The sequence below is a fragment of the Coffea arabica genome, chromosome 10e (genome assembly GCF_036785885.1).
Source record: "Coffea arabica cultivar ET-39 chromosome 10e, Coffea Arabica ET-39 HiFi, whole genome shotgun sequence".
Classification (NCBI taxonomy): Eukaryota; Viridiplantae; Streptophyta; class Magnoliopsida; order Gentianales; family Rubiaceae; genus Coffea; species Coffea arabica.
The window spans coordinates 16,818,847-16,890,935 of NC_092328.1; the positions used below are offsets into that span (position 1 = coordinate 16,818,847).

Here is a 72,089-nt window from a genome sequence, read left to right on the forward strand (position 1 = left end):
TGGCCTCACAGATTCAGTTTGAAGGTTTTAAAAAATTGTGCTGACGGTATTCTAGTCAAATAGTATTAAAATGTTTTATAGCCGTAGCATCCCTACATATCTGCTTGGCCTAATAACTTAATAGGGTTCACTAGCTTCAAAAGAAAGTCAATTAACAAAAGAAAAGATGGGAATCTTTTTAATCAACAACGATTACAGAAGACAATAATGGAGGCATGCAGCTTATTAGAATAGTATAGAATATTTTGAGTTTCAAAAGAAATTTAATATATCAATGGTTGAGGCCTCATTAGTTTTCTGTTCTTTTTTACTTTAATAGAAGGTGGTATCGCAACTTAGTGAGACTAATACACCTCCTGACTTTTACAAAACTCTGTCCAAGGATATATGCACGATAGCCTAACTCCTGACTTACAGAGCTCTGCTCAAGGATACATGCACGTAGTCCAACGGGTTCAAACTAGTGACATACGGGATACTATAGTATGTGGTTACCAGCCGAGTTCCCGGCTGGGGCGAGGCCTCAATAGTTTTCGACAAATGTAAATATGTACACATTTTTTGTGCTCAATTTGCCTAACTACAACAAAAGTTTAGACATTTAAAAAGTATTTGTAGGACTTACAAGAAGAAATTGATAAATAACTTTAAGTTACCGGATAGAAGATTAATATTTAGTGATGTACCCGACCTTGATTGTGAAGTTTGATCAACCAGTTGGAGGCTCAACTCTTAATTGCCCAATTTAATCTTTGACATACATGTGAGTAGTAAAAAGTTTGCTAGGATTGACACAAATTACGTAGCGATGAAATCATTTTAATCAGTTAAGGATTTGGCTAATGAGTGCTTAGGTGACAACTTTTAAAAAGCGTTTTTAAGCATTAATTTTTTGACAAAAAAAGAGATTAATTTGAAAACATATCTAAACACAGAGGGTGAAATAAATATGAGTATGTGTAGACACATAATAAGTTAATTGTGCTAATCTAAAATATTGACCACATTCATTACTGCATTGAAAAAAAAAAAAGCTGTACTAACCTAAAACATCCATCAATTACACACCTCTAAGTGGTGATAAATTATAAGCCAAAGCAAAATAAATCAACGAGAGAAAGTGGTGCTTCGATGACCGCCAAAAAAGAAAAAATAGTAATATCTTGAAGTCGTGGAATATGTTATCACTACTATACTGTGAGTCTGAGTTACCATTTCCACCGGCCACACTGTTGGTTGACCCTCTAACTAGTATTTTTCTTATTGGGTCGGTTCACCTTGGAGGTTTTCTTTCATCCAGAAAAAACCATGTGCTTGGTCATGGTGGTTTCTGGTAAGAGTTGACTAACAAGATTTCTAGACTTGTGCAACATTGCTGCATACTCGGTCGTAGAATTTCTAAATTTGAATTAATTTTTTATATACTGAAAATATATATTCTATTATTATTGGATATATGACAATTTTTATATAGATTTAAATTTAAAATTCAAATTTTACTTATGTATCATGCATCTAATAATGATATTGTATATACTGTCAGTGTATATAAGCTTAACTTTTTAAGTTTGTAACTGTACCTTCAAATGACGCAGAATAATTTCATAAATTAAGGTCCTCCTAATTAAAGCGTAACAAAAAATTTACAAAATGAATGTAAGTTCAGCTTGTTAAAGCTAAACTTGATTTAATCGGCTTGTTAAATACAAATTCTTTCAATTTATTTTGTAAGAATTTTGGTTCATGTGAATGTACACATGAACTTTCTATAATTAACAATTATCTAATGTTTGATGTATTTCATCAAGGATTATTCAATTTATCAACTAGCGCCGATCAAATTAAATAAGAGATTCCTAACAACAAAAACCAAAATTTGGATCGAATCTAGTTGGTGAATTCATGTTTTTGTTAAAAGTCAATACTTTAAACATTGTAACATGAATTTAGCGTATCATGTATATAACTTTATATTACAATAAGAGTGAATCTATGCATTTTTTATTTTATTTTTAGTTTTTCAATAGGACAAGAGGATAGCACTTTTATTCAAACTAGAATGAATCTTCCCCAAGAATAAGTCTATGCTAACTACAGCAAATCAAATACTGTGAAGAGGTCATTTTAATTGGAAAGCAAAATAGAGTAATACTCTAATACCACTTAATTAAAGTAGAACAAAAGAATTCGTTACAGGAAAGAAAGTTAGAGGACGTATTAATAGAGTAAAGCCTGTTATTGGCTACAAAATAAGCAGTTGATATTTATTGATTACAAAAGAGAAGGGTTATAAACCTATAAGCTTGATTGCGCGTTATTTATCTATAGTTCACTGTGAATGAATGTATAGTCGAATTTGATTTCCTCTTCTTCTTCTTCCTTTTTTTCTTTTTTTTTTTTACTACAAAGTTAGGATCGGAAAATTTGCATCCATTAATATCTCCACTCTAACTTATGATTTCTTTTAAGGCAAAGGTTTTGTTTTTGAGAAAAGTTGTGACTAAAATAAAAACAAGTAGAATCCATAACCATATGTTTGTATTCATCTTGTCATTTGTTTAAGGCAAAGGTTGGGAAAGTAAAAGTCTGGTTTGTGTCCCATTTTTATCTCAAAGTGTTAATGTCTTATATATAAAACCATCATTGGTTGGTCCAATGGCCAGGGAGAGTCTCTTTAAAGCTCTCTTGTGCACTAGCGGAGTTTGAACCTTCGATCTAATGCACAGAAGAGTTTTAAAGAGTTCCTTCCTAACCATTGGACCAGCGCCCAATGATTGTATATATAAGACATCAAAATGAGCTTAAATTTTCTATTTTCAAGTCTTCTCATTTTTCTATTTCTCCGTGTAACTTTGGGAGTTTCCAGCAAAATAAAAAAGGAATAGAAAAAATGAACACTTAAGAAACTTTTGAGATAAAATGGTACACTAACCAAACTTTATACCTTCCGACACAATGCGAGGATGATTTGTTGATTTAGCTTTGCTGCTCTACCTTAAATATAATCATATATAACTGGAAACTTAGCACCGTTTAGATTGAGGAAAGAAAAGAAAAGGACTCTAGTGGAACCAAAATAAAAGTAGAGGAAAGTGACGTTCATTCATCTTATTTGAATTAAATACAAAAGGAAAAGCAAGGAAATACCAAAAATATTGTTTAGAATAGGGAAGAGAAAAAGAAAAATCATGTGTTAAGTTACCAAAAATCATGTGTTAACTCGACCTCAAATTTGAGTTTAGCCGAACTCAACTTCAAGCCGACTCGAGCTAAAAAGAATTAAAAAAGAATTATTTTATTTTTTAAAAAATGAATAAAACAATCATTTTTCCTTAATAAATAATAGAGACATATATGTAATTTTACTATTAAAATAAAAATTATATATATATATATATTCAACTTGGCTCGCGAACTAAAAAGTTGAGTTTATCGATATTTGTTTCGAATTTGATAGTTCGACTTGGTAGGTTTGAACTCGTCTCGAACTCGATGTTGACCGAACTCAAGTTAAATTTTGATCAAACTATTCATTTACAGCTTTAGGTTCATCCAAGATATAGAGCATTGATTTTACTATCTTTTATATTTCCCCACCCAGAAAAGTGCCAAATCCACCTTCAGTTCGACCATTGATAGTCCCTTGCATTCTAAAATTGTATTAGTTCTTGAGAGAAATGAATGACTTTTCTAATACTATCACTATTACTAGTTGATTACCCGGAATAGAATGGGGTAATCCATAAAAACTTGAAAACTTCTAATGGAGAAATCGATCTGCAAGCACGAAGTAGAAGCATCTAACCAAATGATCAATGTTATTTAATTCATAAATCTAATTGTATACTACTAAAAGACAATATGTTTAGACAAAAAGCACGGGATTACACTCTTTGCTAATTATAGGCTTATAGCATGACACTAGCTTGTTTAACATTACTCTACGAAATCATTGAAACACTATTTCTCAAATTGGTCTGGCCTTGATTCATCAAAGGGGTTTTTTTTTTTAATTTGGAAATTTTTTCTTGCCCCTTATTTCCTTTTCTTTTTTTTTGGGTATCTTTCTTAGATGAATTAAGTGATCTAAGAAGCACCACAAGTCAAAAATGCATTTTCGCGTTGTTGTTTTTGCTTAGAAAACCACATATATTAAAAATGCCATTCAAATTGTTTTACACTTTTCAACAAAATTTTTAGACAAATTGAAGCAAGCGAAAACAAGCCAGTCTTGGTTTTTCAAAAAGAAAAAAAAAATTGCTTTCATATGTTGAATGTTCCATATCAAGTTAATCAGTAATAACAACTTAGTCAAGTTCTTCCCCACAATCTCTTGAAATGTGGTCTACATGCAATCTTTACGATCCAGCCGTAGTTTATGCAATTCTAGATAATCAAGTGATGTGGAACTTGAGGTCACAAAATTTGAAGTACTAGTATTTTGGCCAAAAGCTCATATTAGAGCATATGAACCTGATTTTAAACTTGCAAAAAGTTAATGCAGCAACTTCACATGGTGAATGGTACAATTTACAAGTTGATTCTTAATGTTAATTACATAGGACAATGCTTTAGTAACGATAGTTATGGTAACGAAATAGTTTTTTACCCGATATAACAGGTTGTTGTACTTTTAGCGACCATTTGATTACTTAATGGATCTATCCACCTAAATAGGATAACACTTAAAATAAAAAGTAAGTTTCCCATCTAAAATAGTAAGTTAACCGTAATAAATTAGTAACTTTTATACTTCAAAAGGTAAATTGGAATAAATATTAAACTTACTTTTTAAATAAATAAATTCCTACTTTATATCCCAAACTTACTTTTTAGAGAGTAAGTTTAATTCAAGTAATAGTAAGTTTTTATAAATAAATAGTAATTCTTACTGATAACATGGTAAATTTGATTAATAATCAAAACTTACTGATTTATGGGACACATGTACTATTTTACTTTAAAACATATTTCAAACTAGTATTAGGAAATTTATTTGAAATAAAAATAAAATGTTTTATTAATAATTAATGCTTAGTACCTTAGTTAGTAAGTACTCGTAATATACATGTATAATACATTATTATAGGCATAATTTAAACAATTTTTTATTTATACATTTTAAAATACTATGAAAAAAAGTTTGACTTTTCACATAATCTCGTAAAATATGTAATAAAATTTTGTCATATTATAAGTTTTTAATCATTTTCAATTTTTGAAAAATTTGAAAGTTTGGATAACAATAACAACAAATCTTCCTAGTTATAAATAGAATATCACTTGCTTATATATCACAATTTTTATAATTTAACACCTATGAATATAATAAGATGATAAAGTTTTAATAAATTTACATCTAGGACACAAAGAAAGAATATGAGTTAAAGCCCAAACAAAATGAGAAATAATATAACAATAAAAATGACAAAATTAGTATAACAATTAATATAAGAAAATCATTATGATTTGGACTTTTTCCTTGGGAGATTGTTCATAAAAACGGGATCCAACAATTATAAATGAAAATCACATGCATATATAATCTATTGTATAATTTAAATTAAATTTAGTTCACGTATAAAATGGTCCTAAAACAATTAGTACACTATAATACAATGTTATTTTAACAACAAATTTTTTTTTACTAAAAGTCTCAAATATCCATGACATACATACGAGGGATGTTTTACCATATTTGTATCTCACATCTAATCATTAAAGTTAATTTGAGGAAAAATATTTTTGACAATAGAATTATTTTGAATTTGGTTAACAAGTTGTGATTTTTTAAACAATAAAAGTGAAATATTTTGGGAACTTAGTTGTTTATTTTCCCATAATTAAAAATTGCTATATTTTAGCAATTGTTGCCATTGACTTTTCATTTTGTAGACTAATTTTTATCAATGTAAAATTAATTTTATTAACAATAATTGAAGTTCCATTGATCCGAGGATTGGCAATCTATTTCTATTATTTTATATGTAAATATTTAACCTAAGATAAATAATAGCCACTTAAAAAAAGGAAATTGGTGCTCAATTGATTGTGGTGTAAAATATTAGTATACAATTAACTAGAGCTTGAAATGGAATTAAATTTATTTAGTATTTTACTGCAAACAACTTTGACCCCATTTAATGGTTAAAGAAAAAATAAAAGAGACGTAGAGATTGGGATTGGTTCCTTAGTGTGAAAAAGGAAAGTTCCTCTGAAGTAATGCTACATGAAATTTTGGATGCATATGAAATTAGAAATGTGATAACTTTGCAATTCATTCTCATTCATGATGAATTTCTTCCATTCTATATAGAATTATAATTTTTTTCGTTCAGCACGAAAATATTCTTTTTTTTGTCATATTGATGGCTTTTGCTTTTAAGATTATCTACATGTCAGTGGTTAGTATTATTGACAAGGTTAGAGGTCATGGAAAATGTTACTAATTTTAGGAGAAATTATGTATTGTAAAAATGGTTTAATAATTTTCTACTAAGCATAACTATTGCATACAAAAGGAAAAGATATTTGATTTTATTTTGCTTTGATTAGAAGAACTTGTACCAGTAATAAAGGAAATTTCAATTCAACAATCAACGTACACATGATTACAGTAATTTTTTAGTCAATTAGACTAATATATGCCATAAAGTAGTAAGATTTAGTCATTTGTGAATTGATAATTTTAATGGTTTACATAACATTCATCTATAAAAAATTATGATTATTATAAAATGATGTTTTATAATAATTTACATACCATTTTCCAATAAAAAAAAGAGTTTGATAGAAAAAATATGGATACAAATCCATAATGTAAATGATACAAAGTATATTTGAAAGTCACAAAACTTAACATATTGGTAATTTTACTATAATTTTCAAAGATTATGCTACGTTAATACAACTTTAATTTTTATACTTGTGACCCAGAAAATAAATTTATTAAAATTTTACCATTTTACTAAATTCATAGGCATTAATATATGAAAATTGTGATGTATAAGTAAGTGATATTTTCTATACAACTTGAAAGATTTGTTGTTATTATAATACAACTTTAACTTTTATACTTGTGACCCAGTAAATAAATTTATTAAAACTTTACCATTTTATTATATTCATAGGTATTAATATATGGAAATTGTGATGTATAGATAAGTGCAGTTCTATATATAACTCGAAAGATTTGTTGTTATTGTCATCCAAACTTTCTAACCTTTCACAAATTCAAAAATAATTCAAAATTTTTAATATGACAAATTATTCTTACATATTTTATAAGGTCATCTGCAAAAAAAAAAAATAGTTTTCATAGTATATTTAATATGCTTAAAACATGTAACATTTATAAATGATACGTACAATTGTGTATCATACATTAACATTACGAGTAATTACTAACTATAATACTAAGTTTCAATCATTAATAAAAAATCTTAGCTTTGTTTCAAATAAACTTCCTAATAATTGTTTCATATAAGTTTTTTAAGTAAAATAGTAAATTTATACTACAAACTAGTAGGTTTTGACCACTATCAGCAATATTTACTATTAATCTATAAAAACTTAATATTATTTGAACTAAACTTACTCTCCAAAAAGTAAGTTTCGAATATAGAGTAATAATTTATTTAAAAAAAAAGTAAGTTCCATATTTATTCTAATTTACTTTTTGAGACATAAAAGTTACTAATTTATCGAGTTAACTTACTATTTTTTATGTAAAACTCACTAACCAAATTTTTACGTACTATCTTATTTAGATGACCAGTCTAATAGGTAATCAAATAGTCACTAAAAGTGTTTTTACCTGTTATATCAAGTAAAAATAATTTCGTTATCATAACCATCGTTACTTCAAACTTTTCCAATTACATAATGATATCTTCTATTATGTGCCTAACGTTACAAGAAAAACTTACTAAAAAAGGGCTGGATTCACTAAAAAAATCTATTATTATCACTTTTCTGCTGAGCTACATATAGTTTGCCGAGAATATTTACTCTTCTGCAGAAAAAGTGATCCCTTATAAAATATGCACTACTGGTCTATCACTTTCCTCTCTTTAAAGTACCTGTCGAACTTGAATATAAAAGTACAGTAATTAGTTGGGAGTTTAATTATTTATCGTGACACGTAATAACTGTGTTAAATGAGGTGGATTTAGCTAAGCTTTACCAAATAAATCATGGCCTTTTAGAATAGATTAATATCTACAAGTAAATAGTTATTTCTTCAAACGGCAAAAGAGACAAGTTACTAAGTAATATGTTCTGAATTTACAAAAGCTCACTAAATGAAATTCAAATTTTGCTTAAAACAAAGAAATTCCAAATTTAATGAGGATTGACATGATATATGAATGTAAATAATTAATGTAGATTTGTTAATTAAAAAAAAATGACACAAAATGTTTTAGTATGCACATAGAGTTTCTTAGCATGTACGTACATAAATATCTTGAACAGGATTTGGTTCCATTATCAGATTTTAATTTGCACAAATTCATATGTTTGCCTAGATACATTCTTCTCTTGCAAATTTTGGATTAGGTTAGGATCTTAGTCTATAAAGATTAGAGGACAAATTACAAATGTAGTTCTTGAGCATTTACAGACTCTTATTTTGGTGTCCAATATTAGTAATTAAACAATTTGATACTCAATAGGGTAATTTTGTACCAAGGTAATTCTAACATGGTATGAAAGTTAATCTTTTGTTCGAAAAACACATCCGATTCATACTATTTAGGTTAAAAAAAATGATATTCACACATTCCTCTTTGATATTATGCTCTCACCAATTTAAATTCCTTAGAATGCAATGAAAATTAAGGTGTTTAGAATGTGCGGATATCAAATAGAAATGTATCAATATCTTTTTCTTTTTCTTCTTGTTTTGAAAAAGTAAAAATTGGCCCACATTTTGTTCTTAGTGGGTTTTTTAAGAGAAAAACGGAATACATCTATTCAGATGGAGCTAAAATATGAATGTAATCTATATCAAAAAAAAGTTAAAAAGCTGATTTTGACAAAAAGATGACTCTATTACCCTTATATGCTAGATAAATAAAATTTTGCACTAATTAAATAATTTTTTATGTAATTAATTACTTTTCTTATGAAGATCAAATGATGGATGAGAAAAACAAGGGACACCTAAATGAATCTAAAAGCAAAATAAGAAAGGAAAAAAATGGAAAGACCATAAAGAGTTATCTATTCTTTAGGTAATTTAGCAGTTATGTTAACATTTGAAAGATAGTTTTATCTACATGAAAAAGTAAATCAAAATCGGAATCTAAAAGCACCTCAAAACTTGCTTTAATTTTCGACCTTTTGGGCCTAGAAAATCTAAAATCAATTGAGAGCACAAAGAAATAACTTCAAATCAATTGACAACAAAACAAAATAATGTTTCAAAAGTCAAAAAGCTAAAATCAGATTTCCAAAATCAGTTGAGAGCAGACCCGACATTAAAGTAAGCTCCGGACATATTTAAACCATCAATACCCACGCTTTATAACTGCGATAACTGTTCTCGAGAACCCTTTGTGCTTCCATATCAATTCTAATCATTTCCTACCTCCATTTTGGTTGAATAGAGAATAACTTGTCGACAATATTTTTACACATTTTTATCACATCAAACATCTAAAATGCATTTTGATCAAGACAATTCAATGGTTTTGCTTCCTGCTGCATCAAGTGTTTGCAAATATACTTAATTTTTGTCAACATGCAAACTTCATCCAATTATTACTTCATTCTTCACCTTCACCGATTCATCTCTATGAAAACCTTGCTTTTCCTTTCTTTGTTGGCAAGGAATAAGGGAACATACAAGTACAACTATAAAAGCCTAAACGGAGAAAATTGTCAACCTTACCATGTTATGCTAGTAATCGCAACGCAACATTTGAAACAAAATGTCTCCTAAAATAAAGCAAAGCATGTTAAGGGCATGGTTTTCAACTCATAAGCAATAAGACCACTAGAAACCTTAAGTTTAGCAACTCAAACAAATGCTATAACAAGAGCACCATTGACATAAGATACTTCCATGCGACAATGTACTAAAGCAGATGAGCAGGTCTAGTTGCCAGTTTTGTTTCACATTCTATCTTCCCTCCTACATGGGGCACACGCAATGTCTTCATCGACTCTTAATATCATCTCAGCAGCCTCAGTTGCAGAGAGCAATACAGATTGCTTGACTTTAAGGGTCTGTTTGGTTGGAAGTAAAATGTTTTCCTTGGGAAAATATTTTCCGTGGAAGTAATTTTCCATGAAAATCATTTCCCTTTCATCATTTTCAGGCGTTTGGTTAGCTTATTGAAAATATTTTCTTACTTCATTTTTCTGGTGTTTGTTTAACTTTTGAAATATTTTCACTTTTATCTCTATCTTTACTTTCTACACATTATAACTACATACTTCTTCCCATGCAAAATAAGAAAATTTATCTCATTGTTTAACTTTAAAAAATCTTGGAGAAATGTATATATGAATAAAAAATATCTCCTTAAGCAATAAACAAATTGTTGGCCATTTAATGTCAAATATCAATCACATGCAATGCTTATTGTGACATATATCTTGCACTCTCACTGCTGAAAGTTTCTCTAGAAAAGAATGTCCCTATTATACATAATTAATTACTAGCATATGATGAGCAGGATGAGATTTTTTTATTATTTTGAATATACTAGGGGGAGGGTTGGGTTGGGTTGGATGGTACGGGGGAGGGAGTGTAAGGAAGAGATTTTGGGTTCGAGTCCTCCTGTTTACACTAAAAAAAAAAAAGAACATACTACAAGATGTTTTCAGTAAGTTTGGAACATACTACAAGCGGGATGCATGCATTTCGGAAAACAACTTCAGTAAGTTTGGAAGGGAAGTTGTTTTCCATAAGATGAGTGAAAATATTTTACATAGGAAAATGTTTTCAGTAATTTTTGTGCAACCAAACACGGGAAATTAGGAAAATATTTTCCTGGAAAACATTTTCACCCGAAACAAACGGACCCTAAATGCTTCAGAGATTCCAAGCTCCGCCATATCTCCTACCTGTTAAGATGACAAAATACATTTATTTGGTATAAATTGACACTTGAAATTGGTGCAAGTTACATAATATCACTCCATAGGAATAATCATTGACAAAGCTTTAATTCACATCATCAATGGTTAAAATCACAATTAGTTCTCTAAAGAAGAAAACATGGTCTATTTGTCCACTACTTCACTTACAGATCCAGATATGACATCAATGCCTGCAGCGCTTCCTTCCTTGTGGTGTTCTGCACGGAATTGAGAAACCAATTCAGCACTGTCCAGACCTGCATTATCAGCAATTATAGTTGGAATGGCCAATAGTGCTCACGAGAAAGCTTCAATGGCATGAGACTTTTTCCCAGGGGCCTTCCTAGCTAGTTCATCCACTGCTTTTGCCATCACCATCTCTGGCCATCCACCTCCAAGCAACACTCCACTGTCATTTACAGTATGAGATAGAACACACAAGGCATCGTGTAGGGCTCTATCAGCTTCATCCAGTAGCCACAAGAATCAGGAAGATATCAACAAAGACAGACAGATGAGAAAAGCTTGCTCCCGATCCAGGATAGCTGACAAAATCACTATTATAATAGCGCAGCATGATATCATACCACAGGCAAATGCTAACCAATCAAAAGAGGAAAGCAGCATAAATGTGCTTATAGTCTATGCAAGCAAATACCAAACAGGAAAGCAAACACGTCCATTATCATTTCCCTGAATTGGTCCCCAGAGCTCTGCCTGCCGTATATACTAGTGTAAAGATCAACATGGAAGATTCAACTTTTGAAGTTAACCATCCAATGTAGTAAACTAGCACATTTCGCATTTCCCTGCCAAATCTGCAAGCTTTTGGTTCAAACTAGTAAATACATGCTTATTTCACTTTGTTCAGACAAAACTTGCTAATGCAGGCTAAACTAAAGTGCCAGTTGATTATCAGATGGTAGGAAAAGTGCAAGAAATTCGAATCTGTAAGTTGACTTGCCAAAAAGATGGTGCTAATAAACTCAAGTAGATGATGCAAGGCACAAGAGAAGGCTAGACAAAAGAGATCATCCAAAAGAACTAGAGGGAAAAATATGGAGCTGAGACAAAAATTGTAAGAAAGAGATCTTTCAAGAATAAGTTAACTATCTCCATTAAAAAAATTGACAACTATGAAAAAGCATGCAATAGAAAGATATAGGTATCGGAATTGACATGGCCTCAACCCTTGGGCTAGTAAATGGTTTTGGAACTTGGCTAAACCCAACTAGTCCCAGGGCTAGTTTTGAATATTTTGCCCCAAAAGTATACTTAGACTAAAATTTTTCTGTGTCCTGCAAGACAACAAGGCAACATCACCTATTGCACAGCAGATGAAAATATTTAGCAGCATAACAACATAAATTTGTCAAGATAAGTACCTTGCACCCAAGTACAATTGTACAGGCCTGACCCATTTCACAACCAGAAAAGTGGATCAATTTGTCCTCACCAATCATAATTTCCTCAATAAGTTTACAGTATCCAAACTTAACGGACTCAGGATTGTCAAAGGTTGAGGCAATCTGCGCACCAGTAATGAGTGCAAGTCGCTCAATCCCATCAAAATCAGCATGCTCTATTGCAAGTACTCCAGCACCAGCAAACAATTCCTCGGAAAAATTGTAGATCAACTGACAGTTAACAAAAACAGTTTTTCCCATGAGCAATAATCTTCTGCACCTTCTCTCTGATCTTCTCCTTTTCAGCCCCTTCAATATCTGCTACTTTAGACACTGAATCAACACGCACACGTGAACCATAGATTTTCACTTTGTCTGTGTCCGTTGCAATATTAGCCACTAGAATCTTTGCATTCTCAATTCTCTTTGATTGATCAATACCAATTTTCTTTTCCAAAACAAATCTACAACACAAGTGGCAGTATGCTATAGAAAGAGTCCCCAATACAAAGAGGTTTTCAGGACTTCAATAATTTAGCAGCAAGACAAGCAAAGGCAAATACAAATCTCTAAATTTAGCATTTGCAAACAAAAAAGTAGGAAGAGCTTAGTAGCTTGTGCACAAAAGAATATGGAAACCAATAAAGAGGAAAATCAATCTTTTCTTCAAAGATATAGGAAATGACCCTATTAAACACCAATAACACACAATAGAATAGACCTCAGCCCCTATACAAAGCTACAAATGAAGTTTTAAAATAGAATACATGCATAAGGTAGCAGTTAAAGGAATTTTTCTTTAACAAATTATATTTCTGCAGTCACCATCTATGCATGCATCTTTTAAGCAGCAAAAATCCAGGAATTTAGTCCAAGCAGCAAATAAGATCCAAAACTTGGCGATGGTGTCCCCAAAGCCTAACCAAATGTCACCATCCCCAACCCTCGGGAAAAAGGAAAAGAGGAAAAACAAATAAACAAACAAGAAAAAGGTTTTAAAAAGTAGCAAATAGGATAAAATTGAATAGCCTACCCCTCATCTAAAAATGAATCCTTCAGTGAACCTCCAGGTTTTTTTATGATTTGAATAGCCTCCACATTTGTACTGCCCTGTCATTTAGAATCAAATTGTCAGAAAAAGCATAAAAGAGTTACATAAACCAAAACTCCAACCCACCAAAGGTATATTTACCTTTAGCCTCATGACAGCATCGACAGCTAGTTTTGCGAAATGTTCCTTGTCCTGAGACAAAATTTTGGAATTCAAAGTAGTCATTGCAATCTTCATTAAATCTAATTTGAATATTTCTGCACAGTCCAACAAGAGAAAAATTAAAAACTATGAAAGAAAAAAAAAGAAAAAAGAGTTAAAACTGATAATTCATATTAAGAAAAACCACTCAGCACTTGTTGGAGCACCAGTGTAATATGAGCCCGTCTCATGTCACCAAATGGATCAATAAGTAAATGAAGAAGAACCAGATTAAGTTTGAAGCCATAAGGTCAAAATCAAGTAATGGAATAGACTAGGCCAAAGGTTGTAGAATCACTCAAATATTAAGCACAGCAACTATATCTAATAAGACTGATACCTGCATCTTGTTAATTGTCCACACCCTTCTCCAACAATGCGTTCCAAGCACATTCAGCTGCCATACGATAGCCTATTGAAAGAAGTAAACAAAATTAAGATGAAAACTGAGCATGCGTACTTAACCAAATTACCTTGAGTGAGGTGAAATAGGTAACAGGTAACCTAATGCTTCTTATCCAAGGACAAAACAGAGAGTAAAATAAAGAAATCACAACCACATGTGCAATATTCAATAAGACATTCAAACTTTGAGCTTTGCCTATAAACTAGAAGAACCAATAGAATTGCATCAAATTAAGAAAACAGATGCAACAAAAGAAGGTTCCATTAACATCTAATCATCATTAAAACGTTATTAGCATAATAATACGAACTTTGCCAACATCTTTATACCATTGTGTTGAAAATCTAGAATATCTTTTCTGTAAAGCTATAAATTTTATGTATATCCCATGATTTCTGCTCTATTTTAGGATAGAATAATTTACTCCTAATGTATTTTAGGATAGAATAAATTAGCTCCTAATTTTTAGGAGATTACAGATTTCATGGAATTGACAAAAGTCAAATTCCATTTGTATAAATGTTGTACAGAGCCTAGAACAAAAGAGATAATAGAACAATTCAGTTTTCTTTTTGTTCATGGTATCAGAGCTTTTGCTCTTGGGACCTCTTCTTGTCAGCCTTCATTGCTAAGTGCTTTCTTCTTTCCAAGTCTTTATTGCCAAGTGCAATTTCCAGCCTTTATTGCTGATTTTTTTCATTAGGCCTTCATTGCCAATTTTTCTTTGAAACCTCCAACATGTCTGAAACTGAAACATCAGAAATCAACTCCAATACTAAATCAGAAGAGACCTCAAATATTCCACAAACAGGGGATTTGCAGAGTATATCTAGGCAGCCTACAGGCTCAGCGGAAAAAACTATTTGAAGTGGTCACAATTTGTTCAAACATTTCTCAATGGAAAAGGCAAAATCAGCCACTTGCTTGGAACTAGACCGAAAAAGGGAGATCCTAAATTCGCTGCTTGGGATGAAGAGGATTCTATGGTCATGTCATGGCTGTGGAACTCCATGTTACCTGAAATAAGCGATATTTGCATGTTCCTACCAACAGCTAAAGATATATGGACTACTATTCGACAGACTTATTCAAAGGCAGGAGATGCTGCCATAATCTATGAGATCAGAACGAAGATCTCAGCCACTAAACAAGGCAACCTTTCTGTTACTCAATATGCCAATCTTCTGTAAAATCTATGGCAGGAACTGGACCAATATCGATGTGTTCAGATGTTGTGTAGTGAAGATGCAGCCACCTTGATAAACTTTATCGAAAAGGATAGAGTTTATGACTTCCTTGCAGGTCTGAATGTGGAATTTGATCAGGTCAGAGTCCAGATATTGGGGAAGGAAAGATTATTATCTCTGAATGAGACAATATCATTGATCTGAGTTTAAGAGAATAGGCGAGAAGTCATGTTGGAGCCTAAAGCATTAGAAGGCTCGACAATGATTACTACAAAGTCAAACAATAAGAAAGCAAAGATAGGTAATGGGCGTACAGAGTTAAATAAAGACACAATTTGGGGCACATACTGCAAAAAACCATGCCATACAGGAGATGACTGCTTCAAACTCCATGGGAAGGAACAAGTTCTTAGTCGTAAAGAAGGATTTAAAGGAGGAAAAGCCCACTTAACTGATAGAGAAGACCAAACACAAGAAAAATCCAACCAGGCTGGTATAGGAGAATTCAAGAAAGAAGAAATCGAAAAACTAAGAAACCTCCTAAATTCCCTTGAAAAGTCCTCTAGTACTTGTTCATTGGGTCAATCAAGTAAGTACCTTAACTCTTATGCTTTAAGTGCCTCAAGCATGTCTTCTCTAGGCTCTTGGGTCATCGACTCAGGAGCTACTGACTATATGACTTACAACCCAATCAGATTTAGAACATACAATCCATGTCCTGGAAATAGAAAAATTACTGTTGCGGATGGATCCCCTATAACTGTACTATTGCAGGCCAAGGGACAGTAAATCTATCAAATTCTTTGTCCCTAAATAATGTGTTGCATGTCCCAAAATTGTCCTCCAATCTCATATCCATCCATCAAATTACCAAAGATCTGAACTGTAAAGTAACTTTCTATTCTACTCACTGTGTTTTTTAGGATTTGGTTATGGGGAGGACGATTGGACTTGCTAAGGTGAATGATGGGCTTTATTACCTTAAGGAAATGAGTGGCAACAAGAAGAACAATAAGCAGTTATCCCTCACCTGCTCCTCAAATAATAAATCTGAAATTTGGCTGCATCATTTCAGTCTTGGTCATCCATCTTTTATTTTACTTAAAAGCATGTTTCCTTCACTTTTTAAGGATGAAGATGTTAGTAGTTTTCATTGTGATACATGTGAAATTGCTAATCATCATAGACTATCATTTCCATTGAGTAATACAAGATCTACTAGACCTTTCTCTTTGATACATACTGATATTTGGGGGCCTTGTAGAGTTTCTAGTATTTCTAGAGCAAAATGGTTTGTCACATTCATTGATGATTGTACTAGAACTACTTGGTTATTTCTTATGAAAGAAAAATCAGAAGCAGTATTTTTCCAATGTTTCATAAAATGATTTGTACACAATTTGGAAGTTTGATTAAAAGAGTAAGATCTGACAATGCAAGAGACTATTTTAATCAAATTCTCTCATCTTTTTTTTCCAAAAATAGGGTATAATACATGATTCATCTTGTGTAGACACACCCCAACAAAATGGGATTGCTGAACGGAAAAATAGACATTTACTCAATGTGACTCAAGCAATTTTGTTCCAACATAAAGTTCCAAAAACCTTTTGGGGGGAGGATGTTTTAACTGCTGCACATTTGATAAATAGAGTACCTTCCAAAGTGCTAAATAATCAAAGTCCCATTGCCGCTCTTTCTATTTTTTACCCTGATTTTAATGTTTCTTGCACATTGTCACCAAAAGTGTTTGGTTGTGTTGCTTTTGTACATGTTCATGCACAACAAAGAGGAAAATTTGATCCAAGAGCTTTAAAATCTATTTTTGTGGGATACTCAAACACAAAAAAAGGATACAAGTGTTATCATCCACCTTCAAAAAATTTTTTTACCTCCATGGATGTCACATTTGTTGAAAATGAACCTTACTCTCAAAGTAACAATCCTCATCTTCAGGGGGAGAGTTCTTGGGAAAATAAGGAATTTCTCCTTTATCTTCTAAGTCCTACACTAAACTTGAAGTCTTTCAAACCTGACCATACACCAAATTCCAAAGGAGAACATGCTTGCAGTGAACCTGAACTTGAATTTGAAGTTGAACGTGCCAGTAAAGAAATTGAACCTAATCTTTGAGCTGAGAGAAAAACTGGTTTAAATCCAACTACACCACTCAAGGTCTACTCAAGGAAGAAAGTTCATATTTTCTGAACCTGTGCAAATCCAAGAATCTGAACCACAATCAAGTACTGAAAATTTTGTTCCTTTGTGTATTCAATCTGACTCTACTCCTTGTGAATTTAATGATTTAAACCTGCCTATTGCTGTTTGAAAAGGAACACAAGAATGCACTAAGCATCCAATCTCAAATTTTGTGTCTTTCCATAGACTCTCTCCACAACATAAAACTTTTCTTACCACCTTCAACTCCATTTCAATCCCACAAACACTACAAAAGACACTTAGAAACAAGAACTGGTTACACGCTATGAAAGAGGAGATGAATAACCTAGAGAGAAATAAGACTTGGCAAATTGTAAACCTGTCTAAAGGAAAGAAAACAATGGGGTGTAAATGGGTGTTTACTTTGAAATATAAAGTTGATGGTTCATTAGAAAGGCATAAAGCTCGGTTGGTCGCAAAAGGATATACACAGACATATGAGATAGATTACCAAGAGACCTTTGCACCCGTTGCAAAAATGAATAATGTGCGTGTTCTTTTGTCTTTAGCCGCTAACTTTGGTTAGTATTTATAGCAATTTGATGTTAAGAATGCATTCTTACATGGGAATTTAGAAGAAGAGGTGTACATGGAACCTCCACCGAGTTTGAATGAAATGTTTTTTGAAAAGAAAGTGTGCAGGTTAAAGAAAGCTTTATATGGATTAAAACAATCGCCAAGAATTTGGTTCGAAAGATTTACTAAAGTGATGCTAGCAATGCAATACAAACAAAGTCAAGGAGATCATACCTTGTTCATAAAACATTCAAAATGAGGTGTTACAACTTTACTTGTATATGTAGATGACATCATCATCACCGGAAATGATCCAATTGAAAGAGAAACACTCAAAAAGTGCTTAGCAAAGGAGTTTGAAATTAAAGAACTAGGGAGGCTAAAGTATTTTTTAGGCATTGAGGTGGCATACTCAAGTAAAGGCATCTTTGTTTCCCAACAAAAGTATGTCTTAGACTTGCTTAAAGAAACAGGCAATCTTGGATACAAGGCAGCAAGCACACCTATTAAGCCTAACTTGAAATTGAATGAAGAGAAGGATGATAGCACAGTAGATAAGGGAAGATATCAGCGGTTGGTTGGGAAACTGATATACTTGTCCCATACAAGGCCGGACATAGCATTTGCTGTAAGTGTAGTAAGCCAATTTATGCATGATCCAAGAGAGAAACACTTGCAGGCTGTCAACATAATTCTATCCTATCTCAAAGGGACAGCGGGTAGAGGAATTTTGTTCAAGAAAAATGAAGGATTGCTCATAGAGGCATATACTGATGCTGTTTATGCAGGTTCTGTTGTAGATCGTAGATCAACTTCGGGATATTGTACATTTCTTGGTGGGAACCTAGTGACATGGAGGAGTAAGAAGCAATCGGTTGTTGCAAGATCAAGTGCTGAAATAGAGTTTAGAACTATGGCTCATGGAGTTTGTGAATTGCTATGGCTCAAAATAATACTTGATGACCTTAAAATCAAGTGGGAAAGACCTATGAAACTCTATTATGACAAGAAGTCTACCATCAACATTGTGTCGCGCCCCATTTTTTCGCGATGGAAAAATTTGTGGAGTTTATAAAAGATGTGATTTTATTTTAAAATAAGTGAAAAAGGACCTAGAATGGGATTTTAAAGAATGCGATGGTTTGGGTCCAAAATTTAGTCTAAAAAGAGTTTTTAAGAAAAATTAGGAATCGCCACTTGGTATTGAGTTTTTGGTGTACCAAGTTACCCAAAAATATTATTTAACAAAAATAAAATAAAACCTTTTTAGATAACTCCAGGTCTTTGAAAACAAGAGAAAATGAGTTCGGGAGTCACGGTTGAAGAAAGGGAAGGCAAATGTTCAATTGACTCAAACTTAAGGCACCCTTTCAACCTAATCTAAGCTAGTTGCGTGGTTTAGTCAAAATTTCTCTAATTTAACCTTTAAATTTATCACATTTGGATGTTTCCTACATGGATGCAAATAAAACGTCGAGAGGGATAAAATGTTCATTCAAGGATTTAATTGATACCAATCGTTGTGACGCCCCACCTCTCCCAAGGGCGAACCCGAGGATATCGGCGGAACGCCTGCCTAGCTCGCACCAGGACTCAAAAACACAAAGCAATAAAAACTAGATAAACCAAAAACGTACTAGTCAATAGATATACAACCCCAAAAGTGTTCTATTTACATTCTCAAAAGGAGTTATCCAGACTACTACATTATCCAATGCTAGTATTCAAAAGTAGAAAGTAGACCCAAAGAGGGGTCCTTATACAGATCACCAAAATAAGAAGAAACATCTTAGTTATCCGACTATTACAAACCAAGCCTAATTATTCTAGTGATAGTGCCAAAAGTTCCCCACGTCGGCCCCTGTTAAGAAAAACAAAGGGAAAGGGGTAAGCTATATGCTTAGTAAGTATACAGGGGTAAAAACGTAAATTTTACATTAAGACGGACAATTACGTCACAAAGATGTCCAATTGAAAATATAAAAGTAACAACACAAGTTAAGGATACAGGTTGGCTCCAAAGCCACGTCATGTGCCATGTGTGACCTCCTGTCGACACTCCGTCGACCACCGATAAGGGTCCGTAAAACTCCACTTGTACTCCCACCTAACACCTTATCACCCTCACTGGCCAGTCACCTCACGAAATGGCTCGAGCAAACGAAACGAAATTGAACTTGGTTCACAAGTTCGGTTCACAAACTTGGTGACCTCAAGACTAAGTTGGACTGGTTTCGACCAAGCCCCGGCCGGCTCGAATAGTCCATTTAGGTCTCAAGGTCGGGCCCACAATTTCATCATATTTCACAAATTCACAAAAGTCATCCCGAGCTACAAGCCTAAGGGGTTCAGTCCCAAAACAAGTCGGATACATATATCAGGTACAAGTATATGCACAAATTTAGGGTTTAGGTCGAGTGCGGTAAAGTACACCCTCGCCTAAGTACCCTTTTATTGACATCAAAACACATAGCAACTTATATAGAGAAACGGCCTGAATACTTACACAAAGTACAAAAATAGTACAAGGGCGAAAATCACTTCACGTGTGATAGTTAGTAGACCCCACCGGCTCCGTCTAGCTCACCACTGTCTGAAATAGAAGATTGCATCACATTATACCACAAACAGCTACTAGAATGCATAAATCAAGCAAAACGGCAAAATTGGCACATGCAAAAGTGGAAACGGCATACGGAAATGGGAATAGCCGGCAAAACGAAAACAGACAGATTTAGCACCTAAAACTGTTTTGATCAAATTTTAGGTTACGGTTATCAGATCGAAGTACATGAGGTACCGTTATGAAGCTAAGAAGAATGGCTATAACTCTCATGAAGACAACTCAAACTGAATCTTAACGGAACTAGGTCAAAATTATGAAAAACAGTGCCAGAATTGTGCACTTTAAGGTGACAGACAGGGTCTGTTTGCCGGACCATAACTCACAGCTCACAGACCCAAATCAAGAAATTCCAAAGGCATTGGAAAGCTATGAATAATGCTAGAACTTTTATGTTTTGGACAAAACCTGAATCAATACAGAGCAGGATGAAAAATGGGCCCAAAGTTCTTGTCAGAACTGTCTAATCTTCAAAGGCAGTTCTGACACTTGATCTTGTTTTGGGTATAACTGGAGCTACAGAGCTCGGATTTGGACGTACATTATACCGTTTCGAAGCTAAGACCAAGATATACATTTCTTATGAAGGGATCAACACCCAGTTCACACGTTATCAAGGCGAACCGAGCATGGTCAGAAGCAAAATCCAAAAACGTAACACAACTCAGAGGTTAGGACAGGAACGAGGGTTTTGGCCATAACTCAGGCTACCCAAATCCGTTTGACATGAAATTTTGCAGGAACAACAAGGACTTAAGAAGCTACAACTTTCATGTTTTGGGCAAACCCTGAATCAGTACATAGCACAAAGAAAAATGTATCCAAAGTTCAGATTCTGGGCTGCCTTGTTTTCCAGTTTAACCGGTTTCGCACGTCGCAAACGCATGGTCCTTTGCTATGGTTCTCATGCAAGTTTTCTAACCAACTTCTATAGCACAGGTTTCTATAGCTAAACGTGACATAATATCAGAAACCAGAGGTAACACTTCCATGCATCTTCCACACTTTCTCAAGAAATTTTGACATCAGTTGCAAGTTCCAGTTCAACACTCAGTTTCTGCAATTCTTCTGAAATTTTACTGTTGCTGCTTGACATTTACCTCAGCTACAAGCTCAAATTTCTAGCTAAAATCAACATGTAGCTGGTGTTTAAAGATCTTACCTTCTCCCCTTTAACGTTTGACAAAAAATTGCGGCTGCACGTTTGGTTCCTGCTTCAGTTGCCACTGTATCAGACTCCCCCTTGTACTCCTTCCTGGTTCACGGTTCTACGGTTACAAACAGGAGATTGCAACTAACAACTGTTTAACTCACTCCTCCTTGCTCTCTCGGCCTTGCTCTCAATATTCGGTTGGTAAGAAAAGAAGTACGAATGTGTTTCCTCACTCGGCCACCGCCCAGGTAATGTCACCGCTGTCTCCCTTCTCCCTTTGATCATCACTTCAATTAGCAATTAAATGGGCAGCTATCATACAGGTGTTATTCACCGCCCTAGACCAGAGGCCAAATCCTATTGGTTTCTCCCTTCCACCGCTTAAGTTTGGTGGACAGTTGTCTAGCTTTCCTTTGGTTCCATTCCCTCATTCGGTCACTACTTACTCAGCAATTTTGGTAGCAGGTTAATTTCGGCAGCTGTCCAAACGAGAGTCACTCACCGCCCCAAGCTAGCAGCCAAATTCTACTCATTTCCTTTCCACCGTTTAGTCTAGTAGATAGTTGGCTGACCTCTATTCGGTTTCAGTTCCATAAGCTCTCGGTTTGTTTTATGAACTTTTGATGGTTGCCATGAACCCGAAATTTTATTGCCTCACACCTTGACTCAAAATTTTTTGTTTGTTCCAATTTTGTATTTACCTTGAAAACTTTCTAAATATATATCTATCTAGTAGATTTTCACACACTTGATCTTAAAGAAATTCAACTAGACGTATCGCTTATTCCACTATTCAATATATTCAAAGGACACAAATGGTAATATGCATATCGGATGTTTATTTGATTCATGTAACTAATTTTTTTAGAATAAATTCTTCTTATTATATATATATTTTTTTCCTTCACCATTCTAGGATATTGCAAAATCCTTAATTTATAGAATAATTAAATTTAGTCATTTAATTTGACCAATTATTTGTTATCTATAATATTTAAAATGACGAAATAAGGGTAATAATGACTAAGTCTATTCAAGATTTTCTCGAGTTATCACAATTGCATTAATTGCGAAGTCCAAAATAATCCCTTGAAAGGGGTCACGAGTATGTAAATGATGAAATCAAAAGAAAAGAAAAGAAAATTAAATTATATACATAGGTATAAGTGACCAAAGAATAGGGAATGCAACATAATGGGTATGGAAGGCAAAAATTCGTGACATAATTTTCTTATACAAGGATTAATGGAATATTTAAATTAAAAAGTTATACTCACCCATTTCTCATGTTCAAAGAATAATTCTCCTAACATAGACAACCAAATGAGCTAATTTAAATGAGATGCAATTCTAAATGTCATGATTAACACATATATAGAGTAGGGGGTAGAGGATAATATAATAGTAAATATCATGCAAATGAGAAAAATCCTAAAAAATAAAATATGCATGAAAATGTAATAAATATCACACAAAAATGAATCTAACGCACGAATAATCTAAGGGTCTAGCATTGGACTAACCCATTTCTATAAGTTTCCACTAGCGTTGGACTAGTGAAAAACGGAAAAAGAGCCACAACTAGCGTTGGACTAGTGTGGTAACGTCATGCATTTATTATAATCAAATAAATTATATGAAACATAATAAAGGCAGATAAACACATAAATCACATATAGTACATAACACATAAGTATGATATTTAGATACAAAGATCCTAAGAAAAACGAGTAAACACATAAGCATGCAAGCACACAAGCGAACAAAAACAAATAGAGACCTAACTATTATATTTGGAAACCCTAAATACAATCTAAAGGGGTAAAAAAATGAAATAAAATAATAATCTAACTATTACAATTTGGCATTCAATTGCCTCTCAAATAATCATCAAAATTAAATCAAATATATGAAACTTAAAGCAAATAAAACCAAATAACTAAAAGAAAATCACTCAAAACATGCAAATTCACACATGAAAACACATAAAAGCACATAAGAAAATTTAAAATAAAACAAGAAGATACCTCCCTCGAAGTAGTAGTTAATTGGGTTTGGATTTGCCTATTTAACTCTAAAATTAACAAAAATCATCAAGGTACCAATTTATTTAACAAATAAACTATAAAAATAGAAATAAACATGAAATCAATCAATTGAATCATTCAAATGGAATATAATTCATAAATAAAGAAGAAAAACAACTTCTATTTGAGAAATAAAATTTGCCAAGGACCTAATTGCAAAGATTAATAAAGTTTTAGGGTCAAATTATAATTATCATAAAAATAAGGGCCCAAATTAAAAAAATAAAGTTTAGGGACCTATTTGTAATTGAATCAGGAATCTAATTGAAAGAAACATAAAGTATTTAGAGCCCCAATATAATTACTCAAAAGTATAGGGATTGTTCTGAAAATTTGTCACCAGATCACTTAAGGAATTGGGCCATCGGGCCATATTTTTTATTTCCTTGGGCTAAAGCCTCCAAAACCCAATCGGAAGTTCAAGGTAAAAGGAGCGGGTCAGTCTATTATTTTGACCCAAAATTAGCAAACAGAACAGTTGGGCTTCGACCCCCCAGCCCAAGCCAAAAACTCAAAACAAATAAACCAAACCCACTCTTACAAACCCAACCAAATATTATTACCCAAAAACCTAAACCATAATACTAAACCCAACAAGATAAACAAATCAACTAAAATTATTAAACCACAATTATAATCTAAAATCCAGAATTAATCTACCAAAAAACTACTTAAAAAAATGATTAAAATTTAAAAGGGTGAAATGGAATCAATTGCAAAAGTGTTTGGGCTATAGTGAAATTAATTAAAAAATGAGGGGCAAAATACAATTTTGGAACATGCAGCCTGTACGAAGAAGCTTTCTTCTCCTCAGCAATCCGAAACTCTTCGCAGCTGGTGGCTATGACGGCTTCTGGTAGCACCACCGCTGGCAAATTTTTCGATCACAAAATTTCATCAAAATACACACCCTCACTCGATTTTTCACATAGATTCCATTTTCGGAATTATTTTTTACAAAAAATGAATCAATAGTGGCGAAATTGCCAAATTACAGCCACGATTTTTATTTTTTAAACACACTACAATCGCCACTGAAAATAGTAAAATTCATACCAAAACACTATTTGTGATTTCGACAATCCAACATGGCCAAAATTAGTAGATAATCCAATTTAATTCAACTCTTTTTTTTTCTTCTTTTTGCATTTTGTCAAACATTTAATATGCATATACAAAAAATTATTTCCTTTTCCTTAATCTAATTCATGTCATTTCACAAATTTCAGCAACACAAAACAACAATAAAAAAACAGCAAAAGCAAGATAAATTAAAACCAGAATACATCTAATATGCTAAAAAAATTAGAGAATACCTCAATGAGAGTGAAATTACCTTGACTGAAATTTCTTTGATGCCTGTGAATGTGTTGGGAAAATATTAGGAGAGAAAAGGTTGAGGGAAGTTTTTTTTCTTTCTTCTCTGGCTTTTCTGTCTAGTTGTGAGAGGGAGAGAAATGAGGAGCCAGAGAGATTGAGTATATTCTGGAGCAAGGGTGGAGTTTTTTTTTTTTCTTGCTTCCTTTTTTTTTTGTCTGTCCAGTCCCCAAAGAAAAGGCCGAGAGAGGTCTTAAAGGCAATCTTTGGAGCCTTTCTTTGCAATTTTTTCTCTTGGATCCATTGCCTCTTTTTTCTTTCCGTTGCTTCCTTCCTTTCTCTCTCGTGTGCTTTGGTCAAAGAGGTGATGGTCATCATAAGTGATCATGAAGGTTCATGATGACTTCCCCCTTTTTTTTTTTAAACAAAAACTAATTTTTTTCTTTTGTTTATTTTGTTTATTTTTTTAGTTTGTTTTTAAACAAACCTGCAAATATAAGAAAAATGCACAGTAAATTGCAATAAAATAAATAACTCATTAAATAGAAAAAATTTCAAGAAAACATTAAAATTTGACAAAATTTTGATGTCTACAACTTGCCCCTCTTTGTCTAGAGTTTCGAAGAAATTCAAGACAAAAACGTAGACACCAAACTACTTACCTGTTTCTGCGCCAACATTTGGTTAAAATTATTAGACAGAATGATGCAATAATGTTACAGAAAACGTGACCGAACTCATGTAGAGTTGCCTACGTATCCCGCCATGGGAATCAGGTCAAATGTAGTTCGAATACGAATGAACCACAATGAAACATGTGCATTGATCATCTGTGATCTTTGCAAAGTCAAAGAAGTCTGAGCTCTCGGAACTTCAACAGGAAATTAAATTGTCAAGAAGGAAGTTGAAGGGTGCGCGGTGGACGCTGAGACTTACCAACGAAAATTAAATTTGATTTCAAGAAGGGAGATAGAAGGGTGCGCGGTGAATGCTGAGACTCACCAACAGGAAATTAAGTTTTGTCAAAAAGGGGGATAGAGGGGTGTGCGGTGGACGCTGAGACTCACCAACAGGAATTTAAATTTGTTAGAAGGGAGATAGAAGGATGCGCGGTGGACGCTGAGACTCACCAACAGGAATTTAGATTTGTCAAAAAGGGAGATAAAAGGGTGCGCGGTGGACGCTGAGACTCACCAACAAGAATTTAAATTTGATCATCAAGAAATAACAGATTGGTGGGATATGATCCAAACCCAATTAATAGATTGGTAGGATACGATCCGAGCCCAATTAAAATAATAGATTAGTGGAATACACCCCGAACCCAATTGATAGATTGGTGGGGTACGTTCCGAATCCAATTGAATGATACATTGGTGGGATAAGACCTGAGCCCAATTGAAATGAAATTTGATTGTCAAGCAGGGGGATAGAGGGGTGTGCGGCAGACGCTGAGACTCACTAACAGGAATTTAAATTTGTCAGAAGGGAGATAGAAGGGTGCGCGGTGGACGCTGAGACTCACCAATAGGAAATTAAATTTTGTCAAGAAAAAGATGCGCAGAGAGACGCGGTTATGCTCCAACAGGAAATCAAATTATCAAGAAGGGGAGATAGAAGGGTGCGCGGTGGACGCTGAAACTTACCAACAGAAAATTTAAATTTGATTTTTGTCAAGGATCTAGGTAGTTCAATAGGACTGAATTCAAACCCAGATGCCTATCAAGAGAATGAAAATATGCTCGAAACTTGGTGGACTTACAATCTCTTCTTGATTTTTTGAACTTTAAAAGAAAGGAAATAGTGATTTTTCTTTTCTTTCTTCGAAAATGCACAGCGAAACTTGGAGCTCAATTCTTCTATCGTTTGCCCCAGTGTGAATCATGCTCAACTGAACCAATATTGTGTCACATAATTTTTCCTGCAAAAAGGAAAAAAAGAAAAGAAACAACTGTGATAGAAATAGTGCCACCACCATGTGATCCTTTTGCCTTGAGTGCCGTGTAAACATGAGTTTCAATATCAACAAATTGCTCCCTTAGATTTGGTCCACAACCTCTTCAGAATCTTTGCAACCTTCTAATATCAGTTATCCAAACTTTATTATTATAGCACCTTCAATTTCCTGACTCCTTTGGGATAAATTATAGATGATTGTTTTTTGAATGAGATCCAATAAATGAGAAATATAAACAATTGAAAAATGTATTATGCATCATGCGATAATGCTGATATGAAATAAATAATAGTACCTAATAAATATTATAGTAAAAAAAATAAAATAAAATTGTTAGATTTATAAACACGGGTCCAAAGATCAAAAGTTGGACACATATTTAGAGGACAGCCTTTGATGAAGATAAGTGCTCCATCTGACCTCTTCGACGTCATCCATTTTGGAACTCATTGTCGGCAAAAGAACAACAGTATGAAAGAGACCCAAATCAACATAGTCACTAGCTCTCAGACGTCAGTATCTTTTTCTTCGTTGATGATCCTTTTGTGTTCCAAAACCTTACCTCAGCGTCCTTTCGGGTTTTCACTAAGGTTACCGTCACCCATTTTCTTTTTCTTTTTCTTTTTTTTCTTCTTTTTTTTCTTTTTTTTTTCTTTCAAATGTTCCTTTTCAGGTTTTCACCTTGAGACATAGAAAAGAAAATTTTAACCCCAACTGTATCAATCCAATCATGTTTTGATAATTTGTGGCATCAGTGAGACAAGCATCTCTGACATATTTCAGAAAAGTTGTATTTACATCATTTGCCAATTGATTAAGAAAATTTTTTCTCAAAATACTGCAAAAGATGAAAGTAGACAACTTTGAGCTCTTGTAACTAGAATTGGATGAAATAGTGAAGGAAATGTTGAGACTTGAAAGTGGATCTCATGATGGGTTAGTAATCATTTGAAATAGCATTCTTTTGAAAACTTACTCCGATCTAGGGTTGAAAGAGATAAAATTTGCCCCAGTTTAATTCTAATCCAATTTTTCTATTTTCTTTTTGCTTTTATTTCTTTTATTTCTTTATTTCTTTTCCTTTTTTCTCTTTTTTTTTTTCAAAGAAACAAAATTGGCCCGGTATGGGGATTAGTGATCTTAAGGGGCTGCCAAGTGAGAAAAAAAAAGAAGGTGGTGCTGAAAAGTCAAAAGGGGAGAAATTAGAAATAGGATATCGAAATGAAAAAATGAGAAAAAGTATGGCTTAAATCCGTCTCTTGCAGTATTTTTTAAAGAAAATTTTTTTATAATCAAATGAAAAACTTTTTGCACATGTCTGCATTGATTGGTTGGGGAAAAACTTGACCGTCCATTTCCATAAGGATAAGCGCTCCTCCGGATAATACTTTCTTAACAATGAATGGTCTTTGCCAATTGGGAGCAAACTTCCTTTTAGTCTCATCTTACATTGGAAGAATCCGTTTCAAAATCTATCTCCAATTTCAAACAAACGGGGCTTGACTTTTTTGTTGTAAGCCCGAGCCATTCGTTGCTGATAACATTGTCCATGACAAACGACATTCAATCTCTTTTCATCAATCAGAGACAACTGCTCCTGACGTTCTTTGACCCATTCAGCTTCTTCTATCTGAGCTTCCATCAGAATGCGTAAGGAAGGAATTTCAACCTCTGCAGGCAGGACTGCTTCCATTCCATACATAAGAGAGTAAGGAGTTGCACCAGTAGAAGTTCTGATTGTAGTTCTGTACGCCATTAGTGCATAAGGCAGCTTCTCATGCCAATCCCGATGTGCTTCAGTCATCTTACGAATAATCTTTTTCAAATTTTTATTTGCAACTTCAACGGCTCCATTCATCTGAGGCCTGTAAATGGCCGAATTTCGATGTCTAATCTTGAACTGTTCACATAATCCATCAACCATATCATTATTGAGGTTCTTGGCATTGTCAGTGATCAACGTCTCTGGTACCCCAAAATGACAGATGATATTATTTCTCAAGAAATCCGATACCATTTTCTTAGTCACATGCTTATAGGACGCGGCCTCAACCCACTTGGTAAAATATTCAATCGCCACTAAGAGGAATCGATGCCTATTTGAAGCAGGAGGATCAATAGTTCCGATCACATCCATTCCCCAGATCAAACATGGCCATGGAGCAATCATACTATGTAATTCTGTAGGAGGAGCACGTATAACATCACCATGCATTTGACACTTAACACACTTTCTAACAAAATCTACACAGTCATGCTCCATGGTTAGCCAAAAATATCCTGTTCTTATGATCTTCTTAGCCAGTAGATGCCCATTCATGTGTGGCCCGCAAATTTCACTATGCACTTCCTTCATCATATAATTAGCTTCTTCTTCATTGATGCATCTCAGAAGGCCCAAATCAGATGTTTTCTTGTATAGCACTTCTCCATTCAAGAAGAATTTTGATGACATTCTGCGTAAGAAATTTTTTGCAACAGAATCAGTATCAGGAGGGTAGGACCCCGTTTTCATGAATTCCTTAATATCATTGTACCAGGAGCGACCATCAGTGACCCTTTCCGTAACCAGACAGTGCGCTGGTCTATTCTGAAGTTGAATCTGTATAGGTTCAATCACCAGCTTATCTAGATGTTGGATCATCGAAGACAGAGTAGTTAAAGTATCAGCAAAGGCATTACGAGTGCGGGGAATATGTCTGAGTTCCAAATTCCTGAATTTGCTGGCCAAACTAAGCAAGTTACAACGATACAGCATAATTTTTGAATCCCGAGTTATCCATTGCTTAAGCGTCTGGTAAATCAGTATACCGGAATCACTGAATGGTATCAGGTCCTTAATCTCCATGTCTAATGCCATTTTCAATCCAAAAATACAAGTTTCATACTCGGCTGTATTGTTAGTACAAGAAAATCGTAATTTGGCAGTAGCAGGATAGTGTTTCCCTTCAGGCGACACTAAAATTGCTCCAATTCTAGTTCCGAAAGAATTTGACGCGCCATCGAAAAATAACCCCATCCAGGATACTGCTCACTCATTGCCTTAACTGCTCCGACGAACAGATTTTCTTCATCCGGAAAGTAGGTATGCAATGGCTGGTAATCATCATCTCTTGGATTTTCTACCAAATGATCTGCTATGGCTTGACCCTTGACTGCCTTTTGTGTTGTGAAGACAATGTCAAACTCGGAAAGGATCATTTGCCACTTAGCCATACGTCCCGTGGGCATCGACTTTTTCAACAGGTATTTTAGAGGATCAGAACGAGAAATCAAGTAAGTGGTATAACCGAGCAAATAATGTCTCAACTTCTGAACTGCCCATACTAAAGCACAACAACTCCTTTTAAGAAAAGAATAGTTGGCCTCATATGCTGTAAATTTCTTACTCAGATAGTAGATGGCTTGTTCCTTTCTCCCAGACTCGTCATGCTGTCCCAGAACGCATCCGACAGCCTCATCAAGAACAGACAAATACATAATCAGAGGCCTTCCCGGCTGAGGTGGCACTAAGACCGGAGGATTTAACAAGTAATTTTTTATCTTATCAAAAGCTTGCTGACAATCTTCATTCCAATCTATCGGCGCATTCTTTTTCAGCAATTTGAACAAAGGCTCACAGGTAGATGTTAACTGTGCAATGAATCGACCAATGAAATTGATCTTTCCAAGAAAACTCTTCACATCTTTTTGAATTTTTGGAATGGACATATCTCGAATTACTTTTATTTTTACAGGATCTATCTCTATACCCTGTTTGCTGACAATAAAATCCAATAATTTACCAGCTGGGGCTCCAAAAGCACATTTCGCAGGATTCAACTTCAAATTATATCTTCTCAATCTTTCAAACAGTTTCTTTAAATCAATCAGATGGTCCTCGACCTTCTTGGATTTAATTATGATATCATCCACATAAACCTCCATCTCTTTGTGAATCATGTCATGGAACAGGGTAGTCATGGTCCTCTGATAAGTGGTTCCAGCATTTTTCAACCCGAAAGGCATCACTCGATAACAAAAGGTTCCCCATGGGGTGATAAAAGAAGTCTTCTCTCTGTCTTCTTCTGCCATTAAGATTTGATTATACCCAACAAAATAATCACCAAAAGATTCAATTTCGTCTCCAGCAATATTGTCCAAAAAAATATGACTATTTGACAAAGAAAAATCATCTTTCGGACTGTCCTTATTCAGATTTCTATAATCAACACATACTCGCATCTCCCCAGATTTCTTAAGCACTGGCACAGGATTCGAGAGTCAGATGGGATAATGAGACACCACGATTATCTTGGCATTGAGCTGTTTCACAATTTATTCTTTTATCTTGAGGCTCATTTCTGGTTTGAATTTACGCGACTTCTGCTTTACAAGTAAAAAATTTGGATCAGTTGACAATCTGTGAACCACTATGTCTGTAGAGATCCCTGACATATCATCGTATAACCATGCGAACACATCTTGAAATAGCATTAAGAATTCAATCATTTCCTTCTTCTGTTTCTTATTCAAATGAATGCTGACTTTAACTTCTTTAACCTCCGTCTTAGAGCCAATATTGATGATTTTTGTTTCTTCTAAGTTGGGTTTGGGTTTCTCTTCGTACTGTTTTAAATCCCTTGAAATAGACTCAAATTCTTCCTCAGTATCGCTCTCGTTTTGAATTTCAGATTGCATGATTTCAAATTCATGAGAGATATTGAGATTGCAGCCATCGGATTCTAAAATGGTGACATCCAAAGGGTCAAAGGGTTTTACTTGTGGCCATCTGAAAATAAAATAGAACATACGTAATAAATAAATAGAAAATTCATGAGAGATCTTCCATTTCATTAAATTCAAAATGTATCGAAACTTCACAAAGAGACAAATACACAGACATGATTGCTATTTAAAGACATTTCTAGCCCAAACCTTTATTTTCGTTTCAACAATTTTCTTGAACAAAACAAGCTATATTAACTGAAATGAGAATAAAGCTTCAAAAAAATAAAAGTAATTTATTTTAATAAAAGATCCAGGCTACTGTCTAACCTAGATATGAATCTATACAAAAGACAATCCCCTTAAATTTATCGAAATTCCCTTCGAGAGGGAAGATAATCAGCAGTTCAATTTTGAATGGCTCCTTCGGTAACTGACAAAAATTCTGAATTCTCTGATGGTTCCTTCTCACAAGTTGCCTCAACAAATAATTGAGATAGGTCCACTTCAATCTCCTCCACAGGATTTTTCGTTTCTGGCATAATCACCTCTGATGGCCGAGGAAAAGTGTGATATAGCGGTGGGACATTTAAGACAATTTGCTTACCCTTCTTTTCAACTTGTTTTAGAGCTTGCATTTCCTTTTTATTCTTAGCAGTTGGATGAAATCCCAGTCCAAATGTATCCTTTTGCATCGGGATCTCTATTGGCTCCAAAATTCCTTGCAATTCCCGTCCAAGACCTTTTCCTATTTCATATCCGCTTCGGATCATCTCCTTAGCCATCATGATATCAGCCTCTGGCAAATGTGATTTAGTCAGCGACTTATCTTTGGATACCCATCCCACAGAGACAATGTCAGCAACGTGATGAGATGAAACTAGAGTCCCTTTTCTGTCTTCACCTTTGAATTTTGCATCAACGATCATGGTACAGTCATCCTCAGCAAACACAGTAATGAGCTAATCATTCACAGTAAATCCCAACATTTGATGCAGAGAAGATGACACTGAATTGAAAACATGTATCCAAGGTCTTCCAAGCAAAATATTGTAAACACTGGAGAAATCCATTACTTGGCAAGTAACTTGAAATTGAGCAGGGTCTATCTCCAATACCAGATCTGTTTCACCCATAGATTCCCTCCTTGAACCATCGAATCCTCGAACCACAGTTGCAGATGGACGGAGTTTAATGTCAAGAAATCCAAGCTTGATGAGAGTGTTCCATGGACAGATATTCAACGCTGACCCATTATCCACTAAAACTCTTGGCAACAGTTTTCCATTGCAGCGGACTGATATATACAAGGCTCTGTTATGCCCGATTCCCTCTGCAGTCAGATCATCATCAGAGAAGGCAATATGATTAGCAGCAAGTACATTCCCCACAATATTAGAAAATTTATCCACCGGAATATCTTTAGAGACTTGAGCTTCATTCAGGATTTTGAGTAATGCTTCTCTGTGTAGCTCGGAGGTCAAGAGAAGATTCCAAAAAGAAATTTGAGCAGGCATCATATCCAACTGTTCCACTATTTTGTACTCATTTCTCTTCAGCATCTTTAAGAAATCCACGGCTTTATTTTCAGGCACAAGAGACTTGGACGTCGGAGATTTAACCTTGGCCTTGGATTGAACGTCTACTTTGGAGTTTCCCACGATTCTCTCAGACATGGTAATAGTAGATACCTCTTCCTTTAAGCATTTTTTATCTCCCATCAACAGAATAGACTCCTCGTAGTTCCAGGGTACCTCTTGCAAGTTATTGACAGGTATTTGTTCCGAAAATTTGAGAATAACGGGCTCTGATATATCCCATTCAAAAGATGGTAGATCCAGAATAAAAGGGATTTTGTCAACCTCGAAAACTCCATCTTCTACTATAAATGGCTCCTCTTTTTCAAATACAAGAGACTTCAACTTTTTCTCAACATCATCATTAGTCATGAACTTCTCAGCAAACAGCGATTTTCTCATTCTCGCGTGGTCAGTTTCCATTACACCAAACACCTCAATTTCATCTACAATGTACTGAGTGGGATCGATAAAATCTTCATCAGCGATGATAACTCCTACAGTACTTCCATGCTCAGGTAAAGGATTCTTACTGACATTGGGTCCTTGTTCTCCCTTTCTTCTAAGAAGGATGTCTCCAGAATCAATAATGTCTTGGATCTTATGTTTTAGAGCCCAACAATTGCCAGTGGTATGACTTGGACTTCCAGAATGATAGGCACAGATTGCTTGTGGATCATAACCGTCAGGAGGAGCTCTGGGATAGAGTTTGGGAGGAATAGTGCTAATTTTTCCAGCTGCTCTTAATTGCTCATACAATTGATCAATGGGTCGGCCCAAATTGCTAAAGGTTCGGAATTGCCTTTGATTTTGAACTCCCCTGGTTTGAAAAGGATTTTGAGAAGGGTTATTATTTTGCAGGGTTGGTCTGGGATGATAATTGGGACGAGAGTGATTTTGGAAGATAGGTTGTGGAGGTAACGGTGAGGTATTCAAGTGACTTGGTCGAGAATGATGGAGTTGGGTAGTAGTGTGGTAGACTGGTTGAGGGTTGGTGTAATACGGGTAAGGAACAGAATAGGCGGGATGGTTTCTGGGTCTGAAAGACGGGCCTTGATCCCATATAAAAGCGGTTTCTCCTTCTTTCTTCTTGAATTGGGACTTTTTCCCCATGTTGCTTTGATTCTGTAAAGCATCCAATTGCAACTTCAATGCCGATACATTAACAATCTTCCCTGCCTTGACAAACTCATCGTATTCCTCAAACTTATTAATAATAGCAGCAAACGAACTTCTAGTCATGCGAAAGATCTCTTCAAAGTAGGGTGGATCATGAGCCTTGATGAAAGTACGAACAATCTCCTCCCCAGTCATAGGAGGCTCCACTTTGGTAGCTAACTTTCTCCACCGCTTTGCATAGGTCTTGTGATCTTCCGATGGCTTTCTTTTTGTGCCCTCCAGTGTTGTTCGTGTCGGTGCCAACTCACAATTAAACTCATATTGCTTCAAAAAAATTGTTGACAAATTCAACCAGGTTTTGACCTCTTCAGATTTCAAATTTGAATACCAATCTAGAGCATCTCCCTCTAAAATTTCAGGAAATAGACGCATAGGCAGATTTTCATCATCCATGAGCTTACCCAACTTGTTGGCAAATATCTTGAGATGCGTCTTAGGATTTTCAGCCCCATCATACTTACTGAATTTGGGAGTTTTGAATCCCAATGGTAGCTGAATATCTGGAAAAAGACATAATTCATCGTAGTCCAACCCACCATGCCTGCTCAATCCTTGATTCTTCTTCATAAAATCATCGAATCGATCCAGTCTTCTCAACAGATCTTTGTCAATAGGTGCAGGTTGTTCTTCTATCGCTGCCTTCCCTTGAGATGCAGTATCCAACACAAAAGGCACTGCAACGTGGTGGTGGGGTTCCTGAGGATTACGGGGAACGTTCAGATTGGTTTGTGGATGGGTTTGAGAGATTTGATTACTGGTGGGGTTAATCAATATATAATTTGGATGCGTATAAGAAAGGTCTGAATTTAGTCGGGTAAAGGTATTTTCAAGGGGATTAGCGAAGGGAGGAAGGAAAGTTGTTTGGGCATTGGATGTGTGTGGTGGTTGATGGTTTTGTGCAGATGGATGATTATCGACAGGTTCTTGGTCGTTCAGGACACCACCACCACTGTTGCTTGCAACCAACTGATCAATGACATACCTCTGTGCGGCCATTTCAGTACTTAACTCATTGAACTTGCCAAGTACCTCACTTAACTGAGCTCCCAATGCTGTGAAGTCTGGTGACGTAACCATAGTAGATCTTTCCGAAATTTCTGGCATTGAACTCATGTTTACAGGCTGTCTCAAGGCTCTACTTCGAGACCAGGTGATGATGGGACTTCTTTGGGTAGCTATTGTGAGAAATATCTGATAGTGGAGAAAAGAAACTAGTTTAGGAATGGATTTTCTGTCAAATTGCTGTAATTTATTCAAGAAAAAGAAAAAAACATGAGTTAGTATATAGTTAAATAATTCGGATGCATGTCCTATGGGGGAACCCTTTTATACCAGGGTCAGCCTAATATGATGTAATACCTTCGGAATGAGACCCGTTGATCAAACCTATTATTGACAATCATTTTGTGAAAATGGAGATATTTCATTTCATTGCAAAATACCAGGTACATTTGTTTACATCATGTCACGAAGGCGGTTTCGTATAAGGTCACCAAAATTTCTGAGCCTATCTAGTGCAGAATCTCTAGTTTTTCTAGCATACGGAATCTTGACACGTTCGACTTGATCATGTAATTCCCCACATTTCCGCTTCATCTCTTGGCGCTTTTCTCGCTCCATTTCATATAACCTTTTGTTTTCCTCTGCCCTTTCCTTGTGTGCCTCGACGGATTTCCGCAACTGTAAAACCTCCTTGTCCTTGGCTTCAACGATGGCTTTCAACTTCGTGATCTCCTCATACGGCTCACATTGCAACCCTTGTGTGGTGGAGTTTCTTAACCAACCCTCGTATTGTGAAGTTGCTACACCCTTCTGTTTGAGCTCCGGAAGATAACTAATGCATCTATCATTGGATATTGTTCTCCAAGCTTCGGTGATTTGGCTCTTCATAGGGATCTCTTTTGGACATACTCCGTTATAAAAAAAAAATGGTGACTTCACTCAACTCAGATGCAGACGGTAGTCCCTGTATGCGACCTAGTTGTCTGAGAAACCTCTTCGAGGTATATGAGATGATTCCTTGAGTACCCAGCAAAAGAACACATTCTGACGCCTTAGTGCGAAGTACTGGTTTAAAACAATCCGTCCAATCTAATACCCACCTAATGTCATGATCTTGCAACATTTCCAAGTAATCCACATATTCGGATGCGTTCTTCGGTAGACCCTCTTCGTTGACTCTTTTGTGATGTGTAACTATCCAATCGTATCCAACTACTGGCAAACTATTGGCAACAGACGATTGTCTCCTAAAATGCCCCATAGCCCATATGTGCAGAACCAAATTTGCCCCATAAAAGAACTTTTCTTCCTTTTGGCAACTGGTACAGGCTAAAAGAATGTCTGCGAGAATGGTCGGGACTATAGAGCATTGCTTATCCTGGATTCCCAAAAAAAGGTCATTCACAATTTTTGCTAATTTAAAAGCTATCTTTTGATCTTTTCTCGGGAAGAAATAGATCCCAGCCATAGCTATTCCATATACTAATGCCCTTTTGTGCTCCCATATGTCTTTGGAGGTGAACGCAAAATCTGTCACATGCCTTTCGAACCCGTCGCGTGATGCAAAACGTTCAAACAGAATATTCACGGCAACACCCCGGTCTGATCCTCGTAGTACCGACTCTTTCAATCCTATGATCTTGTAAAATTCTGCCTTGTCTGAAGCAGACGGAAAAACCAAGGCAGTTCCATGCATGGGTAGATTAAGGAGGCCAACTATTTCCTCGAGTGTTATAGTCATTTGCCTATTACCTATTCTAAAAGCAGAACACTCTGGGTCCCAAAGATGTACTAAAGCCTCTACCAAATAACCGTTGGATTTGATCTCCTTAAAGTCTCCAATCGGTCCTAAATATTGGTCTACTTGATGCAATTCACTGGGTAGCATGAAGATAGGCCATTTTTAAACCTCAGTCAATGGTATCAACAACTGATAAATTCGGCGAGGGCAATCCATCTAAAATGGAGAAAGTAGTTTGTCAATTACCTTACCTACGAGTCTCATTCCTCCAGTTATGCGATAATTTAAACGTGCAGTCCCCTGAAGGGTTAAATACCCACGAAAAAAACAAAGGTTGGCTTTATTCCTAAAACGGGATTCCCTACGTGGCGTTCCCTCTCTAGGATTTATGCATGATGCCTTTTATCAAAGCGAGTAAATATGAAATGTAACCTAAAAGGATCCCCTTTTAATTGTCGGGGTAAGCCTGAAATGATATGTTATTTTGCTATAAATGCAATGCATTGAAATTTAAACATGTCACAGCAGGGTGGCTCTTAGAGAGTACCATACCAGGACTCTTATTTTCTAAGGCTCGTGAATGCAGTACAAAGAAACAAAGAAAGGTTAGTTCAATCAAATAAACACATGACACATATAAGCAATACAAAACAGTACATAAATAATGAAAAAGAGGTGGGATCCCTCCCCTCGTGAATCGTGTCCCTAATAAGGTAAGACAGACTCTACCCTAGGTAAACGATCATAGATGCATGAGGTATTGGCTTACTAATGCATCTAGACTCGATAAGCTCAGGTCTCCAAGCCTTCAAACTCGTGGCCAAGGGTCATCAATTCCAAGGCCCTTTGTTGGTGGCTCGAGCGATTCCCCAAACACCGCTACGCACACATCGTGTCACGACTACGTGTTTGAGTGAATCTATCAAATAATCCTCAACTTTCGACCATAAGCAGAAGGCTACCAACCGAAAGTTTAAAGCGAAAAATTGAGTGACCCTTCAGATCATGCTACACACACATCATGTCACGATCACATGTCCAAGTAGGTCACCTAATCCTAATAGGGTGGAGTGGCGTGACAAGCCACTAAAAAAAATAAATGAAGGTTTAAAATAAAGCATATGCACATATGAAAGTGTTTCCTTTGGAGGGGAGAGATTATAATTAAAACAAGCATGGAGGCTCTAAGGTAATATTTCCCACCCCAAATGCAAAGCGCGATACAAATAAATAAACAAACAAAAGTACATAAATAAACCATTCATCACATACACGAGAAACGATGAACGAATACGAGTGTGAAGTGCAAAACATCATAAAAAAGAAAAATATAACCTAAAACATCCAAATATGATAAATAAAAGGGTTAAAAAGAGAAAAGACAACTAGACCAAGTGCTTGGACTCTCTAACATTCCCCAGTGGAGTCGCCAAGCTGTCGCGCCCCATTTTTTCGCGATAGAAAAATATGTGGAGTTTATAAAAGATGTGATTTTATTTTAAAATAAATGAAAAAGGACCTAGAATGGGACTTTAAAGAATGTGACGGTTTGGGTCCAAAATTTAGTCTAAAAAGGGTTTTTAAGAAAAATTAGGAGTCGTCACTTGGTATTGAGTTTTTGGTGTACCAAGTCACCCAAAAATATTATTTAACAAAAATAAAATAAAACCCTTTTAGACAACTCCAGGTTTTGAAAATAAGAGAAAATGAGTTCGGGAGTCACGGTTGAAGAAAGGGAAGGCAAAGATTCAATTGACTCAAACTTAAGGCACCCTTTCAACCTAGTCCAAATTAGTTGCATGGTTTAGTCAAAATTTCTCTAATTTAACGTTTAAATTTATCACATTTGGATGTTTCCTACATGGATGCAAATAAAACGTCAAGAGGGACAAAATGTTCATTCAAGGATTTAATTGATACCAATCGCATTAATTGTGAAGTCCAAAATAATCCCTTGAAAGGGGTCACGAGTATGTAAATGATGAAATCAAAAGAAAAGAAAAGAAAATTAAATTATTTACATAGGTATAAGTGACCAAAGAATAGGGAATGCAACATAATGGATATGGAAGGTAAAAATTCGTGACATAATTTTTTTATACAAGGATTAATGGGATATTTAAACTAAAAAGTTATAATCACCCATTTCCCATGTTCAAAGAATAATTCTCCTAACATAGGCAACCAAATGAACTAATTTAAATGAGATGCAATTCTAAATGTCATGATTAACACATATATAGAGTAGGGGGTAGAGGATATGTTGATCTTGATCCCTATCTTTTGATATTTACAAAATAATGGATAATACTAATGTCTCTTCAAGAAATATTTTCAGTTATGAATCAAATCAGATTCAAAGATCAAGTGCAATTGAAAGTGACAAAGGCTGCTGAAAGCTGTCGGACGTTTGGATCGGACGTCCTACAATCATTGCGCAACTTCGGACGCATAAAGAACTCCACCACGGACGTCCGAAGGAAATAAGACTTTCCCCCTGGATCACTGATCTTGATCGGACGCTAGCATCGGACGTCCGATAGGATCCTTCAAAGTCGACGAAACCATCGGACGTTGAATATGTCTCCATCGGACGTCCGATAGAAACAGGATGATTTCTCAAATCTCTTTGTTTCCTGTTGGACGCACAAAGATCTTGCACCAGACGTCCGATAGAATTGAAGAAAATTTCTTAAACTCACTGCCTGCTGTCGGACGCAAAAAATAGGAGTACCGGATATCCGATACTCCAACGGCTAGTTGACTCTTCAGCTACTTTCTATCCGTTGGAAGCATTAATGAGGCATTTTCTTGGTCTTATATAAATAGTGGTTGGTCAGATATTTCAAATAACTTTTGCACACTGAAGATACAAAAGATCTAGAGTAGTTTTAGTGAAAAAACACTCTCTAAAGAAGATTTGTAGTCTTAGTGGTGTGAGGTTCATTGTAAGCTTTTCATTTGTGAGTGAATACTTCATGAGTGTAGCTCTATGAGGGTTGTCCTGAGAGATAGTAAAACTTCCTAACTTGACCGAGTGGAGTTCGGGGTAAGGAGGAGGTGAACTTTTCTTTGTACACAAGAGTGATTGTAATTCATCAACTTGAAGAAGTTTGTTTGAATTAATTTACAAGCTCAAGAGGAGTTGGGTAGTTAATTGGTTTGCAATTCTTTCCTTTTTTATTTATTTATTGTTACATTTGTGATCTTTACATTGCTTATCTCTTCCACTTGGTTGTCTTCGATCCTTACAATTGGTATCAGAGTTTGGTCTCCTTGAGATTAAACTCAATCGACTTAGGAGTAAAAATGACAACGAATAATGCCATATTTTTTGAAGGACATTCTGTCATTAGACCACCTATGTTTAATGGGTCAAATTATGTGAGTTGGAAAGAAAGAATGATTATCTTTTTGCAATCAATTGATATTGAATTGTGACTTATTATTAGTGAAGGTCCATATGATGCCTCTCTTATAGATGAAAATACTCATAGATTTAGATAAAAAATAAGAAGTGAACTGACTGCTGTGAATAGAGCTCATCTCACCTTAAATGCAAAAGTCATGAATGTGTTATATTGTGCTTTAGACTCAAATGAATCTACTAGAGTCAAGGGTTGCAAGTCAGCTAAAGAAATTTGGAACAAACTGAAAGAAATTCATGAAGGTAGTGAGAATGTTAGAACAGAAAAAATCTATCCTGATTACTAAATATGAGTCGTTTAATATGGAACCTTATGAAAATATTGATCAAATGTATTGTAGATTCAATGATCTTATTAAAGATTTAGAGGTTCTGGAAAAAGAATATACCTTAGGAGAGAAAAACAGAAAAATCTTAAATGCTCTGTCTAAAGATTGGGAAAGTAAAGTGATTGCTATTGAAGAGGCAAGAGATCTGAATTTCTTGCCCATTGAATCTCTTATTAATTTTCTAATCTCTTATGAGTTGAAACTTAAGTCCAAAGTGCAAGAGGAAGAGGATGCGAAAGTAAGAAGGGGCATTACTCTAAAGGCATCTCAAGATGAAGATGATTCTGCCTCCCTACATGAAGAAGATGCAGAAATTGATGATAGTGATCTAACTCTCATCACAAGAAGTTTCAAGAGGATTCTCAACGAAAGGAGATTTAGAAGAGGAGGATCTAGCAATTCAGTTTCTAATCAATTCAACAATGCAAGAAACAAAAAAGAGTATGAGACCAACAAAAAAGAAGGTGACAAATGTTATGAATGTGGCCAACTTGGATACTACATGAGTGAGTGTCCAATGAAGAAGAGGAAAGTTGAAAGAAAATCAAGATTCAACAACTTCCAATTCACATGGAATGAGTGCAACTCCGATGGTGAAATTGAAAAGGAAGAAGAATCTGCTCAATTGACTTTTATGGCCATTGGAGATGATGAGGTAACATCTTCTAACTCTCAATTTGAAAGTGATGATGAAACTGATGATAATCTTGAATCTTTCATTATAAAATTGCATGATAGTTTGAAAGAATTTTATTCTAGAAACAAGGAATTAAAACATAAAATTGGTTTTCTTTTTCAGGACAATGCATGTCTTTTTCAAGAAAACAAAAAACTGAAAACTGAAAGTAATTTCTTAAAAAGGAGTGAGACTGTTTTATACTTTGAGCTTGATAGAAAAACAAGATTTTGTGAAATATTCAAAAAGGAACAAGGTGATTTGAAAAGAAAAATGGATAATTTAAATGAATTGTTCCAACATAAAAAATAAGATTATTTTCAAGGTAATAAATCAAAAGATCATTTTGGCACTCATGAGAAGAAGTTAAATTTTGGTGCAAATGAATTTACTATTTATAGGAGAAGACAAGTAAGATTTATTAAATCTGTTCATGTAAACAACCCTTTGATTATGTGTAATTTTTGTTGTCAAAAAGGTCACATGAAAAGTGATTATTATGTGAGAAAGAACATGAAAAGAGGCATGAAATGCGTGTGAATAGTTAGACATGATGCTAACTCTAACAAGTAAGAGATATTGGTAAGATTGATGAGATTCTTGTTCATAATGTTCGTTTGTAATTTTCTTTTGATGTTTCTGATGCTTTGAATTGAGTTTTTCTTGATATTTTTGGATATTATTGAATTTTTACAATGACAAAAAGGAGAAATGAATGATGCTGATCTAATGATGATTTGCTTTGATAATTATTTTGATAGTTATTTCTCTGTTTGATACTTCTTTTGATAGCAACTCTCTGTGATATGTTGATAAATGTTGGTATGTTGGTGATTGTTGAATTCTAATATCATTTCTCTAGAATATTGGACTCTCTATTATTGTTGCTGCATTATTATTGCTGATTTTTTACTTTCATTTTATGATGACAAAAAGGGGGAGAAATGGATGCTATGTGAAAGGGGGAGTTTTCTGAGATTATAAGTTTGGTACTTAAAAAAAAAAAATTTTGATGCATTGAGTAAGGGTGAGCTTATGGCTCAATTATTTATTCTTCCATCCATTGTTTTGTCATCATAAAAAACGGGAGAATGTTGATCTTGATCCCTATCTTTTGATGTTTATAAAACAATGGATAATACTAATGTCTCTTCAAGAAATATTTTCAGTTATGAATCAAATCAGATTCAAAGATCAAGTGCAATTGAAAGTGACAAAGGCTGCTGAAAGCTGTCGGATGCTTGGATCGGACGTCCGACAATTATTGCGCAACTTCGGACGTATAAAGAATTCCACCGCGGGACGTCCGAAGGAAATAAGACTTTCCCCCTGGATCACTGACCTCGATCGGACGCTAGCATCGGACGTCCGATAGGATCCTTCAAAATCGACGAAACCATCGGACGCTGAATATGTCTCCCTCGGACGTCCGATAGAAACAAGATGATTTCTCAAATCTCTTTGTTTGCTATCGGACGCACAAAGAGTTTGCACCGGACGTCCGATAGAATTGAAGAAAATTTCTCAAACTCACTGCCTGCTGTCGGACGCAAAAACAGGAGTACCGGACGTCCGATACTCCAACGGCTAGTTGACTCTTCAACTACTTTCTATCCGTTGGAAGTATTAATGAGACATTTTCTTGGTCCTATATAAATAGTGGTTGGTCAGATATTTCAAATAACTTTTGCACACTGAAAATACAAAAGATCTAGAGTAGTTTTAGTGAGAAAACACTCTCCAAAGAAGATTTGTAGTCTCAGTGGTGTGAGGTTCATTGTAAGATTTTCATTTGTGAGTGAATACTTCATGAGTGTAACTCTGTGAGGGTTGTCCTGAGGGATAGTAAAACTTTCTAACTTGACCGAGTGAAGTTCGGGGTAAGGAGGAGGTGAACCTTCCTTTGTACACAAGAGTGATTGTAATTCATCAACTTGAAGAAGTTTGTTTGAATTAATCTACAAGTTCAAGAGGAGTTGGGTAGTTAATTAGTTTGCAATTCTTTCCTTTTTATTTACTTATTGTTACATTTGTGATCTTTACATTGCTTATCTCTTCCACTTGTTTGTCTTCGATCCTTACATGATAATATAATAGTAAATATCATGCAAATGAGAAAAATTCTAAAAAATAAAATATACATGAAAATGTAATGAATATCACACAAAAAATGAATCTAACGCATGAATAATCTAAGGGTCTAGCATTGGACTAACCCATTTCTATAAGTTTCCACTAGCGTTGGACTAGTGAGAAACGAAAAAAGAGGCACAACTAGCGTTGGACTAGTATGGTGACGTCATACATTTATTATAATCAAATAAATTATATGAAACATAATAAAAGTAGATAAACACATAAATCATATATAGTACATAATACATAAGCATGATATTTAGATGCAAAGATCCTAAGAAAAACGAGTAAACACATAAGCATGCAAGCACACAAGCGAACAAAAACAAATAGAGACCTAACTATTACATTTGGGAACCCTAAATACAATCTAAAGCGGTAAAAAATGAAATAAAATAATAATTTAACTATTACAATTTGACATTCAATTGCCTCTCAAATAATCATCAAAATTAAATCAAATATATGAAACTTAAAGCAAATAAAACCAAATAACTAAAAGAAAATCACTCAAAACATGCAAATTCACACATGAAAACACATAAAAGCACATAAGAAAATTTAAAATAAAACAAGAAGATACCTCCCTCGAAGTAGTAGCTAATTGGGTTTGGATTTGCCTATTTAACTCCAAAATTAAGAAAAATCATCAAGGCACCAATTTATTTAACAAATAAACTATAAAAATAGAAATAAACATGAAATCAATCAATTGAATCATTCAAATGGAATATAATTCATAAATAAAGAAGAAAAACAACTTCTATTTGAGAAATAAAATCTGCCAAGGACCTAATTACAAAGATTAACAAAGTTTTAGGGTCAAATTATAATTATCATAAAAATAAGGGCCCAAATTAAAAAAAATAAAATTTATGGACCTATTTGTAATTAAATCAGGGATCTAAATGAAAGAAACATAAAGTATTTAGAGCCACAATATAATTACTCAAAAGTATAGGGACTGTTCTGAAAATTTGTCACCAAATCACTTAAGGAATTGGGCCATCGGGCCATATTTTTTATTTCCTTGGGCTAAAGCCTCCAAAACCGAATCGAAAGTCCAAAGTAAAAGGAGCGGGCTAGTCTATTATTTTGACCCAAAATTAGCAAACAGAACGGTTGGGTTTTGACCCCTCAGCCCAAGCCAAAAACCCAAAACAAATAAACCAAACCCACTCTTACAAACCCAACCAATATTATTACCCAAAAACCTAAACCATAATACTAAACCCAACAAGATAAACAAATCAACTAAAATTATTAAACCACAATTATGATCTAAAATCCAGAATTAATCTACCAAAAATCTACTTAAAAAAAATGATTAAAATTTAAAAGGGTGGAATGGAATCAATTGCAAAACTGTTTGGGTTATAGTGAAATTAATTAAAAAATGAGGGGCAAAATACAATTTTGGAACATGCAGCCTGTACGAAGAAGCTTTCTTCTCGTCAGCAATCCGAAACTCTTCGCAGCTGGTGGCTATGACGGCTTCTGGCAGCACCACCGCCGGCAAATTTTTCGGTCACAAAATTTCATCAAAATACACACCCTCACTCGATTTTTCACGTAAATTTCATTTCCAGAATTATTTTTTACAAAAAATGAATCAATAGTGGCGAAATTGCCAAATTACAGTCACGATTTTTATTTTTTAAACACACTACAATCGCCACGGAAAATAGTAAAATTCATACCAAAACACTACTTGTGATTTCGACAATCCAACATGGCCAAAATTAGCAGAATAATCCAATTTAATTCAACTCTATTATTTTTTTCTTCTTTTTGCATTTGTCAAATATTTAATATGCATATACAAAAAATTATTTCCTTTTCCTTAATCTAATTCATGTTATTTCACAAATTTCAGCAATACAAAACAACAATAAAAAAACAGCAAAAGCAAGATAAATTAAAACCAAAATACATCTAATATGCTAAAAAAAATTAGAAAATACCTCAATGAGAGTGAAATTACCTTGACTGAAATTTCTCTGATGCCTGTGAATGTGTTGGGAAAATATTAGGAGAGAAAAGGTTGAGGGAAGTTTTTTTTTTCTTTCTTCTCTGGCTTTTCTGTCTAGTTGTGAGAGGGAGAGAAATGACGAGCCAGAGAGATTGAGTGTATAATCTGGAGCAAGGGTGGAGTTTTTTTTTCTTGCTTCCTTTTTTTTTTTTGTCTGTCCAGTCCGCAAAGAAATGGCCGAGAGAGGTCTTAAAGGCAATCTTAGGAGCCCTTCTTTGCAATTTTTTTTCTTGGATCCGTTGCCTCTTTTTTCTTTCCATTGCTTCCTTCCTTTCTCTCTCGTGTGCTTTGGTCAAAGAAGTGATGGCCATCATGAGTCATCATGAAGGTTCATGATGACTTCCCTTTTTTTTTTAAACAAAAACTAATTTTTTTCTTTTGTTTATTTGTTTATTTTTTTAGTTTTTTTTAAACAAACCTGCAATTATAAGAAAAATGCACAGTAAATTGCAATAAAATAAATAACTCATTAAATAAAAAAAATTTCAAGAAAACATTAAAATTTGACAAAATTTTGGTGTCTACACATTGCACACAATCCAGTACAACATATCGTACAAAGCACATCGAAGCATATAGACATTTTATTAAAGAAAAGCTGGACAACGGCATGATTTGCACTCCATATGTAGCATCAAATAATCAATTGGCAGATATCTTAACTAAGGGAATGCCAACTTCCAACTTTGAAGACATTACATGCAAGATGGGAATGGAAAATATCTATTCACCATCTTGAGGGGGAGTGTTGAAAATCTAGAATATCTTTTTTATACAGCTATAAATTCTATGTATATCCCATGATTTCTGCTTTATTTTAGAATAGAATAATTTACTCCAAATGTATTTCAGGATAGAATAAATTAGCTCCTAATTTTTAGGAGATTACAGATTTCATGGAATTGACAAAAGTCAAATTCCATTTGCATAAATGTTGTACAGAGCCTAGAACAAAAAAGATAATAGAACAATTTGATTTTCTTTTTGTTCACATTGTAGTTCATGTAAGAGATAGGACTGCATGATCAACAGAAAAAGTAAAGAGTACAAACTCCAATGTCACAATAAGCAACAGTAGCCATTGTCTAGTCCATCATAAAGAAAGTCCAATGTAGAAAGATATATCATAGTTCTAACCATTGAATGTCTCATAACCACTGCAAAGAAATAAAAAGTACCTAAGATCACCTACAAAACTACAAGATTTAAGGGAAAAAAACAACCAAAATTGTGGAATTGCAATCACCAATTTCTGGAATTTTGGTTTGCTATAAGAAAAATAGCAAACTTCCAATTGTTTCAAGTAGTGTTAAAATATTTATAACTATAGGGCAAAAGATAAATTAAAACTGACCTGAGATGATTGTTATTGGATGAATTTTAATGTTCGCTAGTTTTTCTACCTCCAGTAGAAGCTTCCCTGCCAAAACAACAACTGAAGTAGTCTTATCACCTATTTCATCATCCTGAACTTTTGAGATGTCTATATGATGGAATTAAAGGAACAATACCATATGCCATTGTTAAATTAATTCCTTGGCATAATGTAACATCCCGAATATTAGGAGGTTGTTTGTGAAGAAAATATTAAAGTGTATTTCGTTGGGTTGTTTTAAAACCTTATTTTGGTTTAAAAGACTAGAAACCCTAATATTGTAGCCAAAAACCCTAGTTTACTTGTGACTAACCGGTTTTCCTAAATCTCTCATATTTTAATTGAAACCCTAATTTTAATTACTGGAATTGGAAAATTCCTCACGTTTTCTTAAAAATTTCTTTTTATTTGAAGATTATCATTTATTAAAGCCCTACTATCCAATTATCCCATGATAAGTGTAAATAAACCTAGAAAATAAGGTTTTACGCTTTGGTTTCAAGTTTGGAGTAAAATTAGGGTTTTCGCGATTTTTCGCCGGATGAATTTTCGGTACAGAGTAAGGATTAAATTTGGAGATTAAAAGTGACTTTTAAGTGAAAAATAATATGTGAGTAGTAGCAGTAAAATAAGGTTAGTGAATGGGAAGTAAAAACCCTAGTACGTGAGTTTTTAAGAAAAACGGCGCGAACCGGCGGGTCCCGCGCACTACCGTTTGAACGCACCACTGGACCACCACTTTCTTGCACCACAAGCTTATTGATATTTGAGCCAAAATATCTTCTTATATTACAGCTAAGGGGACCGAAATTTGTGGCTTATAAGTAAGGGGAAGAAAGAGAAAAATTAGTGGCTAAGAATTGTCCAAGTGTTAGCCAAATTGTGGTCTTAATTAACTCTAACCTTCTTACTCCTTATAAGACAAAAATCAGCTTCATTTCTCTTCATTTTCTGCTGCCAAGAGCCGAGAGAGAGAGAGAGTAAGAATAAGAGAGGAAAAACAAAACTCTTCTCCATTTCTTCTTCAATCCACCAACAAAGTGAGAAATCAAACAAAAGAAACCGATTAATCTTGTCTTTGAGTGGTTAGTTAGTGTTTGGTGGTGAAAGTTTGGAAAAGGAAAGCTTGGGGCTGCTTTTAGAGACTTCTAACCAAGGTAAGAGAACTCATCTCTCTAAGTTTTGCTTTTGATTTTGTTAAATTAAGTTAGTAGTTTGATTATAGTGGTGGAATCATGGATGATTAGCATGATTTAGAGGTTTTCCCCAATTTATTTGATGAACTAGGGGTTCTGATTTTCTGCTCAATGTGATGTATGATGTGTAAATGTTGCAATTAAGGTTATATAAGGTTGTTTAGTGGTGATTAGAACCAGAAATTTGAGGAAATTACACTTAGAGCTAAAAATTCCAGATTTCTGGAAAATTTTCCAAGCATTCTGTCCGAAATTTTATCTATATGTTAGAGGCCGATTTGGCCTTTGGTCAAAGAAGGAAAGTTGTATAGAATGGCATTTTATAGGTTCCTGTAAAATTTCAGCTCAATCGGAGCAACGGAGGTCGTGAAAAGTCCAAAATACCCTTGCTGTTTTAAGAATTTCCCAGCAGTCCGTTTCTTCAGTTCAGTCCAGTTTATCACGTTTTTGATCAGGATCCATTCTGATTTAGCTCTGGGCCAAAACATAAAAGTTGTAGTGTTCTGAAGTAGCTTTAAAATGCCTCAAAGAAAACCTGATTCGGACTTGTGTACACTGAGTTAGGTCCGCTACAGCATAATGCGTTTAAACAGCCGATGAATTGGTTTCTGGTTTAGTAGTCTGAGATTTTGACTAAGTTACATTAGGAAATGGACTAAGTGACCTTCATAAATGTTGTAGCTTTGTGTCTTAGCTTCGAAATGGCACAGGTTTCGTATTAATCCGATAAGTGTAGCCTTGGATATGTTATTTCCGCATTTGGTACGTCAAATCTGTCTTGTGCCACAGTGAATTTCTGCACTTGTACTTGATGCGGTTCTTGTTGTTATGATATTGTGAGCCTATGGAACGGCTCTTGACATAAATTGCTGATATGTATGTTGTTGGGCTGTTGTTGAAGAAAAATAATGAAGCCTAAATGGCTGGAAAATTAGGTAAACACAAAGGGCATGCTGCCCAAATTTACGCTCGAGGACTATATAAATACACTTGCGACTTGGGTCGAGTTGATATGAATAGTACTTGAACCATCTAGGGTACTTGAGTCTTCTTGTTCGAGGTATATAAGTAAGGAATTGGCCGAACTTGTACCCTTGAGAAATGAAATAATGATTGCTCAAAGTACGTTTTCCCTTGTACTTTCGACTCGCATGACCATTTCAAGTATAAATGTTACAAAGTTTTATCATTTAAAAAGTGAGCGAGTATCTCACGAGTATTCTCCAAGTGAATTTCAATTTCTTGATTCTTATTGAACGAAACGTCTAAGTTTCGAACTCTAGTCATGTTTCAAAGTTCTCAAATTGAGTTTTATCGCAGATTTGGACTCCGAACTCGGAGTATAACCTGAAAGTGACCAGTAGCACTATATCTTTTGGGTGAGTGCTTTCAAATACCGAATTGAACTTGATACTTGAACTTGATATATGACCAATCTGATTACATGTTATATACGTGAATTGTAAGGGCAAGAGTGTACTTTATCGCACTTGCCCTTACGTGATATACTTGTTTATTGTTGCAATTGACTTGATATACTTGTCTATGATGCGCGCACTTCCTGGAATTCCAGAAACCCTGCGGCAAGTTACTTGAGTCGAGCCGGCAAGGGCTTGGTCGATTGGGTAACGAACCCTGGGTCTCTTGTTTTGTCGAGTGGAGTGATATCTCCTCGGCTAAACGGTATACTCGAGTATTACCACACGTGTTTATTGAGGATTTTGGGCCCAGTAGGGGGTGAACGGTGGACGGAGAGTCGTGTAAGTGGTGTTCTACTGGATTGGTTACCTACTTGAAAGTTGACGGAGTGTCAACTGTTACTTGATCAAGCTCTGGAGATGCAATGGAAATTTGGCTCCTGAGAGCCTTCCGTATCCTTATACTTGAAAGTGATTATTGCTTATTGGATTGCTGTTCCTTTTGAAAATCGAAAAGCACTTTATACGTGCTCATTTGGAAATTTGCTACTTGAAATATTATTGTCCACTCTTATGAGTTTTGATGCCGTTAACTTGCTACATGGATATTCATACTTTTAAAATGGGCAATTTGTTATTTGGAACCTCACTGGGCTTTTAGCTCATTCCACGCTATTTGTTTTCCTTACAGGAATACGAGTGAGGCGTGAGTCGTGAACAGACTAGCGTAGTCTAGTTGCTCTTGAAATTGTTTTGACTTTTGACTTCTACTTGCGCTATTCCTCGAATGGAACATGTTGTACTTGGATTGTATACATTTTGAACTAGTTTGGTGTATTGAGGCTTTGTACCTCGATTTCTATCAATGTAAATTATAAGCTTGAATTGTGAATGTTATTTATGGTTCATGGATGTGTGTACATGACTCGATTGAGATAGTGAGTGAGTCCTGGCGAGAGCTGGGCAGGCGGTCCGCCGAACCCTTTGGTACGCCTTAGGGGGAGGTGGGGTCGTTACACATAACTATTTAAAAATATGATTAATAATTAATGCTCCAAAAAGATCACATATACTCAAGATCATATTCATCAATACACATAGTACTCCACACCAAAAAGTAGTAGAAGGGAAGAACCTTGTGGAATTAGCAACATAATAAGACTGAGAAGAGCCTAAGAAACAAACAATAAGGATACCAACAAGGACTTTCGCAGCTGAGTTGTCAATATGGGGGGACTTCAAGATGGTGGCACCATCATTTGTAACTGTAACACTTCTTCCTCTGCCTGTTGATTGTAAAATCGTATCCTGGAAAATAGAACTATAAAGTAAGCGAGAAATGCAGAAATTGCATATACTGAAATGGTGCATTATATGAAGACAAGTTTTATTGTACCATTCCCTTAGGTCCCAAGGTTGTCTTCACCAAGTCAGCTATTGCCATAGCTCCTACAAAAGATGCCTGGTATATAGCAAATGCTAATCTTTGTTAGGGGAAAAATGTTGCATTTAAACTATTCTCTTTACCCGCTTCGACTGTGTACCAAATACATGCTACTGAAAGAAATTGCCATTCAATTGTAGTAACACTAGCTTGCTATTCTAGACCTTTCTCCCTTTTCTTCAGTGGCTTCATCTTTAAAAAGTTTCTCAACCTACAACACTCGAAGAAAAAGATAATAAATGAAAGCAAAACTTCTACAAGATAATAATTTGGAAAAAGAAAAAGTAATTGAACGACCACCAAAATATCATACAACTATTGCAAAGAGATTAGGCAAAGATAAAGTTGAAGCTCAAGTGCTCAAAGACAATAATGATCTGAAACAATAAAAAAAACCATGGTTTGTTCACTATAAGCCAAAAGAAACTAGAGAATTAACTCTTTGATAATTTTATCCAAATAATTCCTTCAAAATACAAGAATCTAACACCCTCCATTAACTTTCTTCCATATTTTTTTTCATGAACAACATGCCCTCAACCCATGGCATTTAAAGCAACTGGAAATACATTGAAAATGGTTAAAAAAAAGAAGAAAAAAAAAGCAATACTTTTGAAACCAACAGAGCAAGAAAAACAAAGTGACCCCTTTCACCATGATTTTCGGAGACTTTTAGGGTATAAACAAATTAAGGGGGGAAAAAACTTACTCGTATCCAATTTATGAGAAATTACACAGAAAGACAGAAATAACAAATCAATTTTTAACCCAAAATTCTCTCTTAGAAGACTCTTCACTAAACAGCAAGTAGGTGGCAGAGATTCAAGAGAAGGAGAAGAAAAGATAAAATGGCGAAGAAGACGAGTAGGCTTTCATATAGGGGTGAAATTTGAAGAGAAGGATGGAGGAAAGAAGAATGAAACGGATATGGGGCGCAAACGGTCATCAGATGGACTGTTCAGGAGCGGTCCTCTCACATGCTCCAACAAGAGGCTTAGCAAGAGCCACGTCGCAAGGGAATAAGTAGGAGACAAAATGACCTCGTTTCAATTAGTAAGGCTCAAAAAAAATAAAAAAGGATGTTTTACTTTAACAGATTCCGTCACAAAGCATTAGGACTCCGTTCCATAGAATCCCGCCCAAATGAACAGGAAGCAGTCATTGAAACAAAAAAAAGTCCCTAACATTCCCTCCAAAATAATTGCCACTATTCATTCATCCACAACTCTAGAAAATAGGGCAAGATAGCATATGGCAAAATAACATCGTAGAATAGGAAAGTGGCAGACCAAGGGCAAAGAAGAAAAATGGTGGAAATGCACTATCACCTAACAAAAATTACAATGAGGAGAAGTAAGAAATAGTGGCAAAAAGGGATAGTCTCAGAAGTGTGAAATCTAAAAAAGTGTAGGGAAGATGAATCCAAATTGTAAACTGGGAGATGGGGGATCCAGAGCAAAGACTAAGCAGAGACATACCCAGGTAATAATACTGCAACTTATCACATAATTTGCATATTTTGACAATGATGTGGAACAATTTTACTTGTACTTGTTTTAAGCACACAACTTGATTGAAACACTGTAAAAAAAATAAAATAGAAAATTTGTTCGGAAAACTATATGAATACTCGGAGTTAAATATGTTGATGGGCCATATAAAGGAGGAAAGTTGAAGAAAATTTTGCACAACAAGTGTTTGTGAAAAAGTAAAAGACAACTATCCAACCAATTATTGGTAGGAATTGCTAGTAAAGGATAAACAGAAGCCATGAGTTTTCACAATAATAAGAATGGTATATTCATTATACGGACTATATGAGAAACTTTCCACAATAAGTGAGGAGGTTTTGGGCAAGTAAAAGAATAGGAAAATTTAAAAGTTGTATTTTTTTGGGTAAGCAAACAAATTTTATGGTGTATATACTATTACTAGGTGTTTATGGGTGATCATTTTGAGATAAACTGAGACACATATGAAGAGAAAAAGTAAGCAAAATGGCTCATCAAAAGTAGATATATATAGGTGAAGATGTTTAGATGAGTATGTCCTAATATCATGTTGGATAGCAAATATTTTTTTAGATGAACTAATGATAGTGGAGAAATAGTGGGATGCAATGTAAATCAGTACTTGGAACTAATTTCTTTACAATTGATTAGCATTACTGTTGATTGGGATTTGTATGTGTTATGCTAAATTTACACAGTGTTCAATATGCCTCACCTACTATTAAAAATTGGTTACAAGATTATTACGCATGCCTATACATTTTGTTGGTTACGTATTACGTCATGTGATTAATTAGTGACATTGGAGCAATGCTTTGATTCAATTGAAAATCAATAACCTATTAACATAACAATATTAAAACATGGTATGGGAGATTGACAACAGGAGAAAAATTTAAAAAGAAAGGGGGAAGGAGATAGGGAAGTGCACACAATATACTAGCATTAACTGTTGTTACCTCATGTTTGTGAGTTGGTACCTATTCGTTTGGTAGCAATCTAGTTGAAATGGATTGCTTCAAAATTGATTGCAATGAGTGTAGATTCTAGGTTATGTGTATTAGTCCGAATGTACAAATTGTTCAGTATACCTGACATAGTGAAAAAGAATGATTACAATGTATTTTAGTAGCGTGCCTTTATATCATGTTGAATACCTATTGTTTTATGTGAACAAAGAGTGACAGTGTAGCAATACTCTCATACAGTTGTAAATTAGTAATCCATTAGCATAATTATATTTAAGCAAAATTAAGGAGACTGACAATAGAAGAGAAAAAATAAAAGCAAGGAGAGGGAAGGGAAGTGCAACACTATGAATCATTAATAGTTGTTACTTAATATTTGTCACTTGATACCTATTTGTATAGTAGCAACCCAGTATTTGAATTTCATGAAGTTAAATTTGATTGGTATGTGTGTGGGTTATAGTATGTATGTGTTAGACTGAATATTCTTAATGTTGAGTGTTCTGAATATGCTATATCATACTTAGTAGTGCATTTAGAATGTATTTGACTATAACAGCATAAGCAACAGCATCCCATAGCAACTGAGGGAGATGTGGCTGGTGAAGCACCCCTAACAAAGTCCATCATAGGTGATTTTGATTCATAATTAACCTTAACAAGCTAGTCTGATCAAGTAATTACTATTGATGGCAATGTGATAGATATTTATGCAGCTGAATTAAAGGCTCCGTAAAGCATTTCAGAGATCCCACTACCATTATAACTAGCCTTACATTCTGGTGGTCATGCTTATAATGGTCAAATGGCACAAACACTAGCACAGTTGGCTTTGGGAAGCATAAAAAGGAAAGGTTAGTGTAAGTTGAGAATTTAAATATTCTATGTGATAATTAATTGCAATTACTTTCTATTTTCCATTTGTAATCAATTTGGCTTAAACTATCACTCACTAGATTAAGTACTGGCATTTACTGCTTTGGTTTAGCTGCCATCTCCTAAACAATTCAATATTTTGTCTATTTTGGTTACCAATGTGATAAATAGAACTCTGCACTTGGGTTGGTCATGACGACAAGTTTCAAAGAGAAATTAACTTCAGTAGTTTCACCTTCAATGTTGTCGATATTCCTCACCTATCACCCAATAACGTGTAATTTTCTAGCGACTTTAATATTCATGATGAAGTACCAAGGTCACTGGACCGAAAGATTAGTTGTGCATCATTTAGATTTATTGAAATTGCTCATGTCCCATAACCTGCAAAGCTAGTTGTTTATATATTGAATACCTTTTGTGGAAAAATGAATGACTGGAGTTAAAAAATTTTGCAGGAAAACGATTCCAAGTATTGGTTACTATACACAGCTTAGCTATGTACTTCAGAGCACAATGCTAACTTCAAGGAAATCATAATGACCTTGCAGATTCCAAATAGAACGAGGCTAACTCTTACCGAAACTTGAAGTCGAATGTACACTGAAATGATCACTTGCAAGTCAATAAACAAATGACTATATTCAAATAGTTTTTGTTTTTGTTAAGGTCAATAGATGGAAAAAGTTCATCCATGTTAGAAAAATAATAGCATTTTTTTGTAAATTTGTGAATGCAATAAAAATGAATAGTGTTGTAGTTGTGTACCTCTTAGCGGCAATTATTGGAGTTATTGTCCAGCACATATGTTTGACTAATTATTGGATTTCAATTGATTCCATTAAACAAAATAAAAGTTTTTCTAATACACTAAATTAATTGGTGATATTTTGAGCACTGTGTAGTACTTTTACATGAAAACAAATTGATCATGTCAAATTTAGTGCTTGTGTGCTTACATAATAGGAAATAAAGTGTTCCTGATTAGTGTAATGCCGTTTACACAAGTTGTACATTCTTATTAATCACTTGTACAACCTCACAACACAAGCGCCATACATTTAGCACTACTTGAATTTTAGCAATTTAGGATTCCTAACATACCACGAAAACAAACCATTCTTGATCGGTGTAATACCATCTATACAATTTGTAACTCCTTATTAATTATTTATACAGTTTCACAATACAAGTGTGATAAATTTAGAATTACCTTAGTTTTAGGAATTTGGGATTCCTGATGTAACACAAAATAATCTATTTTCAATCAGTATAACATCATCTACACAAGTTATACATCCTTATTAACTGATTTTACAACCTTACAACACAAGCATCATAAATGTAGCACTACCTGAGTTCTAGCAATTTTGGATTCCTAGCACAATATGAAAATAAATCGTTCCTGGTCAGTGTAACACTGTCTACACAGTTTGCAACTCCTTATTAATTGCTTGTATAACCTTACAACACAAGTGTAATAAATTTAGGACTACCTAAATTCTAGCAATTTTGGGCTTCTAATGTAACACAAAATAAACGATTTCTAATTAGTATAAATACTATCTACACAAGTTGTACATCTTCACTAATTGCTCATACAACTTCGCAAGACAAGCATCATAAATTTAGCACCACCTAAATTCTAGCAATTTAGGAATTCCTGACACAATACCTGACCAATGTAACATTGTCTACACAATTTGTAAGTCCTTATTAATAGCTTGTACAACCTCACAACACAAGTGTGATAAATTTAGAACTACCTAAATTCTAGCAATTTAGGATTCCTAAAATAACACAAAATACACCTTTCTTGATCAGTATAATACTGTTTACACAAGTTGTACATCCTATTAATTGCATGTACAACTTTTTCACAAAATGCAACAAAAATATTGTGTGAGAAAGGTTCATTTACAACAACTTATCAGCTATAACAAGTACCTTGAATGATTGCAAAGAAAGCTATATAGTACCCTTGACAAAACTATATTTTTTGTAAAATTTATAGGCATTATCTTCTGTGTCAAACTCCATTCCTAATTGTGGAGTTCCACCTTTTGTCCACTTGCTGCTTTCCACAATGCCAATTCCTAAAAATCATGCATGTATGTTAGTTATCACAATATGACCCATTTAATGTACAAGTTGTGCGAAAAGGTTTTACATGATTATCAATTACATATAGGGTATATGACGGCCTCACCTGCCTCTAGGGCGTACCCTAGGGTTTAGTGAGTCGCCTGCCCAACTCTCGGCAGGACTCACTACTCACGTCAAATAAAATAGGGTGCAACCTCAATAATAAACGAAATAACAGTTCCCAAGTTTGGGACATACAAATACATTTATTTCTATCTCAACCATCCATACAATCCCAAATACATCAAAAGATTGGAGTTCTAAATACATTCAACCCTAATCGAGCGACTAGTGCGAGTACAATTACAAAATTCAAAAACTAGACTATGCTAGTCTGTACCAGTCCCACGCCTCGCTCGTACCCCCTGTAAGGAAAACAAATGGCGTGGAATGAGCTAAAAGCCCAGTGAAGTTCCAAATAACAAATCGACCATTGTTTATAAGTACAAGTTTCAATGTAGCAAAGTAATGAGTATGAAAAGTTCATAAAAGTGAGCAATAACACTTCAAGTAGCAAATCTCAAAAAGAGCGAGTGTAAAGTTTTTCTTTTAAAACAAAACAATAATACGATAAGTACTAATCATTCCAAAGTATAAGGATACGGATGGCTCTCAGGAGCCAAATTGCCATTGCATCATCAGAGCTTGATCAAGTAATAGTTGACACCCTGTCAACTTTCAAGTAAGTAACCAATCCAGTAGAGCACCACTTAAACTACTCTCCGTCCACATCCAAACCTTCTACTGGGCCCAAAATCCTCAATAAACACTGGTGGTAATACTCGAGTATACCGATTAGTCGAGGAGATATCACTCCACTCGACAAAACAAAATACCAAGGTTCGTTACCCAATCGACCAAGCCCTTGCCGGCTCGACTCGAGTAACTTGCCACAGGGTTTCTGGAATTCCAGGAAGTGCGCACTATGACAGCCCCACTTTCCCCTAAGGCGAACCAAAGGGGTTAGCGAGCTGCCTGCCCAGCTCTCGCCAGGACTAACGAGCAATACGAATCGATCCGAAAGTCAACCAAACATAAATACATTGAAATTCAACATTTACAAGCCAAAAGCCAAAGCGGCATATCAAAACGATTCATCAAGGATATACACGTTCGGTTTGCCAATCAAAAGAAATTGAACCCAATACATATTAGGGTTTCGTTCAAAGAGCTATTCAAAAGACATTTACATGAGCTCAACTTGACAACCAACTAGCACAATCTTTCCCAAAATAGTCATTTTCCTGTAAGGAAAACAAATGGAACGGAATGAGCTTAAGCCCAGTGAGTTACTACCACATAAGCAACAAAAATCACTTAAGCATAACCTTTCATTTCAAGTACACAATTAAAGAATAAAACAAATCATTAAAAGGATACGGACGGCTCTCAAGAGCCCATTTCCACGCTTATATTCTTGATCCAATCTCATTGACTCTCCGTCAACGTTTATGAGTACCAACCGTAGAACCCACTTCACTCCCATTCCTTCCACCAAACATACCCCAACCGGGCCCGCACTCCAATCAGTAGCTTTTGGTAATACTCGAGTTTACCGGAATCAAGAGTCTCATTACTACAAGATTCCCCAGTACAGTCCCCGTGGCATGTCAATTTTCACGACCAAGCCCTCGCCGGCTCGATTCAATTGACTACCAACGGGGTTGAGCTCAGCAGTACAGTAAGGCCGTTGGATACTCGTCCAAACGACACCAAATCAGTTTTCCATGAATGGAATTCAATATCTCATATAGCAAGTGCAGTATTTCAGTAAAACGGTAATCAGTCATTAACGGTATCACAAGGGGTGAGGGCGGTCAAGTACACCCTCACCTCAATCAATTCCAATAGCCAAATAAGCCTTCACGGCATCAAAATCACATATAGCAAAGCCACATTGTAACATTTAAGTGAGTAGTATACTCACTAATCAATTCAGTGCTATTTCATGCACTTCCGTCAGGAGAATGTCGTGAACCACCGTCACGCCCAAGTAACCAAGAGAGAGGAAGATGTTGGACACCTTAAGTCTTCAAACAAACTTCACTAAACTACTTCCTAGCACCCAAGGAAGGAATTTTATGGAGTAAAAACTAATTTAACCAAGTAGTTTGGATGATTTGAGCTAGGAATTTGCCAAGATGTTGAAGAGTTTTGTCTTTCTTCTTGCTAGAGAGGTTCGGCCATCAAGGGGTGAAAAATGGTAAGTTTTTTGTGAATTTTGAAGATATTTAATCCATAAGTCAAAAGGTCAAAACCATGAATAGTAAATCATAAAGTCCACCCAATAGAAAAATGACACATGGCATCTCATTAAATGCAATTCAATCCTTTCTTTTCTCTCTCACATCAATCACCTCACACTCCTTTACTTATCCATTAACACCCGATAAATTTTACACAGTATCCAGAATTTAACCTAATTGGCTGAATTTTCCGAACTTTTCGCACTAGTGGGTCCCACGTCCGTTATATATCCGTAATTTCTCAAAAACTCTCCAATACTAGAAAAATCATTTGAAAATGATATTTGTTCATAAACTTTATCTGGGGAATTTTTCTAATCAAGAAAATGTAGAAAAGCGGGCGTTAAACAAATAAACCCTAGAAAAGTAGAAAATTTCCGGGTTCTCAAACTCATTTTTTTTCGGGGCGTCACACGCACCGTATACACAAATATATCAAATTCATTGCAATAATAAACAAGTATATATCATATTAGGGCAAGTGCGATAAAGTACACTCTTGCCCGATTAAATAAATTACATATCATTAAATCACATTGGTCAAGTATTGAAAACAAGGGTCCAGTTCAATAAGGTATTTGGAAGCACTCACCAAAGGTCTAGTGCCTCTCAAAAGTCACGTTCAGGTCCAACTCCTTGGTTGGCGTCCAAATCTGCGATAAAATATCATTTGCGAATGTAAAACTCTTTAGAGTTAGAAACATAGGAGTTTCGCTTCAAGAAAATCAAGTAAATGCAACTCGTTTGAGTAGTATTCAAGATACTTATCAAATTCCGAAAAATTCATGCTCACTCTTAAAACTTTGAAACTTTGAAACAATTATACTTTGAAATACCATTTGAGTCGAAGAAATGGAGAAAACGTATTTCTATTAGTCGTAAATTTGATTTTTCCAAGGGTACAAGTTTCGTCCGAATGCTAACTTATAGACCTCTATGAAACAAGACTTGAATACCCTAGACGATTCAAGTTCGATTCGTCCTCAAACCCTTACTCAAGTCGTGAGTATATCTTCCTAACTTTCGAGTGAAAATTTGGGCAGCATGCCCTTTGTGTTTATCTATTTTTCAGCCATTTATGACTTCATTGTTTTTCTTAATTCAGCCCCAAAACACATACAAATAATCTCATCACAATAGCCGTTCAATAGGCTCAAAATCATCCAAGTACAACACAAGTATAATAATTCAATCGGAAATCAAGTTTTGAAGGCAAAAGACTAAATGGCAGATTCGACATCTTATAACATTTTGGTCACAACTAGAGTTACGCTTATCGGATTGGTGTGAACTTTATACCATTTCGAAACTTAGACAAAGAGCTACAACTTTCATGGAGACAACTCAATCTAGTTCACAATTGATCCAGGTCGAAAGTATAGATTACAGAACCAGAATGTCCTTGTCAGTACGGTTGTCAGTACTGAATTCAAATAACAATAACTCAGGCTACACAATGCCGTTTGAGGCATTTTCAGATGCGTTAGAAAGCTGAAACATAGGGGTAAAAGTTTCGTGTTTTGGCCAAAGGCTAATTTGATACGGATCAAGGTGAAAAAATGCATCCAGAATGATGAAATGTCAAAACTGTCCGCAAAACTATACCTATGGCAGTCAAGGGTATTTTTGTCATTTCACATGCTACAGTGCTCGGATTGAGTTGAAATTTTACAGGGACTATATGACATCATTTCCTACAACTTTCATGTTTTGAGCTAAGCTCAATTCGGCCTCTAACATACACGAATAAAACTAGTCAGAACAGAGCAGTTTCAATCCTTAAATCTGGAATTTAATGCATTCAAGGTATAAACTTCACATTTCTAACTTGAACCACTACGTCAACTTCCTATACAACCTTATCATCATCATAAGATGGACAGCCATGATACCTCACTAAGATGCTTGCAAAAGAAATCCACCACCTCTTCTTGTAAAACTTTTAGCACCCCAAGCTTTCCAAGTGCCCAAAGAAGAGATTAACCGGTTTGGATTCTTGATTTTTACTTAAACTAAGCTAAACTCTAAGATGAAAATGAAGTTTCTTCTCTCTTGTTTGCTCCCTCAAGAGTCGGCCACCATGGAAGAAAAATGGGGAAAGAATGAAGTCCAAGAAAGATAAGAAGCTTGGACTTGAATTTGCTCAAAGATAGTTGGATGGTCTCCAAGTGTCCACACAAGATTTGATCTTGAAATTTTCTTCTTTTCCTTGGTTTTTCTAGTCAAAATTTTGGCCATCATATGTTGATTAAGGGCTGATATTTTGGCTCTACTAACAATGAGATTAAGTTAATGAAGTGGTGGTCAAATGGTGTGTTCAATCGGTAGTGAACGATACCCGTCGGTTCAAGCCGATTTTCCTAAATCGCGTGTACTAGGGTTTTAACTTATGATTCACTAACTTATTATTATCACTTCCAATCACACACTTAATATCATCTAAAACTCACTCTTAATTACTAAATTTGATACACACTCTGTACCGACGAAAAGGCGTAAAAACCCTAATTTACGATAACTATGTTTATTTGCACATATTGTGGGGTAAATGAGTAGTAAGGCTATTCTAAAGTAATAAATTCCAAATAAAAGGGGATTTTAAGAAAAATATAGGGGATTTTACAAGTCCTCACAGGGTATATCTAATCAGATGTCCATTGTACAACTATATGAACTCCATGTAGCCAATGAATAGTAGTATAGTAAGTTCATTCTCACTTTATGTGTCATACATATGACATGATAGTACATAAGAACCAATAACCAAATGCAAATTTAAGTATGTGAGAACCCGAAAATTTTCACATTTTCTAGGCATTATTTTATTTTGCCTACATTTTTATACTTGCCTTTAAAATATTAAAGTTTCTATGCATTTTTATAAGCAAGTACAGTTTTAAATCATTTTCCTAGTAAAGTTAGTGTACGTTAAATTTGAAACGCATTATGGATGTGGGGCCCGCTAGTGCGATAAAGTTTTGTCGATTAATTGAAGTTTTGTATAAATGAATATTACTGTACAAGATGCTAGGAGACAATTAGAAGTTAGCTAGATAAATTACTATTGGTAGACAAAAGGATAGGATTGAAACCCTAAAGGACCATTTGTCACAAAACTATTGGAACTTGGACTTTGACCAACATTTCTTACCTTTCTTAAAATCAATTTTGACCAACATTTCTCTTCATTTTTTGAGCTTGCTTGGCCAAAACTTTGAGGGAGAGAAAGGGAGAGAAACCATCATCTTCTACTTCAAATTCTTGTCCAAATCTTAAGTTCCAACCGATTAAATCGCAAACTACACCATAAAAGTGCTAGTTAGGGTAATTTTCAAGGTGTTTGTGGAGCTAATTTGCGAAGAAGAACTCTAAGCCACCATCTTTCTTGAGGATCCAAGGTACTTTGCTTGCAAAATTCCTCTTTGTTTCTAATAGTTCCCAATTAGTGGTTTAAAGTTGTAGTTTTGGTAGTTTTATGAGCATATTTCATAGTTTGAAGTAGTATTATGGAAATTTCAGTTTTTATGGTGATTTTTCTGCCCTCATGAGATGAGTAATGGTTGGCCATGGAATGATAGCTTTATATTGGGTGAAATGAAGCTTTGGTATGCTAGTTTTGGTTACCTAAAGAAATTTCAGCTTATGTGCACAAATTCCAGCTTAGGGTTAGTAATCTGCTCTGATTTTGCACTGCATATTCGTCCTTGAGAGAGACTTAATTAGCCCTTTCTCAAAACATAAAAGTTGTAGGTAATTGAGTTAGCTATCTACCTGTAAAATTTCAGCTCAATCGGAGCACTGTATCATGTGAAATGACTGAAATACCCTTGACTGCCCATAAGCCCTGTTTGGCGGACAGTTTTCTATTTCCATGGAAATTTCCATTTTTGACCCTGAAAATGCATGTTTTAGCTTTGGAGACCTTCATAATAAATGTAGGTATATGTTTTGGTTTCGAAACACCATAAGATTCGTTTCAATCCAATAAGTGTAGTTTCAGTTGTGGTTGTTATGCCGAAAGGTGTTTTATCGCCTATAATTTGTATGTGAAATTGTGGTTGAATTGCGATGAGATTTGGTGTTTGATTGTAGGATGGAAAGCGAAGAAATTAAGGGAAAATGCTGTCCATTTATTTCTTGAAGTTTGAGTGAGTAAAAGTGATATTGGAAATGTGATTTTGTGATGCTTTGGACTTACTTTGTTTGGACATACTTAGGTCCACTTTAATGGTGTTATTTGAGCTATATTTCATTTGAACTTGTACATTTTCGCATGGTGAATGTGACAACCGTTTTAAACAAGATACTTAGATACAAATGTCAAGTTTTGAACTTCAAACGTTTACTCATTTCCTTTCCAAGGCAAAGAAGAGTTGCATAGGGTTTTTCGGCCGCAAAACCTAATTTTATCAAGCAAGGCTTTGGGTGTGAATTTAGGGTTTGTTTATCTTCCTTTTCATATGATTTTACCCAAAACACTTGTTATACGTTATTTCTTTGCATATGTGTTAGTTTTGAGCCAAACAAAAAGCTTTGCAAAAATTTAGAAAAAATGTTTCTTCAAATCCGGCCGTGTATTCGGCCAAGTCTTGGCCGGATTGCTAGCCGGATTGATAGGGGAAGAAGAAAAAAAAAATTCGATTGCTCACTGCATTGAATTTGGCTGGATATCCGGCCAAGTTCTGGCCGGATTGTGACGTGACACTGTTCATTTGTTTTCCGCGGGAGTTTTCTAAAAAAATTGTTTTGAGTATAGTTTTGTGGTTGGTTTGGGGAAACTCTTAGTTACTCATGTTCTTTGGTTTAAATGTACTCTTTTCACTTTAAAACTCATATTTATATATTGTACTAGTAAGTATTCGGATTTTTTTTGAAGTACTTAAATCTTTAATGGTCGAAGCATAATGTATTCTTTTGATTATATTAGGGTTCCTTGGTGATTGAGGGTATCACCCGGAAGAATACTTTGGACGTTCTTTTATTTAAATAGGTAAGTGTTCTTTGTTTGTTATGTTTTCATTAATTATATGATTTGTTGTGGATATTTGATTAAATGATAAATGTTTGTGAAAAAAATGAATTTTGCTAGGCGAGTGTGTACTTTAGCGCACTCGACCTAAATGAAATGTGAAATTTTCAATGTTTATGTGATTAAATATTAGTTGTGCATGAATGTAAGCCTTTTGGCTGAACTGGACCCTTGCCCTTCGTTGCCGGTCGACTCGAGCCAGAAGCGGACTCGGTCGGGTGATTTGGTGACCCTGGGTGAAAGTTTGGTATACTCGAGTATTACCACGTTGTCGGGTGGAGTCTGGCCAATGTCCAGAAGGGAGAAAGATGAAACGAATGAACGAGTGACAATGTCAATGGAGGGGTTTTCACTTACAAAATGCATTTTCAAATGATTGGAGGAATAAGGAAATGAAAAGTGAATGAAAGAACGAAAGGCTCCATGTGAGCATGTATCCTTTTAATAAATGTGTTATCATTGTTTCATATTGTAAATGTTTCCTGGATTACTTGTTATTACATGATCAATGTCCTTGTTTAAGTTGATTATGTGTCTGGAACCTCACTGAGCTTTTAGCTCATTCCATTAGTTTTGTTTTCCTTAACAGGGAATGCGAGCAAGGACGAGAGATCTGTACAGACTAGTCTAGTCTAGTTCTTTTGAATTTTTGTAATGGTTCTCACCCTAGCGCTTGGCAAGGGTTGGATGCATAAAGAATTGAGAACCTTTGTATATTTGAGTTGTATCCCTTTTGAGATAGCAATATATATAAGGATATGTTTTAAGTTTGGAATTATTGTTACACTTGTTCTGGTGGTCTTATTTTCATTTTTACTTGAGGTGTATGAGTTAGTTCCGGCGAGAATTGGACAGGCAACCCGCCGAACCCTGGGGTACTCCCTAGGTGGAGGTGGGGCCGTCACAAAGTAATAGGCTAACTACTATAAATTTATGACTACGCCAGCATATAAAACATACAGCACTATACCATACCCACTAACAATGTCCACACTTTACAGAAATATGCAAATATCAACTATACCGAAGTTTCTAAAATGCAATCTAGCTCACATAGCTAAATTCATTGCGCTACACAAACTATGTAAGGAAGAGAACGGTGAAGACTTAATTATACTTATACTGACAAATTAACAAATTGCAATTCACAAGGTCTACACTTCTAAAAACACCATGTTCATAGGGTATATCATGTAAATTAGCACTAAATTATGCAAAAGCAAATCTAATCCAAGATGTTGAACGAGTTTGAGACTTCTACAACTAGTAAAAAGGTGTGCATATCACTGCCCTCCATTTTACAATATGCATACCGTTATTTTCACCTAGCAAGATGTACACTATGGAAAACATATTGTACACAATCACACACCATGTGTACACTTAGTTCTTTATCGATGAGTAATAAATTACACAATCTAACAGACACAAAGTACATCACTTAGTTCTTTATATATGTCGTGCCATCGACTTAGTAGCTTATGATTTACTCATAAATCATATCTGGGCAATCCATACTCTCTAAGGCCCGATGACAAAGTAATGAAATTTGCACATGTGCACTCATACCAAACTAGTGCAACTATTGCATCGCTTTTTGTACAAAAACATAAACACAATGATTGGCCATCACGTAATTGTCATCATTTTATCATATAGTCCTCATACACAAACTTTACAAATGATTTCTTTCGTCGATTACGATTGTATATTTTTGAGCCTACAAGTAACCACAATTCAATAAATGGGTCAGTGCCATTACCTTCGTCGAACTCCGACATTGTGTTTGACCACCATTGTGACGCCCCGTATGAAGGAGGGTTTCCATTTTATATATATATCTTTGTTGTACGAGCGGAGGAGTGCAATGTTTGAACTTGGAAAAGAAAAGAAAAGTTTTGAAAAAAGACAGGGGCCAAATCCGGCCGGAAATCCGGCCAGTTTCTGGCCGGATACGTGGCCGGATTGCCTTGCAGTTTTGAAAAAAATTGAATTGGCCACTGCCTTGAATCCGGCCAAGAATCCGGCCAGATTCCGGCCGGATTCTGACGTGGCAGGCGCGGCAGCCACTTTTGACCAGCTTTTGTGCTTGATAAATATCTTGTTTTGGCTGTTTTTGCTCTTTATTTTTCACCCTCCTTGGCCGGCTGTCTTGGAGAGAAAACAAGAAAAGAAAAAAACTCCATTTCTTCCCTTTGATTTCCTTCTTTGAATCTTGTGATTTCACCGATGGTTTTGGACAATATTTCACACAAGGGTTCTCTACGGTGGTTTAAAGCTTTTGATGGATTGGTTTTTGAAGGGAAGCTCTAAGGTGTTATCTTTCTTGAACTTGAGGTGAGTTGCTAAGAAAGTTGCTATTTTGGTTTACTAATGGTATAATAGTGCTTTGTAGTGATTATATATGTTATATTGTGGATGATTTCATGGGTTTAAGTTAAGTTGGTCTAATTTCTGATTTATTGGGTATTTTTCTGAATTTATATGAAGGTCATGATTTGTGTTGGATTGATGGTTGGAAATGGTGTTAAATAGACCCTTGATGCATTAATTGTGATCGCTTGCGGAAAAATTCTGGTTTGTGCGGAAATTCCGGTTTCTAGGGTTTCATTTGGGGGATTTTCTAATGGTTGGCTTTAAGCTTCTAATTGGCTTTGATTGAAGGATTTTGTGGCCTAATAGATATGTTTTATGGTTTGTGAATTGTATGTACAATTGTAGTTGACGGTTACGGATTTGGTGAATATTTGTAGGTTGGAAAATAAGGAAATGTAGGGGAAATGCTGTCCGAATTTTGAATGGGCTTGATTGCTTTGCGTTTGTGCTTTAGGGCTTGGACTTGAGTGAAGTAATGCTATATGATGGATAGTTTCGAAGCCGTGGAGGTGAGTGACCTCAAACTATTTCTAAAATTATTTATGAACCGTTTCTTGCATTATTTACTTTTGAACTGTTTTCAAAGTTACTTTTGGAACTGTTTTCTTACATATCATGCGTGCTTGCATATCAGTGTTTTGTTATTATTGATTTTGCTTTCAATGATTGTTAAAACGAGTTTTCTAGGCGAGTGTGTACTTTATCGCACTCGACCTAAATAAATATGAAATTTTCAATGATAAATGATTAAATGCTACTTGCGCATGAATGTAAGCCTTTTGGGCTGAACTGGCCATTGCCCCTTGTTACCGGTCGTCTCGAGCCAGAAGCGGACTCGGTCGGGCGACTAGGAACTTGGGTGAACGTTTCGGTATACTCGAGTATTACCTTGTAGGTTGGTGGAGCCTGGCCAAAAGCCAGGGACGGGGTGAATGAATGCACGAATGAAACCAAAAATGCAATGAAATGACAGGAGAACGAACGTATCCTTTTCATGAATGTTACTATTGCTTTCCATTGTAAATGTTTCTTGAATTATTGATACTCCATATTTAATGTTTTGTAAACGTTGTAATTGTTTCTAGACTTATCCTTTGATTTACGACATCATTGAAATGAACCATTGTTAAACAGATTTGATAACTGATTTTATTGGTTACTCGCTGAGCTTCTAGCTCACCCCAAAAATATTTTATTTCCCTCCACAGGGCTCAAGGCGAAGGAAGGGCTTGTAGTGTTTATTCATGGATTATCTCATGTATGGGCTGAATTTGGATTTCCTTTTGTGTAATCATTCATATTGGGATTGTATTGAATGTTTAGAATTGATTGGATGTGTAATAGTCTAGTTTTGGACTTCCTCCTGTATAATAGTTGGTATCAAGGATCAGAGTGGCGCAGTGGAAGCGTGGATGCTTCGCTTTTGAAATGTAAATGTTGGAATATTTGATTTATATTTGAGATTGTATCTTGTATTTAATTGAGGGCTGTAGTGACTGACTGAGTCCCGGCGAGAGCCGGGCAGGCGGCCCGCCGAACCCTCTGGTTCGCCTTAGGGGGAGGTGGGGTCGTTACAGTTGGTATCAGAGCTTAGGCTTCAGATCTCTGTAGTGTATCCTAGGCTTGAAGTTTAGGATGCCGGACTGTGGGTATGGCTTGCAATATAAGTGATATCTTGTGGGAATGAAATCGGATAAGTGGGCTTAAAGTGACTCTTAGTGCTTGTTTGGAAGGTTTAAGTGATTCTTGTGGAATGTCTTGAATTGATTAGTACAAGATGGAATGTCGAGGACGACATTCTTTTAAGGAGGGGAGATTGTGACGCCCCGTATGAAGGAGGGTTTCCATTTTATATATATATCTTTGTTGTACGAGCGGAGGAGTGCAATGTTTGAACTTGGAAAAGAAAAGAAAAGTTTTGAAAAAAGACAGGGGCCAAATCCGGCCGGAAATCCGGCCAGTTTCTGGCCGGATACGTGGCCGGATTGCCTTGCAGTTTTGAAAAAAATTGAATTGGCCACTGCCTTGAATCCGGCCAAGAATCCGGCCGGAAATCCGGCCGGATTCTGACGTGGCAGGCGCGGCAGCCACTTTTGACCAGCTTTTGTGCTTGATAAATATCTTGTTTTGGCTGTTTTTGCTCTTCATTTTTCACCCTCCTTGGCCGGCTGTCTTGGAGAGAAAACAAGAAAAGAAAAAAACTCCATTTCTTCCCTTTGATTTCCTTCTTTGAATCTTGTGATTTCACCGATGGTTTTGGACAATATTTCACACAAGGGTTCTCTACGGTGGTTTAAAGCTTTTGATGGATTGGTTTTTGAAGGGAAGCTCTAAGGTGTTATCTTTCTTGAACTTGAGGTGAGTTGCTAAGAAAGTTGCTATTTTGGTTTACTAATGGTATAATAGTGCTTTGTAGTGATTATATATGTTATATTGTGGATGATTTCATGGGTTTAAGTTAAGTTGGTCTAATTTCTGATTTATTGGGTATTTTTCTGAATTTATATGAAGGTCATGATTTGTGTTGGATTGATGGTTGGAAATGGTGTTAAATAGACCCTTGATGCATTAATTGTGATCGCTTGCGGAAAAATTCTGGTTTGTGCGGAAATTCCGGTTTCTAGGGTTTCATTTGGGGGATTTTCTAATGGTTGGCTTTAAGCTTCTAATTGGCTTTGATTGAAGGATTTTGTGGCCTAATAGATATGTTTTATGGTTTGTGAATTGTATGTACAATTGTAGTTGACGGTTACGGATTTGGTGAATATTTGTAGGTTGGAAAATAAGGAAATGTAGGGGAAATGCTGTCCGAATTTTGAATGGGCTTGATTGCTTTACGTTTGTGCTTTAGGGCTTGGACTTGAGTGAAGTAATGCTATATGATGGATAGTTTCGAAGCCGTGGAGGTGAGTGACCTCAAACTATTTCTAAAATTATTTATGAACCGTTTCTTGCATTATTTACTTTTGAACTGTTTTCAAAGTTACTTTTGGAACTGTTTTCTTACATATCATGCGTGCTTGCATATCAGTGTTTTGTTATTATTGATTTTGCTTTCAATGATTGTTAAAACGAGTTTTCTAGGCGAGTGTGTACTTTATCGCACTCGACCTAAATAAATATGAAATTTTCAATGATAAATGATTAAATGCTACTTGCGCATGAATGTAAGCCTTTTGGGCTGAACTGGCCATTGCCCCTTGTTACCGGTCGTCTCGAGCCAGAAGCGGACTCGGTCGGGCGACTAGGAACTTGGGTGAACGTTTCGGTATACTCGAGTATTACCTTGTAGGTTGGTGGAGCCTGGCCAAAAGCCAGGGACGGGGTGAATGAATGCACGAATGAAACCAAAAATGCAATGAAATGACAGGAGAACGAACGTATCCTTTTCATGAATGTTACTATTGCTTTCCATTGTAAATGTTTCTTGAATTATTGATACTCCATATTTAATGTTTTGTAAACGTTGTAATTGTTTCTAGACTTATCCTTTGATTTACGACATCATTGAAATGAACCATTGTTAAACAGATTTGATAACTGATTTTATTGGTTACTCGCTGAGCTTCTAGCTCACCCCAAAAATATTTTATTTCCCTCCACAGGGCTCAAGGCGAAGGAAGGGCTTGTAGTGTTTATTCATGGATTATCTCATGTATGGGCTGAATTTGGATTTCCTTTTGTGTAATCATTCATATTGGGATTGTATTGAATGTTTAGAATTGATTGGATGTGTAATAGTCTAGTTTTGGACTTCCTCCTGTATAATAGTTGGTATCAAGGATCAGAGTGGCGCAGTGGAAGCGTGGATGCTTCGCTTTTGAAATGTAAATGTTGGAATATTTGATTTATATTTGAGATTGTATCTTGTATTTAATTGAGGGCTGTAGTGACTGACTGAGTCCCGGCGAGAGCCGGGCAGGCGGCCCGCCGAACCCTCTGGTTCGCCTTAGGGGGAGGTGGGGTCGTTACAGTTGGTATCAGAGCTTAGGCTTCAGATCTCTGTAGTGTATCCTAGGCTTGAAGTTTAGGATGCCGGACTGTGGGTATGGCTTGCAATATAAGTGATATCTTGTGGGAATGAAATCGGATAAGTGGGCTTAAAGTGACTCTTAGTGCTTGTTTGGAAGGTTTAAGTGATTCTTGTGGAATGTCTTGAATTGATTAGTACAAGATGGAATGTCGAGGACGACATTCTTTTAAGGAGGGGAGATTGTGACGCCCCGTATGAAGGAGGGTTTCCATTTTATATATATATCTTTGTTGTACGAGCGGAGGAGTGCAATGTTTGAACTTGGAAAAGAAAAGAAAAGTTTTGAAAAAAGACAGGGGCCAAATCCGGCCGGAAATCCGGCCAGTTTCTGGCCGGATACGTGGCCGGATTGCCTTGCAGTTTTGAAAAAAATTGAATTGGCCACTGCCTTGAATCCGGCCAAGAATCCGGCCGGAAATCCGGCCGGATTCTGACGTGGCAGGCGCGGCAGCCACTTTTGACCAGCTTTTGTGCTTGATAAATATCTTGTTTTGGCTGTTTTTGCTCTTCATTTTTCACCCTCCTTGGCCGGCTGTCTTGGAGAGAAAACAAGAAAAGAAAAAAACTCCATTTCTTCCCTTTGATTTCCTTCTTTGAATCTTGTGATTTCACCGATGGTTTTGGACAATATTTCACACAAGGGTTCTCTACGGTGGTTTAAAGCTTTTGATGGATTGGTTTTTGAAGGGAAGCTCTAAGGTGTTATCTTTCTTGAACTTGAGGTGAGTTGCTAAGAAAGTTGCTATTTTGGTTTACTAATGGTATAATAGTGCTTTGTAGTGATTATATATGTTATATTGTGGATGATTTCATGGGTTTAAGTTAAGTTGGTCTAATTTCTGATTTATTGGGTATTTTTCTGAATTTATATGAAGGTCATGATTTGTGTTGGATTGATGGTTGGAAATGGTGTTAAATAGACCCTTGATGCATTAATTGTGATCGCTTGCGGAAAAATTCTGGTTTGTGCGGAAATTCCGGTTTCTAGGGTTTCATTTGGGGGATTTTCTAATGGTTGGCTTTAAGCTTCTAATTGGCTTTGATTGAAGGATTTTGTGGCCTAATAGATATGTTTTATGGTTTGTGAATTGTATGTACAATTGTAGTTGACGGTTACGGATTTGGTGAATATTTGTAGGTTGGAAAATAAGGAAATGTAGGGGAAATGCTGTCCGAATTTTGAATGGGCTTGATTGCTTTACGTTTGTGCTTTAGGGCTTGGACTTGAGTGAAGTAATGCTATATGATGGATAGTTTCGAAGCCGTGGAGGTGAGTGACCTCAAACTATTTCTAAAATTATTTATGAACCGTTTCTTGCATTATTTACTTTTGAACTGTTTTCAAAGTTACTTTTGGAACTGTTTTCTTACATATCATGCGTGCTTGCATATCAGTGTTTTGTTATTATTGATTTTGCTTTCAATGATTGTTAAAACGAGTTTTCTAGGCG

The 72,089-nt window shown here is 35.3% G+C and overlaps 1 protein-coding gene and 1 pseudogene across 2 annotated transcripts; both read right to left on the reverse strand.

Moving 5' to 3' along the window:
- Window positions 1-9,875: 9,875 nt before the first annotated feature.
- LOC113711353 (T-complex protein 1 subunit beta-like) lies at window positions 9,876-52,111 on the reverse strand (annotated as a pseudogene).
- On the reverse strand, window positions 20,381-46,324 carry LOC113711990 (uncharacterized). Of its 2 annotated transcripts, XR_011821870.1 has the most exons (4): window positions 45,974-46,313; window positions 21,864-24,809; window positions 20,585-20,671; window positions 20,381-20,417 (listed from the first exon to the last, which is right to left on the reverse strand). XR_011821870.1 is itself a non-coding variant. In XM_072067238.1 (2 exons), exon 2 carries the CDS (start codon window positions 35,789-35,791, stop codon window positions 32,885-32,887), a length of 2,907 nt encoding a protein of 968 aa, XP_071923339.1. In that variant the 5' UTR covers window positions 35,792-35,869; window positions 45,974-46,324; the 3' UTR covers window positions 32,108-32,884. The 2 variants fall into 2 exon arrangements, 1 of the variants encoding a protein (XP_071923339.1); XM_072067238.1 differs by lacking the exons at window positions 20,381-20,417; window positions 20,585-20,671; window positions 21,864-24,809 and adding an exon at window positions 32,108-35,869 and having other exon boundaries at window positions 45,974-46,324.
- Window positions 52,112-72,089: the final 19,978 nt, after the last annotated feature.

Coding starts and splice junctions, on each gene's coding strand:
- LOC113711990 (XM_072067238.1), bottom strand. CDS start 35,791: ATGAGTTCAATGCCAGAAATTTCGGAAAGATCTACTATGGTTACGTCA.